This window comes from Durio zibethinus, chromosome 2 (assembly GCF_047325235.1).
Source record: "Durio zibethinus cultivar Kanyao isolate XHJ-2024 chromosome 2, ASM4732523v1, whole genome shotgun sequence".
Lineage (NCBI taxonomy): Eukaryota > Viridiplantae > Streptophyta > Magnoliopsida > Malvales > Malvaceae > Durio > Durio zibethinus.
This window is the reverse complement of record NC_143163.1, coordinates 20,547,859-20,619,947: the sequence shown is the minus strand read 5'-3', so window position 1 is coordinate 20,619,947 and position 72,089 is coordinate 20,547,859.

Sequence of the window (72,089 nt, the reverse complement as noted above, 5' to 3'; positions counted from 1 at the left end):
AGACTGGGAATGAACTCCGTATGCCTAAGTCAACCCACGAAATGAGCGTTCGGGCCCTGAGTCGACCGGAGAGGCATAATGTGCAAGCTAGGGATGGGCCCGGTCTACCTCTACGTGCTACCGGTCCGGCAGCCACAACCCTCAGTCCGGCTGGGGCTTAGACATGCAATGAACACCGCATGCCTAAGCCAACCCATGAAACGAGCATGCGGGACCTCAACCGGCCAAAGAGGCAAAATGCATAAGTCAGGGATCGACCTGATCCCCTTCTGCGTGCTGCCGATCCTGCTGCTGGTCCTGCTATCGCAACCCTCAGTCTGGTCTGCTCTTAGACTGGAAATGAACTCCGTATGCTTAGACTGGGGATGAACTCTGTATGCCTAAGTCAACCAATGAAATGAGCGTGCGGGGGCTCAGCCAGCCAGAGAGGCAAGATGCGTAAGCCAAGGATCGACCCAGTCCCCTCTGCGTGCTGTCGATCCCACTATGGGCCCTATTACCACAACCCTCAATCTGGTCCAATCTTAGACTGGGAGCTCACTACGTATGCCTAAGTCAACCCACAAAACGAATGTGTGGGCACTTAGCCGGCCGAAGAGGCGGGATGCACAAGTCGTGGATCGATCGAGTCATAGGTGGGTTCAGGCACAGCTTCATATTTCTGCTGTGCCAATGCCACTTTTATGGCTTGCAAATTCATACAACGGTCCCCTAAGCCTTCGTGTAAAGTTTCATGGCAAGACGACCCATTTTCTATTTCTCACGATTTTTGAAACTTTTTACGGTCCGAGATTTTTTTAAATTTTTTTAGAAGGAGTTTTGGCCCAAATTTGGTAGACGTGATCCTTGTATTTTTGTTGGCACGCACAAACAAATTCAGCTAAAAACTCGAAGTGGAGAAGATTTTGTGACCGTTTGAAAAAAATGTTCCCATTTTAGACACTTTAATGGCTACTGGGAGCAAACCTATAAAATCTCAAATGCTCTTTAAGAGGGTGTGAGTTCTTGAGGATTGATGAGGGATAGGGGGCCAATATAAGGGCCAAGTACCAGCACCCATCGCACATCATGTGCGCACACCCCCTGGCCCCCCCAATCGTCGGAACCCCTAATGCCACTGGTTATGTTCTCCCGTGATGCTCTGATGATGGTGCCTCGGGTGAAAAGAATGTGGCACCAGCACATGCCCGAGCCTAGCATGTGCACCGTGGCTTAAAATTGAACTTTGGCCAAGGCCTCGACCATCAATGGCACATGATGGCGCATGGTGATGGCACATGCATCGACCATCATCAGCACAGGCTGCCCTTTGGTACGGGCACTTGCCTCAACTACCATTGGCACAACCTGGGCCCTGGTGCGGGCGGTTGCCTTGACCACCATCAACACAAGATGGCCTCTGGTGCGGGTGGTTGCATCGAACACCATCGGCTCATGCTGCGCCGTGGTGTACACGGCTACCTCAACCACCATCGACACATTACAAGCCTCGATCGGCCCTCGAAACGAGCGTGCGAGCACCGAACCGACCGCTGGGGGTGGGATGCATGAGTAAACAAAGGATCCCACTGCTGGTCCCCTTTGGTTGTTGCCCCAAATGCCGTCGATAGCCTCTGGCCCTTGGTTGGTCGAGACCGAAAATGCACTACATATGCCAAAGTCAACCCATGAAACGAGTGTGCGGGCGACCAGTCGGCTGGAGAGCCAGAATGTGCAAGCTGAGGATCGACATGGTCCCCCTCTGCGTGCTGTCGATCCCGCTGTAGGTCCCTCTGTCTTGTTGGGGCTTAGACCGGGAATGAACTCCGCTTGCCTAAGTCAACCCATGAAATGAGCGTGCGGGCACTCAGAAGGCTGGAGAGGCAGAATGCACAAGCCAGGGATTAGCCCGATCCCTCCTGTGTGCTATCGATCCTACTATTGGTCCTGCTATCATAACCCTCAGTCCAATCTGATCTTAGACTGGGAATGAACTCTGTATGCTTAGACTGGGGATGAACTATGTATGCCTAAGTCAACCCACGAAATGAGCGTGTGGGCGCTCAATCGGCCAGAGAGGTAGGATACGCAAGCCGTGGACCGACCCAATCCCTTCTGCGTGTTGTCGATCCCGCTACGGGTCCTGCTGTCGTAACCCTCGATTGGATCTGATCTTAGCTGGCCGGAGAGGCGGGATGCACAAGCTGTGGATCGAACGAGTGGTAGGTGGGTTCAGGTACAACTTCATATTTCTACCGTGCCAGTGCCATTCTTATGGCTTGTAAATTCATACAATGGTCCCCTAAGCCTTCATGTGAAGTTTCGTGGCAAGACGACCCGTTTTCTATTTTTCATGATTTTTGAAACTTTTTGAGGTTCAAGATTTTTTTAAAATTTTTTTAGAAGGAGTTTTAGCCCCAAATTTGGTAGACGTGATCATTGTATTTTTGTTGGCATGCACAAGAAAATTTCACTAAAAACTGGAAGTGGAGAAGATTTTGTGACCGTTTGAAAAAAATGTCCCCATTTCAGACACTTTAATGGCTATTGGGAGCAAACCTATAAAATCTCAAATGCTCTTTAAGGGGGTGTGAGTTCTTGAGGTTTGACGAGGGATAGGGGGCCAATATATGGGCCAAGTACCAGCACCCATCGTACATCATGTGCGCACACCCCCCGACCCCTCCAATCGCCAGAACCCCTAATGCTATCGGTTAGGTTCTCCGACGATGCTTCGACGATGGTGCCCCGGGCAAAAAAATGTGGCACCAACACATGCCCGAGCCCAGCATGTGCACCGTGGCTGAAAATCAAACTTCGACCAAGGCCTCGACCATCAATGGCACATGATGGCGCATGATGATGGCACATGTATCGACCATCATCGACACAGGCTACCTTTTGGTACAGGCACTTGCCTCGATCGCCATCGGCACAAGCTGAGCCCTGGTGCGGGTGGTTGCCTCGATCACCATCGGCACATGTTGGTCCTTGGTGCGGGCGATTGCCTCGACCACCATCGGCACAAGATGGCCCCTGGTGCGGGCGGTTGCATCGAACACCATTGGCACATGTTGGGCCGTGGTGTGGGCAATTGCCTCGACCACCATCAGCACATGTCGAGCTCCGATCGGCCCTCGAAATGAATGTGCGAGCACTGAATCAACCGATGGGGGTGGGATGCGCGAGCCGACCAAGGATCCCGCTGCTAGTCCCCCTCGGTTGTTGCCCCAAACGCCATCAATAGTCTGGCCCTTGGTTGGTCGAGATCTAGAATGCACTACATATGCCTAAGTCAACCCATGAAATGAGCATGTGATTGCTCAGCCGACTGGAGAGCCAGAATGCGTAAATTGAGGATCGACCCGGTCCCCTTCTGTGTGTTGCCGATTCCACTACGGGTCTCTCAGTCCGGTTGGGGCTTAGACCGAGAATGAACTTCGTATGAGTAAGTCAACCCACGAAACGAGCGTGTGGGCACTCAGCTGACCAGAGAGGTAGGATGCACAAGTTGAGGATCGACCCGATCCCCCTCTGCGTGCTACCAGTCCCGCTACCACAACCCTCGGTCCGGCTGGGGCTTAGACATGGAATGAACTCTGTGTGCCTAAGCTAACCCATGAAACGAGTGTTCAGGCACTCAGTCGGCCAGAGACGCAAAATGCGCTAGCCGGGGATCGGCTCGATCCCTCCTGCATGCTGTTGATTATACTGCTAGTCCTACTGCCACAACCCTTGGTCTGGTCTGATCTTAGACTGGGAATGAACTCTATATGCTTAGACTGGGGATGAACTCTGTATGCCAAAGTCAACCCATGAAACGAGCGTGCGGGTGCTCAACCGGCTAGAGAGGCAGGATGCGAAAGCCAGGTATCGACCTGGTCCCCTCTGCGTGCTGTCTATCCCGCTGCGGGTCCTACCGCTACAACCTTCGGTCAGGTCCGATCTTAAACTGGGAGCCCACTACGTATGCCTAAGTCAACCCACGAAACGAACGTACGGGCACTTAGCCGGTCGGAGAGGCGGGATGCACAAGCCGTGGATTGATCGAGTGGTAGGTGGGTTCAGGCACATCTTCATATTTCTACCATGCTAATGCCATTTTTATGGCTTGTAAATTCATACCATGGTCCCCTAAGCCTTCATGTGAAGTTTCGTGGCAAGACAACCCATTTTCTATTTTTCACAATCTTTGAAACTTATTACGGTTCAGGATTTTTTAAAATTCTTTTAGAAGGAGTATTGGCCCCAAATTTGGTAGACGTGATCCTTGTATTTTTGTTGGCACGTACAAAAAAATTCAGCTAAAAAATCGAAGTGGAGAAGATTTTGTGACCGTTTGAAAAAAATGTCCCCATTTCAGACACTTTAATGGCTACTGGGAGCAAACCTATAAAATCTCAAATGCTCTTTAAGGGGGTGTGAGTTCTCCAGGTTTGATGAGGGATAGGGGGCCAATATAAGGGTCAAGTACCAGCACCCATCACAAATCATGTGCGCACACCCTCTGGCCTCCCCAATCGTCGGAACCCTCAATGCCGTCGGTTAGGTTCTCCGATGATGCTTCGGCGATGGTGCCCCGGGCAAAAAAAATGTGGCACCAGCACATGCTCGAGCCCAGCATGTGCATCGTGGCTCAAAATCAAACTTCGACCAAGGCCTCGACCATCAATGGCACATGATGGTGCATGGTGATGGCACACGCATCGACCATCATCGGCACAGGCTGCCCTTTGGTACAGGCACTTGCCTCGACCACCATCGGCATAAGCTGGGCCCTGGTGCGGGTGGTTGCATCGAACACCATTGGCACATGCTGGGCCGAGGTGCAGGTGGTTGGCTCGACCACCATCGGCACTTGTCGAGCCCCGATCGACCCCCGAAACGAGCATGCAGGCACCAAACCGACTGCTGGGGGTGGGATGTGCGAGCTGGCAAAGGATCTCGCTGCTGGTCCCACTCGGTTGTTGCCCCAAATGCCATCGATATCTCTGGCCCTTGGTTGGTCGAGACTGAGTAAGTCAACCTATGAAATGAGCGTGCGGGCGCTCAGTCGACCAAAGAGCCAGAATGCGCAAGTCGAGGATCGACCCGGTCCCCCTCTACGTGCTACCAATCCCACTGCGGGTCCCTCGGTCTGGTTGCGGTTTAGACTGGGAATGAACTCGGTATACCTAATTCAACCCATGAAATGAGCATGCGGGCACTCAGCTGGTCGGAGAGGCAGGATGCGCAAGCCGAAGATCGGCCCAGTCCCCCTCTGCGTGCTGCTGTCCGTTCGATCTTTGACTGGAATGAACTTCGTATGCCTAGACTGGGCATGAACTCCATATGCCTAGGTCAACCCACAAAACGAGCGTGCGGGCACTGAGCCAGTCAGAGAGGCATAATGCGCAAGTCGAGGATCGGGCTGGTCCTCCTCTGTGTGCTGCCAGTCTCGCTGCCACAACCCTCAGTCCAGCTGGGGCTTAGACATGGAAAGAACTCCGTATGCTTAATCCAACCCACAAAACGAGCGTACCGACGCTTAGTCGGCCAGAGAGGTAGAATGCGCAAGCCGGGGATTAGCCCAATCCTCTTCTGCTTGCTGCTGATCCTGTTGCTGGTCTTGCTACGGTAACCCTAGATCCGGTCTGATCTTAGACTAGGAATGAACTCCGTATGCTTAGACTGGAGATGAACTCTGTATGCCTAAGTCAACCCACGAAACAAACGTGCAGGTGCTCAGCCGACCAGAGAGGCAGAATGCACAAGCCGAGGATCGAACCGGTTCCCTCTACGTGCTGTCGATCCCGCTGTAGGTCCTGCTGTCGCAACCCTCAATCCAGTCTGATCATAGACTGGGAGCGCACTACGTATGCCTAAGTCAACCCACGAAACGAGCTTGCGGACACTTAGTCAGCTGGAGAGGCAGGATGCACAAGTCGTGGATTGATCGAATGGTAGGTGGGTTCAGGCACATCTTCATATTTCTGCCCTGCCAATGCCATTTTTATGGCTTGTAAACTCATACAATGGTCCCCTAAGCCTTCATGCATTTTTCGTGGCAAGACGACCCGTTTTCTATTTTTCACGATTTTTGAAACTTTTTACGGTTCGAGATTTTTTAAAATTTTTTTAGAAGGAGTTTTGGCCCAAGTTTGGTAGACATGATCCTTGTATTTTTGTTGGCACGCACAAACAAATTCAGCTAAAAACTTGAAGTGGAGAAGATTTTGTGACCGTTTGAAAAAAATGTTCCCATTTCAGACACTTGAATGGCTACTGGGAGCAAACCTATAAAATCTCAAATGCTCTTTAAGGGGGTGTGAGTTCTTGAGGTTTGATGAGGGATAGGGGGCCAATATAAGGGCCAAGTACCAGCAGCCATCGCACATCATGTGCGCACACCCCCCGACCCCCCAATCGCCGGAACCCCCAATGCCGCCGGTTAGGTTCTCCGACGTTGCTCCGACGATGGTGCCTCGGGTGAAAAAAATGTGGCACCAGCACATGCCCGAGCCCAGCATATGCACCGTGGCTCAAAATCAAACTTTGACCAAGGCCTCGACCATTAATGGCACATGATGGCGCATGGTGATGGCACATGCATCGACCATCATCGGCACAGGCTACCCTTTGGTATGGGCACTTGCCTCACTGCCATCGGCATAAGCTAGGCCCTGGTGTGGGCCGTTGCCTCGACCACCATTGGCACAAGATGGCCTCTGGTGCAGGCGGTTGCATCAAACACCATCGGCACATGCTGGGCCGTGGAGCGAGTGCTTGCCTCGACCATCATCGGCACATGTCGAGCCCCGGTCGGCCCTCGAAACGAGCGTACGAACACCGAACCGATCGCTGGGGGTAGGATGCACGAGTCAACCAAGGATCCCGCTGCTGGTCCCCCTCAGTTGTTGCCCCAAATGCCATCGATAGCCTCTGGCCCTTGGTTGGTCGAGACCGGGAATGCACTACGTATGTCTAAGTCAACCCATGAAACTTGCGTTCGGGTGCTCAGTCGACCGGAGGCTAGAATGAGCAAGCTGACGATCGGCCCGATGCCCCTCTACGTATTGTTGATCCTACTGTAAGTCCCTCGGTCCGATTGGGGCTTAGACCAGGAATGAACTCCGTATGCCCAAGTCAACCCACCAAACGAGCGTGCGGGCGCTCCGTCAGTCGAAGAGGCAGGATGCACAAGCCGAGGATCAACTCGATCCCCCTCTGTATGTTGCTACCGATCCCATTGCCGGTCCGATCTTAGACTGGAAATGAACTCCATATGCTTAGACTGGGAATGAACTCCGTATGCCTAAGTCAACCCACGAAACGAGCGTGTGGGCGCTGAGCCAACTGGTGTGGCATAATGCGCAAGTCGAGGATCGACCTGGTCCCCCTCTACGTACTATCGGTCCCACTACCACAACCCTCAGTCCGACTGGGGCATAGACAAGGAATGAACTCCGTATGCCTAAGCCAACCCACGAAAGCGTGTGGACGCTCAGCCGACCGTAGAGGTAGGATGCGTAAGCCGGGGATTAGCTCAGTCCCCCTACGTGCTGTCAATCCTGCTGCTGATCCTGCTGCCACAACCCTCGGTCCGGTCTGATCTTTGACTAGGAATGAACTCTGTATGCTTAGACTGGGGATGAACTCCGTATGCCTAAGTCAACCCATAAAATGATCGTGCGGGTGCTCAGCCGGCCAGAGAGGCAGGATGCACAAGTCGGGGATCGACCCGATCCCCTCTGTGTGCTGTCGATCCCACTGCGGGTCCTACTACCACAACCCTCAGTTCGATTCAATCTTAGACTGGGAGGGCACTACGTATGCCTAAGTCAACCCACGAAATGAGCGTGTGGGCACTTAGCCTATCGGAGAGGCGGGATGCGCAAGTAGTGGATCGATCGAGTGGTTGGTGGGTTCAGGCATATCTTCATATTTCTGCCATGCCAAAGCCATTTTTATGGCTTGTAAATTCATACAACGGTCCCCTAAGCCTTCATGTGAAGTTTCATGGCAAGACGACCCATTTTCTATTTTTCACGATTTTTGAAACTTTTTACGATTCAGGATTTTTAAAAATTTTTTTAGAAGGAGTTTTGGCCCCAAATTTGGAAGACATGATCCTTGTATTTTTGTTGGCATGCATAAAAAACTTCAGCTAAAAACTCGATGTGGGGAAGATTTTGTGACCGTTTGAAAAAAATGTCCCCATTTCAAACACTTTAATGGCTACTGAGAGCAAACCTATAAAATCTCAAATGCTCTTAAGGGGTGTGAGTTCTCGAGGTTTGATGAGGGATAGGGGGCCAATATAAAGGCCAAGTACCAGCACCCATCGCACATCATGTGCGCACTCCCCCTGGCCCCCCCAAATACCGGAACCCCCAATGCCATCGATTAGGTTCTCCGACGATACTCTGGCGATGGTGCCACGGGCGAAAAAAATGTGGCACCAGCACATGCCCGAGCATAGCATGTGCACCGTAGCTCAAAATCAAACTTCGACCAAGGCCTCGACCATCAATGGCATGTGATGGCGCATGGTGATGGCACATGCATCGACCATCATCGGCACAGGCTACCCTTTGGTACGGGCACTTGCCTCGACCGCCATCGGCACAAGCTAGGCCCTGGTGTGGGCGGTTGCCTCGATCACCATCGGTACATGCCAGCCCTTGGTGCGAGCGATTACTTCGACCACCATCGGCACAAGATGGCCCCTAGTGCAGGCGGTTGCCTCGGCCACCATCGACACATGCCGAGCCCCGATTGGGCCCGGAAACGAGCTTGTGGGCACCGAACTGACCACTAGGGGTGGGATGCATGAGCTGACCAAGGATCCCGTTACTGGTCCCCCTCGGTTGTTGCCCCAAACAACGTCGATAGCCTCTGGCCCTTGGTTGGTCGAGACCGAGAATGCACTACGTATGCCTAAGTCAACCCATGAAACGAGTGTGCAGGCACTCAACCGATCAGAGAGTCAGAATGCACAAGCCAAGGATCGACCCAGTCCCCCTCAGCATGTTGTCGATCCTACTGCAGGTCCCTCGGTCCGGTTGGGGCTCAGACTGGGAATGAACTTCGTATGCCTAAGTCAACCCACAAAACGAGCGTATGGGCACTCTACAGGTTGTAGTGGCAGGATGCACAAGCTGAGGATCGGCTCGGTCCCCCTCTGCATGCTGCTGCCAGTTCGATCTTAGACTGGAAATGAACTCTGTATGCTTAGACTGGGAATGAACTCTGTATGCCTAAGTCAACCCATGAAACGAGCGTGCGGGCACTCAGCCGGCCAGAGATGCAGGATGCGCAAGCTGGGGATCGACCCGATCCCCTCTGTGTGCTGTCAATCCCGCTGCGGGTCCTACTACCGCAACCATTGGTTTGATCTAATCTTAGACTGGGAGCGCACTACGTATGCCTAAGTCAACCCATGAAACGAGCGTGCGGGCACTTAGCCGGTCGGAGAGGTATGATGCACAAGCTGTGGATCGATCGAGTGGTAGGTGGGTTCAAGCACATCTTCATATTTTTTCCATGCCAATGCCATTTTTATGGCTTGTAAATTCATACAATGGTCCCCTAAGCCTTCATATGAAGTTTCGTGGCAATATGACCCATTTTTTATTTTTCACGATTTTTGAAAATTTTTACGGTTCGAGATTTTTTAAATTTTTTTTAGAAGGAGTGGCTTGGGTGAAAAAAATGTGGCACCAGCACATGCCCAAGCCCAGCATGTGCACCATGGCTCAAAATTGAACTTCGGCCAAGGCCTCGACTATCAATGGCACATGATGGCGCATGATGATGCCACATGCATCGACCATCATCGGCATAGGTTGCCCTTTGGTATGGGCACTTGCCTCGATCACCATCGACACAAGCTGGGTGCTGGTGTGGGTGGTTGCCTCGACCACCATCGGCATAAGATAGCCCCTGGTGCGGGCTGTTGTATCGAACACCATCAGTACATGCTGGGCCATGGTGCGGGCGGTTGGCTCGATCACCATCGGCAAATGCTGAGCCCCGGTCGACCACCGAAATGAGCGTGCGAGCATTGAACCGACCGCTGGGGGTGGGATGCATGAGCCTACCAAGGATCCCGTTGCTGGTCCCCCTCGATTTTTACCCCAAACACCATCGATAGCCTCTGGCCTTTGGTTGGTCAAGATCGGGAATGCACTACGTATGCCTAAATCAACCCATGAAAGAAGCGTGTGGGCGTTCAGTTGACCAGAGAGCCAGAATGCACAAGCCGAGGATTGACCCGGTCCCTCTCTGGGTGCTGTCGATCCCGCTACAGGTACTTCGATCCGATTAGGGCTTAGACCGAGAATGAACTCCATATGCCTAAGCCAACCCATGAAATGAGCGTGCGGGCACTTAGCCGATCGGAGAGGCAGAATGTGCAACCCAGGGATCGGCCCAGTTCCCTTTTACGTGCTGTCGATCTTACTGTAGGTCCTGCTACTGCAACCCTCGATTCAGTCTAATCTTACACTGGGAATGAACTCCGTATTCTTAGACTGGGGATGAACTCTGTATGCCTAAGTCAACCCATGAAATGAGCATACGGGCACTCAGCCAACCAAAGAGGCAGGATGCGTAAGCCAAGGATCGGCTCGGTCCCCCTTTGTGTGCTGTCGGTCTCGCTGCCATAACCCTCGGTCTGACTGGTGCTTAGACATGGAATGAACTCCGTATGCTTAAGCCAACCCACGAAACGAGCGTGCGGGCGCTCAACCATCCACAGTTGTAGAATGAGCAAGCCGAGGATCGGCCCAATTCCCTCCTGCGTGCTACTGATCTTGCTGCTGGTCCTGCTACCGGAACCCTCGATCCAGTCTGATCATAGACTGGGATGAACTCCGTATGCTTATGCTTAGACTGGGGACGAACTCCGTATGCCTAAGTCAACCCACGAAATGAGTGTACGGGCGCTCAGCCAGCCAGAAAGGTAGGATGCGCAAGCCGGGGATTGACCCGATCCCCTCTGCGTGCTCTCGATCCTACACGGGTACTGCTACTATAACCCTCGGTCTGGTCCAGTCTGAGACTAGGAGTGCACTACGTATTCCTAAGACAGCCCGCGAAATGAGCGTGTGGGCACTTAGCCGGCTGGAGCGGCGGCATGCGTAAGCCGTGGATCGTCGAGTGGTAGGTGGGTTCAAGCACATCTTCATATTTCTGCCATGCCAATACCATTTTTATGGCTTGTAAATTCATACAATGGTCACCTAAGCCTTCATGTGAAGTTACATGGCAAGACGACCCGTTTTTTATTTTTCACGATGTTTGAATGTTTTTATGGTTCGGGATTTTTTAAAATTTTTTTAGAAGTAGTTTTGGCCCCAAATTTGGTAGACATGATCCTTGTATTTTTGTTGGCATGCACAAACAAATTCAACTAAAAACTCGAGGTGGAGAAGATTTTGTGACCGTTTGAAAAAAATGTCCCCATTTCAGACACTTTAATGGCTAATGGGAGCAAACCTATAAAATCTCAAATGCTCTTTAAAGGGGTGTGAGTTCTTGAGGTTTGATGAGGCATAAGGGTCGAATATAAGGGCCAAGTACCAGCACCCATCGCACATCATGTGCGCACACCCCCCGGCCCCCCCAATCGTCGGAAACCCAAATGCCGTCGGTTAGGTTCTCCGGTGATGGTGGCCCAGGCGAAAAAAATGTGGCACCAGCGCATGCCCGAGCCCAGCATGTGCACCGTGGCTTAGAATCAAACTTTGGCCAAGGCCTCAACCATCAATGGCACATGATGGCGCATGGTGATGGCACATGCATCGACCATCATCGGCATAGGCTGCCATTTGGTACGGGCACTTGCCTCGACTGCCATCGGCAAAAGCTGGGCCCTGGTACGGCGGTTGCCATGACCACCAATGGCACAAGATGACCCCTGGTGCGGGCGGTTGCATCGATCACCATCGACACCTGCCGAGCCCCGATTGGCCCCCGAAACGAGCGTGCAAGCACCAAACTGACCGCTAGGGGTGGGATGCCCGAGCCAACCAAGGATCCCGCTGCTGGTCCCCCTCGGTGGTTTCCCCAATCACCATCAATAGCCTCTGGCCCTTGGTTGGTGAAGACTGGGAATGCACTATGTATGCCTAAGTCAACCCACGGAACGAGCATGCGGGCACTCAGCCGGCCAGAGAGGCAGGATGGCCAAGCTAGGTAGGTGGGTTTAGGCATATCTTCATATTTCTACCATGCCAATGCCATTTTTATGGCTTGTAAATGCATACAATGGTCCCCTAAGCCTTCATCTGAAGTTTCAGAGCAAGACGACCCGTTTTCTATTTTTCACGATTTTTGAAACTTTTTACGGTTTGAGATTTTTTAAAATTTTTTTAGAAGGAGTTTTTGCCCCAAATTTGGTAGACGTGATCCCTGTATTTTTGTTGGCATGTGCAAAAAAATTCAGCTAAAAACTCAAAGTGTAGAAGATTTTGTTACCGTTAGAAAAAAATGTCCCCATTTCAGACACTTTAATGGCTACTGGGAGCAAACCTATAAAATCTCAAATGCTCTTTAAGGGGGTGTGAGTTCTCAAGGTTTGATGAGGGATAGGGGTCCAATATAAGGGCCAAGTACCAGCACCCATCGCACATCATGTGTGCACACCCCCGGCCCCCCCAATCGTCGAAAACCCAAATATCGTCGGTTAGGTTCTCCGACGATGCTCCGACGATGGTGCCCCGAGCAAAAAAAATGTGCCACCAGTGCATGCCCGAGCCCAGCATGTGCACCGTGGCTCAAAATCAAACTTCGACCAAGGCCTCGACCATCAATGGCACTGATGGCATATGGTGATGGCACATGCATCGACTATCATTGGCACAGGCTGCCTTTTGGTACGGGCACTTACCTCGACCACCATTGGCACAAGCTGGGCCCTGGTATGGGTGGTTGTCATGACCACCATTGGCACAAGATGACCCCTGGTGTGGGCGGTTGCATCAAACACCATCGGCACATGTCGAGCATCGATCGACCCCCAAAACAAGCGTACAAGCACCGAACCGACCGCTGGGGTTAGGATGCACGAGTCGAGCAAGGATCCCGCTGCTGGTCCCCCTTGGTGGTTTCCCTAATCACCGTCGATAGCCTCTAGCCCTTGGTTGGTCGAGACTGGGAATGCACTGCGTATGCCTAAGTCAACCCATGAAACGAGCGTGCAGGCGCTCAGTCGGCCTCGACCATTAATGGCACATGATGGTGCATGGTGATGGCAAATGCATCGACCATCATCGGCACAGGCTGCCCTTTGGTACGGGAACTTGCCTTGATCGCCATCGACACAAGCTAGCCTCTGGTGTGGGCGATTGCCTCGATCACCATTGGCATATGCTGGCCCTTGGTGCGGGCGATTGCCTCGACCACCATCGGCACAAGATGGCCCCTGATGCGGGCGGTTACATCTAACACCATCGACACATGCTGGGCTTGGTGCAGGCGGTTGCCTCGACCATCATCGGCACATGTCAAGCCTCGATCAGCCACTGAAATGAGTGAGTGAGCACCAAACCAACCGCTGGGGGTGGGATGCACGAGCCAACCAAGGATCCCACTGTTGGTCCCCCTCGGTTGTTGCCCCAAACACCGTCGATAGCCTCTGGCCCTTGGTTGGTCAAGACCAGGAATGCACTATGTATACCTAACTCAACCCATGAAACGAGCGTGTGGGCGTTCAGCCAGCCGGAGAGCCAGAATGCGTAAGCCAAGGATCGACCCAGTCCCTCTCTGCATGCTACCGATCCCACTGTGCGTCCTCAGTCCAATTAGGGCTTAGAGCAAGAATAAACTCTGTATGCCTAAGTCAACCCACGAAATGAGCGTACGGGTGCTCAGTCGGCTAGAGAGGCAAGATGTGCAAGCCGAAGATCAATCTGCCCCCCTCTGTATGCTACTGCCGGTCTGATCTTAGACTGGGAATGAACTCTGTATGCTTAGACTGGGAATGAACTCCGTATGCCTAAGTTAACCCACGAAATGAGCATGCGGGCACTGAGCTGGCCGGAGAGGCAAAATGCGCAAGCTGAGGATCGACCTGATCCCCTTCTACATGCTATCGGTCCCGCTGCCACAACCTTTGGTTTGGCTGGGGCTTAGACATGGAATGAACTTCGTATGCCTAAGCTAACCCACAAAAAGAACGTGCGGGTGCTCAACCGATCGGAGAGGCAGAATACGCAAGCCGGAGATTGGCCCGATCCCCCTCCACATGCTGTCGATCCTGCTGCTGGTCCTGCTATCGCAACCTCGGTCCAATCCCATCTTAGACTGGGAATGAACTCCATATGCTTAGATTAGGATGAACTCCATATGCCTAAGTCAACCCATGGAACGAGCGTGCGAATGCTCAGTCAGCCAGAGAGGCAGGATGTGCATGTCGGGGATCGACCTGATCCCTTCTGAGTGCTACCAATCTCACTGCGGGTCTTGCTACTGCAACCCTTGATCAGATCTGATCTTAGATTGGGAGTGCACTATGTATGCCTAAGTCAACCCACGAAACGAGTGTCCAGGCACTTAGCCGGCCGGAGAGGCGGGATGCGTAAGTCATGGATCGATCGAGTGGTAGGTGGGTTTAAGCACATCTTCATATTTCTGCCATGCCAATGCCATTTTTACGGCATGTAAATTCATACAATGGTCCCCTAAGCCTTCATGTTAAGTTTCGGGGCAAGATGACTTGTTTTTTATTTTCCACAATTTTTGAAACTCTTTACGGTTCGAGATTTTTTAAAATTTTTTTAGAAGGAGTTTTGGCCCCAAATTTGTTAGACGTGATCCTTGTATTTTTGTGACCGTTTGAAAAAAATGTCCCCATTTCAGACACTTTAATGGCTACTAGGAGCAAACCTATAAAATCTTAAATGCTTTTTAAGGGGGTGTGAGTTCTCGAGGTTTGATGAGGGATAGGGGGCCAATATAAGGGCCAAGTACCAGCACCTATCACACATAATGTGCGCACACCCCCCGGCCCCCCCAATCGTCGGAACCCCCAATGTCGTTGGTTAGGTTCTTTGGCTGGGACCGGGATGCGTGAGCTGACCAAGGATACCGCTGTTGGTCCCCCTCGGTTGTTGCCCCAAACGCGGTCGATAGCCTCTGGCCCTTAGTTGGTCGAGATCGGGAATGCACTACGTATGCCTAAGTCAACCCTTGAAATGAGTGTACGGGCGCTCAGCCGGTTGGAGAGCCAGAATACGTAAGCCGAGGATCGACTCGATCCCCCTCTGCGTGCTGTCGATCCCGCTACGGGACCCTTGGTCCGATTGGGGCTTAGACTGGGAATGAACTCCGTATGCCTAAGTCAACCCATGAAACGAGTGTGCAGGCGCTCAACCGATCGGAGAGGCAGGATGTGCAAGCCAAGGATCGGCCCAGTCCACCTCTACGTGCTGTTGCCAGTCTGATCATAGACTGGGAATGAACTCCATATGCTTAGATTGAGAATGAACTCCGTATGCCTAAGTCAACCCACGAAATGAGCGTACGGGCACTGAACAGGCTGGAGAGGCATAATGCGTAAGTCAGGGATCGACCCGGTCCCTCTCTACGTGCTACCGGTCCCGCTGCCACAACCCTCGGTCCCGCTGGGGCTTAGACATGGAATGAACTCCGTATGCCTAAACCAACCCACAAAACGAACGTGTGGGGGCTCAGTCGGCCAGAGAGGCGGAATGCGCAAGTTGGGGATAGTCTCGATCCCCCCTGCATGCTGTCGATCCTGCTACTGGTCCTACTATCGTAACCCTCAGTCTAGTCTGATCTTAGACTGGGAATGAACTCTGTATGCTTAGACTGGGGATGAACTCCGTATGCCTAAGTCAACCCACGAAACGAGCGTATGGGTGCTCAGCCGGCCAGAGAGGCAGGATGCGTAAGCCGAGGATCGACCCGGTCCCCTATGCATGCTGTCAATCCTACTATGGGTCCTAATGCTGCAACCCTCAGTCTGATCTGATCTTATACTGGGAGTGCACTACGTATGCCTAAGTCAACCCATGAAACGAGCGTGTGGGCACTTAGCCGGCCAGAGAGGTGGGATGCGCAAGCCGTGGATCGCTCGAGTGGTAGGTGGGTTCAGGCACATCTTAATATTTCTGCCATGCCAATGCCATTTTTATGGCTTGCAAATTCATACAATGGTCCCCTAAGCCTTCATGTGAAGTTTCGTCGCAAGATGACCCATTTTCTATCTTTCACGATTTTTTAAACTTTTTGTGGTTCGGGATTTTTTAAAATTTTTTTAGGAGTTTTGGCCCCAAATTTGGTAGATGTGATCCTTGTATTTTTGTTGGCAGTCACAAACAAATTCAGCTAAAAACTCGAAGTGGAGAAGATTTTGTGACCGTTTGAAAAAAATGTCCCCATTTCAGACACTTTAATGGCTACTGGGAGCAAACCTATAAAATCTCAAATGTTCTTTAAGGGGGTGTGAGTTCTCGAGGTTTGATGAGGGATAGGGGGCCAATATAAGGGCCAAGTACCAGCACCCATCGCACATCATGTACGCATACCCCTCGGCCCCCCAATCACCGAAAGCCCCAATGCCGCCGGTTAGGTTCTCCGGTGATGCTCCGGCGATGGTGCCTCGGGCGAAAAAAATTTGGCACCAACACATGCCTAAGCCAGCATGTGCACCGTGGCTCAAAATCAAACTTTGGCCTAGGCCTCGACTATCAATGGCACATGATGGCGCATGGTGATGGCACATGCATCGACTATCATCGGCACAGGCTACCTTTTGGTACGGGAACTTGCCTCAATCGCGATCGGCACAAGCTGGGCCCTGGTGCGGGCGATTGCATCGAACACCATCGGCACATGCTGGGTCGTGGTGTGGGCAGTTGCCTCGACCATCATCGACACATGTCGAGCCTCGGTCAGCCCTCGAAATGAGCGTACAAGCATCGAACTGACCGCTGGGGGCAGGTTGCGCGAGCCGACCAAGGATACCGCTGCTGGTCCCCCTTGATTGTTGCCCCAAATGCCGTCGATAGCCTCTGGCCCTTGGTTGGTCAAGACCAAGAATGCATTACATATGCCTAACTCAACCTATGAAACGAGCTAACGGGTGCTCAACCGGTCGGAAAGCCAAAATGCGCAAGCCGAGGATCGGCTCGATCCCTCTCTGCGTGCTATCGATCCCGCAACGGGTCCCTCGATCCGGTTGAGGCTTAGACCGAGAATGAACTCCGTATGCCTAAGTCAACCCATGAAATGAGCGCATGGGCGCTTAGCCGACCAAAGAGGCAGGATGCGTAAGTCGAGGATCGGCCTGATCCCCCTCTGGGTGCTGCTACCAGTCCGATCTTAGACTGGGAATGAACTCCGTATGCCTAAGTTAACACATAAAATGAGTGTGCGGGTGCTGAGCCGATCGGAGTGGCATAATGCGTAAGTCGGTGATCGACCTGATCCCCCTCTGCATGCTGTCGATCTCGCTACCATAACCCTCAGTCCAGCTGGGGCTTAGACGTGGAATGAACTCCGTATGCCTAAGCCAACCCACAAAATGAGCAGCGCTGCTCAGTCGGTCGGAGAGGTAGAATGCGTAAGCCGAGGATCGGCTTGGTCCTCCCTACGTGCTGTCAATCCTGTTGCTGGTCCTACTACCGTAACCCTCGGTCTGATCTGATCTTAGACTGGGAATGAACTCCGTATGCCTAAGTCAACCACGAAACGAGTGTGTGGGGGCTCAGCCGACCAGAGAGGCAGCATGCACAAGCCGGGGATCGACCAGGTCCCTTCTGTGTGCTATCGATCTCACTGTGGGTCCTGTAGCCGTAACCCTCAGTTCAATCCGATCTTAGACTGGGAGCGCACTACATATGCCTAAGTCAACCCACGAAACAAGTATGCGGGCACTTAGTCGACCGGAGAGGCGGGATGCACAAACCGTAAATCGATCGAGTGGTAGGTTGGTTCAAGCACATTTTCATATTTCTGCCATGCCAATGCCATTTTTATGGCTTGTAAATTCATACAATGGTCCCCTAAGCCTTCATGTGAAGTTTCGTGGCAAGACGACCCGTTTTCTATTTTTCATGATTTTTGAAACTTTTTACTGTTTGGGATTTTTTTAAATTTTTTTAGAAGGAGTTTTGGCCCCAAATTTGGTAGATGTGATTGTATTTTTGTTGGCACGCACAAACAAATTCAGCTAAAAACTCGAAGTGGAGAAGATTTTGTGACCGTTTGAAAAAAATGTCCCCATTTCAGACACTTTAATGGCTACTATAATGCCCCTGGCCCCCACAATCATCGAAACCCCCAATGCCACTGGTTCAGTTCTCTGGCAATGGTGCCCCAGGCTAAAAAAATGTGGCACCAGCACATGCCTAAGCCTAGCATGTGCATCGTGGCTCAAAATTGAACTTCGACCAAGGCCTCGACCATCAATGGCACATGATGGCGCATGGTGGTGGCACATGCATTGACCATCATCGGCACCGGCTGCCCTTTGGTATAGGCACTTACCTCGACCCCCTTCGACGTAAGCTGGGCCCTGGTGTGGGCAGTTACCTCGATCACCATCGGCACATGCCGACCATTGGTACGGGCGATTGCCTCGACCACCATCGGCACAAGATGGCCCCTGTTGCAGGTGGTTGCGTCGAACAACATTGGCACATGCTAGGTCGTGGTGCGAGCGGGTGCCTCGACCACCATTGGCACATGTCGAGCCCTGGTCGACCCTCGAAACGTGCGAGCACCGAACTGATCGTTAGGGCCAGGATGCGCGAGTCGACCAAGGATCTCGCTACTGGTCCCCCTCGATCGTTGCCTCAAATGCCGTCGATAGCCTCTGGCCCTTAGTTGGTCGAGATTGGGAATGCACTACCTATGCCTAAGTCAAACCATGAAACGAGCGTACGGGTGCTCAACCGATCAGAGAGCCAGAATGCGTAAGTCAAGGATTGACCCGATCCCCCTCTGTGTGCTAACGATCCCACTGCGAGTCTCTCGGTCTGGTTGGGGCAAAGACCTGGAATGAACTCCGTATGCTTAAGTCAACCCACAAAACGAGCGTGTGGGTGCTCAATCAGCCAAAGAGGCAGGATCCCAAGCCGAAAATCGGCCCGATCCCCCTCTGCGTGCTGCTGTCGGTCTGATCTTAGGCTGGGAATGAACTCCGTATGCTTAGACGAGGAATGAACTCCGTATGCCTAAGTCAACCCACGAAACGAGCGTGCGGGTGCTGAGCAGGCCAGAGAGGCATAATGCGCAAGTCAGAGACTAGCCCTATCCCCCTCTACGTGCTGTAGGTCCCGCTGCCACAACCTTCGATCTGGCTGGAGCTTAGACATGGCCCGATCCCCCTCTGCGTGCTGCAGGTCCTGCTGCCATAACCCTCGATCCGGTTGGGGCTTAGACATGGAATGAAGTCTGTATGCCAAAGCCAAAATTTGGTAGACGTGATCCTTGTATTTTTGTTGGTACGCACAAACAAATTCAGCTAAAAACTCGAAGTGGAGAAGATTTTGTGACCGTTTGAAAAAAATGTCCCCATTTCAGACACTTTAATGGCTACTGGGAGCAAACCTATAAAATCTCAAATGCTCTTTAAGGGGAAGTGAGTTCTCGAGGTTTGATGAGGGATAGGGGGCCAATATAAGGGCCAAGTACTAGCACCCATCGCATATCATGTGCGCACACCGCCCGGCCCCCCTAATTGTCGGAACCCCCAATGCCACTGGTTAGGTTCTCCGACGATGCTTCGACGATGGTGTCCTAGGCGAAAAAAAATGTGGCACCAGCACATGCCCGAGCCCAGCATGTGCACCGTGGCTAAAAATCAAACGTCGGCCCAGGCCTCGACCATCAATGGCACATGATGGTGCATGGTAATGGCACAAGCATCGACCATCATCGACACAGGCTGCCCTTTGGTACGGGCACTTACCTCGATCGCCATCGGCACAAGCTGGGCCTTGGTACGGGCGGTTGCCTCGATCACCATCGACACGTGCCGGCCATTGGTGCGGGTAATTGCCTCGACCACCATTGGCACAAGATGGCCCCTGGTACGAGCGGTTGCATCGAACACCATCGGTACATGCTAGCCGGTGGTGCGGGCGGTTGCCTCGACCATCGTTGGCACATGTCGAGCCTCGGTCAGCCCTCGAAATGAGCGTACGGGTGCCAAACCAACTGTTGGGGGTGGGATACGTGAGCTGACCAAGGATCCTGCTGCTGGTCTCCCTCGATTGTTGCCAAAAATGCTATCGATAGCCCCTGGCCCTTAGTTGGTCGAGACCGAGAATGCACTATATATGCCTAAGTCAAGCCATGAAATGAGCATACGGGCGTTCAACCAACCGAAGAGCCAGAATGCGCAAGTTGAGGATCAGCTCGATCCCCCTCTACATGCTGTCGATCACGCTGTGGGTCCCTCCGTTTGGTTGGGGCTTAGATCGGGAATGAACTCCGTATGCCTAAGTCAACCCATGAAACGAGTGTGCGGGCACTCAACCGACCGAAGAGGCAGGATACTAGACGTGATCCTTGTATTTTTGTTGTCGATTCCCCTCTGCGTGCTGTCGATCCAGTTGCGGGTCATTCAATCCAGTTGGGGCTTGGACCGGGAATAAACTCCATATGCCTAAGTCAACCCACGAAATGAGTGTGCAGACGCTCAGCAGACTAGAGAGGTAGGATGCACAAGCCGAGGATCGGCCTGGTCCCCCTCTACGTGCTGCTGCCAGTCCGATTTAAACTGGGAATGAACTCCGTATGCCTAAGTCAACGCACGAAACGAGCGTGCAGGTGCTAAGCAGGTCGGAGAGGCATAATGCGTAAGTCATGGATCGGCCCGGTCCCCCTCTGCATGCTGCCAGTCTCGTTGCCACAACCCTCGGTCCGACTAGGGCTTAGACATAGAATGAACTCCGTATGCCTAAGCCAACCAATGAAATGAGAATCGGAGAGGCAGAATGCGTAAGCCGAGGATTGACCCTGTCCCCTCTGCATGCTGTTAATCCTGCTGCTAGTCCTACTACCGTAACCCTCGATCCAGTCTGATCTGATCTTAGACTGGGAATGAACTGTATTTGCTTAGGCTGGGGTTGAACTCCGTATGCCTAAGTCAACGCATGAAACGAACGTACGGGCGCTCAGCCGGCTAGAGAGGTAGGATGTGCAAGTCGGGGATTGACCCAATCCCTTTTGCATGCTGTCGATCCCGCTGTGGGTCCTGCTACTGTAACCCTCGATCCGGTCCGATCTTAGACTAGGAGCGCACTACATATGCCTAAGTCAACCCACGGAATGAGCATGCGAGCACTTACCCGACCGAAGAGGTGGGATGCGCAAGCTATGGATCCATCGAATGGTAGGTGGGTTTAAGCACATCTTCATATTTCTGTCATGCCAATGCCATTTTTATGGGTTGTAAATTCATACAATGGTCCCCTAATCTTCATGTGAAGTTTCATGCCAAGATGACCCGTTTTCTATTTTTCACGATTTTTAAAACTTTTTACGGTTTGGGATTTTTTAAAATTCTTTTAGAACGAGTTTTGGCCCCAAATTTGGAAGACGTGATCCTTGTATTTTTTTTGGCACGCACAAAAAAATTCAGCAAAAAACTCAAAGTGGAGAAGATTTTGTGACCGTTTGAAAAAAATGTCCCCATTTCAGACACTTTAATCGCTACTGGGAGCAAACTTATAAAATCTCAAATGCTCTTTAAGGGGGAGCGAGTTCTCGAGGTTTGATGAGGGATAGGGGGCCAATATAAGGGCCAAGTACCAGCACCCATCACGCATCATGTGCGCACACCCCCCGGGCCCCCAATCGCCGGAACCCCCAATGCTGCCAGTTAGGTTCTCCGATGATGCTCCGGCGATGGTGCCCCGGGTGAAAAAAATGTGGCACCAGCACATGCCCGAGCCCAGCATGTGCACCGTGGCTCAAAATTGAACTTCAGCCAAGGCCTCTACCATCAATGGCACATGATGGCGCACGGTGATGGCACATGCATCGACCATCATCGACACAGGCTGCCCTTTGGTACGGGCACTTGCCTTGATCGCCATCGGCACAAGCTGGGCCCTGGTGCGGGCAGTTGCCTCGACCACCATCAGCACAAGATGGCCCCTGGTGCCTGCGGTTGCATCAAACACCAACGGCACATGTTTGGCCATGGTGCGGGTGGTTGCCTTAACCACCATCGGCACGTGCTGAGCCCCGGTCGACCCCTGAAACGAGCGTGCGGGCACCAAACCGACCGTTGGGGGTGGGATACGTGAGCCGACCAAGGATCCACCACTGGTCCCCCTCGATTGTTGCCCCAAACACCGTCGATAGCCTCTGGGCCTTGGTTGGTCGAGATCGAGAATGCGCTACATATGCCTAAGTGAACCCATGAAACGAGCGTGCGGGCGCTCAGTCGGCCAAAGAGCCAGAATGCGCTAGCCGAAGATCGGCCCATTCCCCCTCTGCGTGCTGCCGATCCCACTACAGGTCCCTCTATCCGATTGGGGCTTAGACCAGGAATGAACTCCGTATGCCTAAGCCAACCCACGAAACAAGCGTGCGAGCGCTCAGCCAGTCGGAAAGGTAGGATGCATAAGCCGAGGATCGGCTCGATCCCCCTCTGCGTGCTGCTGTCAGTCTGATCATAGATTGGGAATGAGCTCTGTATGCTTAGACTGGGAATGAACTCCGTATGCCTAAGTCAACCCATGAAACGAGCGTGCGGGCGCTGAGCCAGCCGGAGAGGCATAACGTGCAAGCCGGGGATCGGCCCGGTCCCCCTCTGCGTGCTACCAGTCCCACTACCACAACCCTCGATCTGGCTGGGGCTTATACATGGAATGAACTCCGTATGCCTAAGCCAACCCACGAAACAAGCGTGCAGGTGCTCAGTCGATCGGAGAGCCAGAATGCGCAAGCTGAGGATTGGCCCGGTCCCTCTCAGCGTGTTGTAGATCCTGCTACGGGTCCCTCGATCCGGTTGAGGCTTAGACCGGGAATTAACTTCGTATGCCTAAGCCAACCCACGAAACGAGTGTGTGGGCGCTCAGTCGATCGGAAAGGTAGGATGGGCAAGCCGAGGATCGGCTCGATTCCCCTCTGTCTGCTGCTGTCGGTCTGATCTTAGACTGGGAATGAACTCCGTATGCTTACACTGGGAATGAACTTCGTATGCCTAAGTCAACCCACAAAACGATCATGCGGGTGCTAAGCAGGCCGAAGAGGCATAATGCGCAAGCCGAGGATCGGCCCGGTCCCCCTCTATGTGCTGCCAGTGCCGCTACCACAACCCTCATTCGGCTGCGGCTTAGACATCGAATGAACTCCGTATGCCTAAGCCAACCCACGAAATAAGCGTGCGGGGGCTCAGCTGGTCGAAGAGGCAGAATGCGCAAGCTGGGGATCGACTCGATCCCCTCTACGTGCTACCGATCCTGCTGCTGGTCCTGTTGCCACAGCCCTCGGTCCGGTCCGATCTTAGACTGGGAATGAACTCCGTATGCTTAGACTAGTGATGAACTCCGTATGCCTAAGTCAACCCACGAAACGAGTGTGCGGGTGCTCAGCCGACCAGAAAGGCAGGATGCGCAAGCCGGGGATCGAGTCGGTCCCCTCTGCGTGCTGCCGATCCCGCCTTGGTCCGATCCGATCTTAGATTGGGAACGCACTATGTCATGCCCTGGGTGGGTGCGCCAGGCAGATTTGGCGGACCAACAGGCGAGCCAAAGGTTGAGGCCTGCAGATAGGGCGTACTGGCAGGTATCTATGCGCAAAGACTAGCAAACGAGTTCAGAACGCCCGCCCAACTTGCAGGCCAGCTCGTGAGACCAAGGCCTGGCATACAAGCTGCCCACACCACATCGAGAAGGGCCCAAGGTGCTGGAGATGCAAGGGAAGCTTCTGGAAGCAGGCAAGATTAGTAGGAGCATCCTGGTAGATTTGGTTGACCCTGAAAATCAGGAGTTAGCATCCTGATTGATTGTAATCCCATGATTTTAGCCTATATTCTAGGGATATTGCCATTAAGTTGTAGCTGGAGCCTCAACTATAAATAGAGGGCTGCTCCACCCTTATTTGTACATCATCAAACACTTCTATTTCAGTGAATACAAGAGCATTTCCAGAATTCTATCTTGTTATCCTGTTTCTCTTTAACTTGCGTAATCAACCCTTCCCATTGTTCTAGTGCCCGCACGCTTGTGTTTTAGGCTGACTTAGGCATAAAGGAAGAGATTCCAAGCCTAAGGCTGCACGAATTCTGAGTCTAAGGTCGGAACCCATGACAGTTGGTATCAGAGCCAGTTCAATTCTATGTGTTTGTGTTGTGCAGGTTAGATCATGATTGAGGAGATGGCATCCCAAAGCGACGTTGCTAGCCAACAACCAGAGGCCTAGGAGCATGGCGTGGAAGAGGCAAGAAAGCCAGTTCTAGAGATATCTGGTCTACCATGGACGATAGGCTAGCCAACGTGGAGGTGACCATGGGCGACATGGGGGAGAAGCTTGAGGAAGTAGAGACTCACATTGCATCACTAGACTCCATGGGGGAGGAGATCCAAAGTGAGCTGGAAGCTGCTCTCAACAAAGGCATGGACGTGATCACCCAGAAGAATAAGGCCTTGGAGGCAGAAGCGCTGACCTTACGCGATGGCATGGAGGCCATGCGCCAGCAGATGGAAGAGCTTACCGGTGAGTTCGTTGCTTGCAAGACTACCATTGGGAATGGCATGTTTGTCGGAGTGTCCAAATCCAGATTGGAGGTCCCCAAGCCTAAGGAGTTTAAGGGGACTAGGGTAGCCAAAGAAGTAGACAACTACCTTTAGGGTATGGAGCAGTACTTTCAGGCCATAGGCATGCAAGACGAGGCGATAAAGGTAAGCACCACTGCTATGTATCTCACTGATGTAGCCTTATTATGGTGGAGGTGCAGGTGTGATGATGTCAGGTGTGGGAGCACCAAGATTGGAACTTGGGCAGAGTTCCAAAAGGAGTTTAGAGAACAATTTTACCCGAAGTATGTCAATGTTGAGGCACGGGCAAAGTTGCACAGGTTGAGCCAGCAAGGGGACATAAGGGAGTATGTCCAGAAATTCTTTGAACTGATGCTATAGATCTCGGATCTAGGCGAGAAGGATGCCTTATTTGCTTTCATGGATGGGCTGAAGCCGTGGGTGAAGCATGAGCTACAAAGGAGGGGAGTTCATGACTTGGCTAAAGCCATGACTACTGCCGAGGCCTTGATAGAGTTCAAGCCTTTGAACAAGTTCGAGTCTACCAAGCCCAAGGGTAAGGGTAGGGACGATAGGGACCAAAAAAAGTAGTCCAAGGGGAAGGACCGTGACTGGGAGTCCAAGGATGGAGATCGAGATCGTTCAACCAAGGATGGCGATAGGAAGCCACCAGAAGGCAAGTGGAAAGCAAAGGGGGACTGAGAGCCACTAGCATGTTACCTATGTGGAGGGAGCCACATAGCGCGTAATTGCCCACAGAAGGGCAAGCTGGTTGCTGTAGACAAGGAGTCTGACGATGAGCCAGAGTTAGGGGTAGTAAAGCTTGGGTCGTTGGTGCTCAATGCTATCCAGAGTAAGGGGAGCTGCAAGCCAAAGGGCTTGATGTTTACGGATCTGATGGTTGCGGGTCAGAGGTGAGTGTACTGGTGGACACAGGTGCCTCACATCTTTTTATTTTAGGTGATGGAGCCCAAAAGCTCGGACTAAAGGTGTAGAAAGGGATTCGTACCATCAAAACGGTGAACTCCGAGGAGGTTTCAGCCATTGGAGTAGCACGGGGAGTGGAGTTACAGCTTGGAGACTGAAAGGCAAGAAGACCATAGAGGTAATACCCCTTGACGACTATGAGTTTGTGATTGGGTTGGATTTCCTTGTTCGTATTAATGCCCTCCTTGTGCCTTTTACCGATTGTGTTTGCATCTTGGATGCACGGTGCCAATGCCTAGTACCATTGAGGAGAGGGTTTAGAGTTGGGTCACGGGTGGTGTTAGCCATCCAATTTGCCAAGGCGGTAAGCAAACAAGAAGACACCTTCTTGGTAGCCCTGAAATATCATGAGCTAAGGGATAAGGAGACCGAGTCACCCTTGGAGGTGCTAAAGGTGCTAAAGACTTTTAGTGATGTGATACCCACAAAGCTGCCTAGCAAGCTACCACCTAAGAGGGAGGTGGACCACAAGATCGAGCTGGTGTCCGAGGCCAAGCCACCAACTAGAGCCCCTTACCAAATGTCTCCACCAGAGTTGGAGGAGTTGAGGAAGCAGCTCAAAGAGTTAGTTGATGCTAGCTTCATCAGGCCATCGAAGGCTCCCTATAGTGCACCGGTTCTATTCCAGTGCAAGCATGATGGGTCGTTATAACTGTGCATAGACTATCGGGCTTTGAACAAGATGACCATGAAGAACAAGTACCCCATCCCACTCATTGCACAGTTGTTCGATCAACTTGGAAGCGCAAGGTGGTTCACCAAGTTGGATTTGAGGTTGGGCTACTATCAAGTCAGGATCACAGAGGGAGATGAGCCAAAGACAGCATGTGTCACTCGATATGGTTCGTATGAGTTCTTGGTGATGCCTTTCGGACTCATGAACGCCCCAGCAACATTCTGCACCCTTATGAACAAGGTACTTTAGTCATTCGTTGATCGGTTTGTTGTGGTTTATTTAGATGACATTGTGATCTACAGCCAGACTTTGGGAGAGCATGTAGACCACTTGAGACAGGTGTTCAAGGTGTTATGGGCGCACAAGCTATTTGTCAAGAGGGAGAAGTGCTCATTCACCCAGCAGGAGATCCCGTTCTTTGGCCACATAGTGGGAGGTGGTAGGATATGCATGGATAAAGGCAAGATACACGTCATCCTGGAATGGCAACCGCCAGCCAAGGTCACTGAGTTGAGATCATTCCTTGGGCTAGTTAATTACTATAGGTGCTTCATCAAAGGTCACTCAATAATAGCCACGCCATTGACTGACTTGCTCAAGAAAGGGAGAGCATGGGAGTGGAGCGCAGGGTGCCAAGAAGCCTTTGACAGGTTAAAATGGGCTATGATCGAGGAGCCAATCTTGGCCTTGCCAGACCATGCCAAGCCTATGAGGTGCATACGGATGCATCAGACTTTGCCATAGGGGGCGTGTTGATGCAGGAAGGACGTCCAGTCGCGTTCGAGAGTAGAAAGCTGAATGAGACTGAACGTAGTTACATGGTCCAAGAGAAGGGATGACTGCAGTGGTGAACTACTTGCACACTTAGCGCCATTACCTGTTGGGGTCGAGGTTCGTGGTGAGGACGGACAATGTGGCGACCAGCTACTTCCAAACACAAAAGAAGCTGTCCCCCAAGCAGGCGAGATGGTAAGATTTTCTTGCAGAATTTGATTTCCAGATGGAGTACAAGCCAGGACAAGCGAACCTAGTGGTAGACACCCTGAGCAGGAAGGCTAACCTTGCTGCCATTAGCCAACCAGAGGGGTCACTGGTGTCGTACATCAAGGAGGGACTTGCGCATGATCCTACAGCCAAGGCTTTGATGGAGTATGCCCATCAAGGTAAGACTAGGTGGTTTTGGTTACAGGATGGCTTGCTATACACCAAGGGCAGTAGACTTTTTGTACCACAGCATGAGAAGCTCTGCAAGAAAGTTTTACAAGAATGCCATGATTCAATATGGGCTGGACACCCTGAAGTGAGCCTCACCTTGGTGCTGATCAAGGATCGGTACTACTGGCCGCACATGAGGGACGATGTGGAGGCCTATGTGAAGACTTTTCTTGTGTGCCAGTAGGATAAGGTGGAGCTCAAGAAACCAGGTGGTCTCTTGGAGCCATTGCCAGTGCCAGAGTGACCATGGGAGAGTGTTTCTCTAGACTTTATAGTTGGTCTACCCAAAGTAGAAGGGTTTGGAAGCATCATGGTAATGGTGGACAGGTTTTCCAAGTATGGAATCTTCATTCCAGTAACCAAGGGGTGCCCAACCGAGGAGGCAGCTCGATTGTTCCTGAAAAACATGGTTAAGTACTGGGCAGTGTCGAGGACCATTGTTAGTGATCAGGATGGGTGGTTCACAGGCAGGTTCTGGACTGAGTTGTTCAAGTTGTTGGGGTCAGACTTGAACTTTTCCACCAGCATGCATCCGCAGACCGATGGGCAGACAGAACGGGTGAATGGACTATTGGTGGTTTACCTCAGGCACTATGTGAGTGCCATACAAAGGGACTGGGCAAGGCTGCTAGCTATTGCGTAGTTTTCTTACAACTTGCAAAGGAGTGAGGTAACAAACCAGAGCCCATTTGAGGTTGTGACAGGGCAACAACCACTAACACCCCATTCGATTGCTATAGGTTATACAGGGTCGAATCCAGCAGCATACAAGTTTGCCAAGGCATGGCAGGAGCAAACTGACTTGGCCAGCATTTGTCTACACAAGGCGGCCAAGAGGTCGAAGAAGTGGGCAAACCAGAAGAGGCAGGATGTGTAGTTCTAGGTTGGAGACTTGGTGTTGGTGAAGCTGCATCCCATTGTGTGCCATAGGGGGCTGCACAAAGGCCTAGTCTGGAGCTATGAAGGACCTTTTCGAGTAGTCAAGAGGGTAGCCAAGGTTGCCTACCAGCTGGATATGCCACCCAAGCTGAAGGTACACCCGGTGTTCCATGTGAGCATGCTCAAGCCTTTCCATGAGGATGAGCAAGATCCAGGACAGGCAGAGTCAAAGCGTGCACCATTAGGAGCAAGGGCCTCTTATGAGAAGGAGGTCCATAGCATCATAGCTGACCGGGAGGTGAGACGGAAGAATTATCAACCAAGACATGAGTACTTGGTGTGCTGGAAGGGACTTCCAAACAGTGAGGTGAGTTGGGAACTAGCTGAGGACTTATGGCAGTTCAGGGACTAGATCAGGTAGTACCATGCAGAAGATGCAACGAGGGCATTACACAATCAGGTGAGGGAGAATGTCATGCCCTGGGCGGGCGCGCCAGGCACATCAGGCGGACCACCAGGCGAGCCAGAGGTTGAGGCCCGCAGACCAGGTGTGCTGGCGAGTATCTGTGTGTAAAGCCTAGCAAACAAGTTCAGAACGCCTGCCCAACTTGCAGGCTAGCCTGTTAGACCAAGGCCTGGCATACAAGCTGCCCACACCACATCCAGAAGGGCCCAAGGTGCTGGATGCGCAAGGGAAGCTTCTAGAAGCAAGCAAGATTAGCAGGAGCATCCTGGCAGATTTGGTTGACCCTGAAAATCAGGAGTTAGCATCCTGATTGATTGTAATCCCATGATTTTAGCCTTTATTCTAGGGATATTGCCATTAAGTTGTAGCTGGAGCCTCAACTATAAATGGAAGGCTATTCTACCCTCATTTGTACATCATCAAACACTTCTGTTTTAGTGAATACAAGAGCATTTCCAGAATTCTATCTTGTTATCTTGTTTCTCTTTAACTTGCATAATCAGCCCTTCCTATTGTTCTAGTGCCCGCACGCTTATGTTTTAGGCTGACTTAGGCATAAAGGAAGAGATTCCAAGCCTAAGGTCACACGGATTCTAAGTCTATGGTCGGAGCCCATGACACACTACGTATGCCTAAGTCAACCCATGAAACGAACGTGCAGGCACTTAGCCGACCGGAGAGGCGGGATGCGCAAGCCGTGGATCGATCGAGTGGTAGGTGGGTTCAGGCACATCTTCATATTTCTGCCATGCCAATGCCATTTTTATGGCTTGTAAATTCATACAATGGTCCCCTAAGCCTTCATGTGAAGTTTCGTGGAAAGACGACCCGCTTTCTATTTTTCACGATTTTGGAAACTTTTTACGGTTCGGGATTTTTTAAAATTTTTTTAGAAGTAGTTTTGGCCCCAAAATTGGTAGACGTGATCCTTGTATTTTTGTTTGCAGGCACAAACAAATTCAGCTAAAAACTCGAAGTGGAGAAGATTTTGTGACCATTTGAAAAAAATGTCCCTATTTCAGACACTTTAATGGCTACTGGGAGAAAACCTATAAAATCTCAAATGCTCTTTAAGGGGGTGTGAGTTCTCGAGGTTTGATGAGGGATAGAGGGCCAATATAAGGGCCAAGTACCAGCACCCATCGCACAACATGTGCGCACACCCCCCAGCCCCCTAATCGCCTGAACCCCTAATGCCCCCGGTTAGGTACTCCGACGATGCTCCAGCGATGGTGCCCTGAGCAAAAAAAATGTGGCACCAGCACATGCCCGAGCCCAACATGTGCTCCGTGGCTCAAAATCGAATTTCGGCCAAGGCCTCGACCATCAATGGCACATGATGGCGCATGGTGATGGCACATGCATCGACCATCATCGGCACAGGCTACCCTTTGGTACAGGCACTTGCCCGACCGCCATTGGCACAAGCTAGGCCCTGGTACGGGTGGTTGCCTCGATCACCATCGACACATGTCGGCCTTTGGTGTGGGCGATTGCCTCGATCACCATCGACACATGCTGGCCTTTGATGTGGGCGGTTGCCTAGATCACCATCGACACATGCTGGCCTTTGGTGTGGGTGATTGCCTCGACCACCATCGACACATGCCAAGCTTCGATCGACCCCCGAAACTAGTGTGCGGGCACCGAACCAACCATTGGGGGCAGGATGTGCGAGCCGACCAAGGATCCCACTGCTAGTCCCCCTCGGCTGTTGCCCTAAACGTCGTTGATAGCCTCTGGCCCTTGGTTGGTCATGATCGGGAATGCACTATGTGTGCCTAAGTCAACCCATGAAATGAGTATGCAGGCATTCAGTCGGTCAGAGAGCCAGAATCGTAAGCCAAGGATTGGTTCGGTCCCCCTCTGCGTGCTGCCTATCTCGCTGCGGGTCCCTCGATCCGGTTGGGGCTTAGACCAGGAATGAACTCCTTATGCCTAAATCAACCCACGAAACAAGCGTGCGGGCACTCAGTCGATCGAAGAGGCAGGATACACAAGCCAAGGATTGGCTCAGCCCCCTTCTGTGGGCTGCTACCGGTCCGATCATAGATTGGGAATGTACCCCATATGCTTAGACTGGGAATGAACTCCATATGCCTAAGTCAACCCATGAAACGAACGGGCAGGAGCTGAGCAGGTCGGAGAGACGTAATGCACAAGTCGGGGATCAGCTCGGTCCCCCTCTGTATGCTGTCAGTCTCCCTGCCACAACCCTCGATCCGACTGGGGCTTAGACATGGAATGAACTCCGTACGCCTAAGCCAACCCACTAAACGATCGTACGGGGGCTTAGCCGACAGGAGAGGCAGAATGCACAAGCCGAGGATTGGCCCGGTCCTCCACTACGTGCTACCGATCCCACTGCCACAACCTTCGATCCGGTTGGGGCTTAGACATGGAATAAACTCCGTATGCCTAAGCCAACCCATGAAACGAACGTACGGGGGCTTAGCTGGTCGGAGAGGTAGAATGTGCAAGCCGAGGATCGACCCGATCCCCCCTGCATGCTGTCGATCCTGCTGTCACAACCCTCAGTTCGGTCTGATCTTAGATTGGGAAAAAACTTCGTATGCTTAGACTGGGGATGAACTCCGTATGCCTAAGTCAACCCACGAAACGAGCGTGCGGACGCTCAACCGACTAGAGAGGCAGGATGTGTAAACCGAGGATCGACCCGATCCCCTCTACGTGCTACCGATCCTACTGCGGGTTCTGCTACCGCAACCTTCGGTCCGGTTCAATCTTAGACTGGGGGTGAACTACGTATGCCTAAGTCAACCCAGAAAACGAGCGTGTGGGCACTTAGCCAGCTGGAGAGGCGGGATGCACAAGTCATGGATCGATCGAGTGGTAGGTGGGTTCAGGCACATCTTCATATTTCTACCATGCCAATGCCATTTTATGGCTTGTAAATTCATACAATGGTCCCCTAAGCCTTTATGTGAAGTTTCATGGCAAGATGACCCGTTTTCTATTTTTCACGATTTTTGAAACTTTTTACGGTTCGAGATTTTTTAAAATTTTTTTAGGAGTTTTGGCCCCACATTTGGTAGACATGATCATTGTATTTTTGTTGGCAGGCACAAACAAATTTAGCTAAAAACTCGAAGTGGAGAAGATTTTGTGACCGTTTGAAAAAAATGTCCCTATTTTAGACACTGTAATGGCTACTGGAGTGAACCAATAAAATCTCAAATGCTCTTTAAGGGGGTGTGAGTTATCGAGGTTTGATGAGGGATAGGGGGCCAATATAAGGGTCAAGTACCAGTACCCATCGCACATCATGTGCGCACACCCCCCAGTCCACCCAATCGTCGAAACCCCTAATGCCGTCGATTAGGTTCTCCGGCGATGGTGCCCTAGGTGAAAAAAAGGTGGCACCAGCACATGCCCGAGCCCAGCATGTGCACCGTGGCTCAAAATTGAACTTCGGCCAAGGCCTCCACCATCAATGGCACATGATGGTGCATGGTAATGGAATATGCATCGACCATTATCGACATAGGCTGCCCTTTGGTATGGGCACTTCCCTTGATCGCCATCGGCACAAGCTGGGCCCTAGTGCGGGCGGTTGCCTCGATCACGATCGACACATGCCAGCCCTTGGTGCAAGCGATTGCCTCGACCACCATCGGTACAAGATGGCCCCTGGTGCGGGTGGTTGCATCGAACACCATCGACCCATGCTGGGCCATGGTACGGGTGGTTGCCTCGACCACCATCGGCACATATCGAGCCTCGGTCGACCCCCAAAATGAGTGTAAAAGCACTGAACTGACTGTTGGGGATAGGATGCGTGAGCCGACCAAGGATCCCACTGTTGGTTCCCCTCGGTTGTTGCCCCAAACACTATCGACAGCCTCTGGCCCTTGGTTAGTCGAGATCGGGAATGCACTACGTATGCCTAAGTCAACCCATGAAATGAGCGTATGGGCGTTCAATCGATCGGAAAGCCAGAATACGTAAGCTGGGGATCGATCTGATCCCCCTATCCATGCTGTCGATCCCACTGTGGGTCCCTCGATCCAGTTGGCGCTTAGATCGAGAATAAACTCTGTATGCCTAAGTCAACCCACGAAACAAGTGTATGGGAGCTCAACCAACCGGAGAGGCTGGATGCGCAAGCCGAGGATCGGCCCGATGCCCCTCTGCGTGCTGCTGCCAATCCGATCTTAGATTGGGAATAAACTCCATATGCTTAGACTGGGAATGAACTCCGTATGCCTAAGTCAACCCACAAAACGAGCGTATGGGCACTAAGCCAGTCGAAGAAGCATAATACATAAGCCGGGGATCGGCCCGGTCCCTCTCTGTGTGCTGTCGATCCCGCTGCCACAACCATCGGTCCGACTGGGCTTAGACATGGAATGAACTCCGTATACCTAAGCTAACCCACGAAACAACCATGCGGGTGCTCAGCCGGCCGGAGAGGCAGAATGCGTAAGCCGAAGATCAGCCTGTTCCCCCCTGCGTGCAGCTGATCCTACTATTGGTCCTGCTACCACAGCCCTCGGTCTAATCCAATCTTAGACTGGGAATAAACTCCGTATCTTAGACTGGGGATGAACTCTGTCTGCCTAAGTCAACCCATGAAACGAGCGTGCGGGCACTCAGCCAGTCAGAGAGGCAGGATGCATAAGCCGAGGATCGACCCGATCCTCTCTGCGTGCTACCGATCCTGCTGTGGGTCCTACTACTGCAACCCTCGGTCCGGTCTGATCTTAGACTTGGAACGCACTATGAATGCCTAAGTCAACCCATAAAATGAGCGTGAGGGCACTTAGTCGACCGGAGAGGCAGGATGCGTAAGCCGTGTATCGATCGAGTGGCAGGTAGGTTTAGGCACATCTTCATATTTCTGCCATGCCAATGCCATTTTTATGGCTTGTAAATTCATACAATGGTCCCCTAAGCCTTCATGTGAAATTTCGTGGCAAGACGACCCGTTTTTCTTTTTCACGATTTTCAAAAACTTTTTACGGTTCAAGATTTTTTAAAATTTTTTTAGAAGTAGTTTTGGCCCCAAATTTGGTAGACGTGATCCTTCTATTTTTGTTGGCACGCACAAACAAATTTATCTAAAAACTCGAGTGAACTCCGTATGCTTAGACTGGGAATTGAGTGAACTCTGTATGCTTAGACTGGGGATGAACTCCGTATGCCTAAGGCAACTAACAAAACGAGCGTACGGGCGCTCAGTCGACCAGAGGGCCAGGATGTGCAAGCTGGGGATTCATCTGATTCCCTCTGCGTGCTGTCGATCCCACTGCGGGTCCTGCTGCCTCAACCCTCAGTCTGGTCTGATCTTAGACTGGGAGTGAACTACATATGCCTAACTCAACCCATGAAATGAGCGTGCGGGCACTTAGCTGGCCCGAGAGGCAGGATGCGCAAGCCATAGATCAATCGAGTGGTAGGTGGGTTCAGTCACATCTTCATATTTCAGCTGTGCCAATGCCATTTTTATGGCTTGTAAATTCATACAATGTCCCCTAAGCCTTCATGTGAGGTTTCATGACAAGACGACCCGTTTTCTATTTTTCATGATTTTCAAAACTTTTTATGGTTCGAGATTTTTTAAAATTTTTTTAGAAGGAGTTTTGGCCTCAAATTTGGTAGACGTGAACCTTGTATTTTTTTGGCATGCACAAAAAAATTCAGCTAAAAACTCGAAGTGGAGAAGATTTTGTGACCGTTTGAAAAAAATGTCCCCATTTCAGACACTTTAATGGCTACTGGGAGCAAACCTATAAAATCTTAAATGCTCTTTGAGGGGGTGTGAGTTCTCGAGGTTTGATGAGGGATAGGGGGCCAATATAAGGGCCAAGTACCAGCACCCATTGCACATAATGTGCGCACACCCCCCGGTCGCCCAATCATCGGAACCCCCAATGCCGCCGATTAGGTTCTCTGGTGATGCTCCGGTGATGGTGCCCCGGGCGAAAAAAAAGTGGCACCAGCACATGCCCGAGCCCAGTATGTGCACCGTGGCTCAAAATCAAACTTCGACCAAGTCCTCGACCGTCAATGGCACATGATGGTGCATGGTGATGGCACATGCATCGACCATCATCGACATAGGCTACCATTTGGTACGGGCACTTGCCTCGACCGCCATCGGCACATGTCGACCCTTGGTACGGGTGATTGCCTCAACCACCATCGGCTCAAGATGGCCCTTGGTATGGGCAGTTGGATCGAACACCATCGGCACATGCTGGGCCATGGTGCAAGCGGTTGCCTCGACCACCATTGATACATGCCAAGCCCCGATCGACCCCCGAAATGAGCGTACGAGTACTGAACCGACCGCTGGGGGTGCGATGCTTGAGCTGACCAAGGATCCCACTACTGGACCCCCTTGGTTGCTATTGATCCCACTGCGGGTCCCTCGGTCTGATTGGGGCTTAGACCGAGAATGAACTCAGTATGTGTAAGTCAACCCATGAAACGAGCGTGCAAGCACTCAACCAATCGGAGAGGCAGGATGCGTAAGTTGAGGATCAGCCCGATCCCCCTCTGTGTGCTACCGATCCTGCTGCGAGTCCCTCGGTCCGATTAGGGCTTAGACCGGGAATGAACTCTATATGCCTAAGTCAACGCACGAAATGAGCGTACGGGCACTCAACCGGTCGGAGAGGCAGGATACGCAAGCCAAGGGTCGACCCGATCCCCCTCTGTGTGCTGCTGTCGATCCTGCCATCGATCCGATCTTAGACTAGGAATGAACTCTGTATGCTTAGACTGGGAATGAACTCCGTATGCCTAAGTCAACCCACGAAACAAACGTGCGGACGCTGAGCCGACTGGAGAGGCATAATGCCCAAGCCGAGGATCGACTTTGTCCCCCTCTACGTGCTATCGATCCCACTGTCACAACCCTCGGTTTGGCTGGGGCTTAGACAAGGAATGAACTCTGTATGCCTAAGCTAACCCATGAAACGAGCGTGCGGGCACTCAGTTGGCCGAAGAGGTAGAATGCACGAGCCGAGGATCGACCCGGTCCCCCTGCATGCTACCGATTCTGCTGTTGGTCCTACTGTCGTAACCCTCGGTCCGATCCGATCTTAGACTGGAATGAACTATGTATGCTTAGACTTGGGATGAACTCTGTAAGCCTAAGTCAACCCACAAAATGAGCGTGCGGACACTCAGTCGGCCAGGGAAGCAGGATGCGCAAGTCGGGGATCGACTCGGTTCCCTCTGCGTGCTGTCGATCTCGCTATGGGTCTTATTGCCCCAACCCTCGGTCCGATCTGATCTTAGACTGGGAGCGCACTATGTATGCCTAAGTCAACCCATGAAACGAGCGTTCGGGCACTTAACCGATCGGAGAGATGGGATGTGCAAGCTGTGCATCGATCGAATTGTAGGTGGGTTCAGGCACATCTTCATATTTCTGCCGTGCCAATGCCATTTTTATGGCTTGTAAATTCATACAATGGTCCCCTAAGCCTTCATGTGAAGTTTCGTGGCAAGACGACCCGTTTTCTATTTTTCATGATTTTCAAAACTTTTTACGATTTAGGATTTTCTAAAATTTTTTTAGGAGTTTTGGTCCCAAATTTGGTAGATGTGATCCTTGTATTTTTGTTGGCACGCACAAACATATTCAGCTAAAAACTTGAAGTGGAGAAGATTTTGTGATCGTTTGAAAAAAAGTCCACATTTCAGACACTTTAATGGCTATTGGGAGCAAACCTTTAAAATCTCAAATGCTCTTTAAAGGGGTGTGAGTTCTTGAGGTTTGATAAGGGACAAGGGGCCAATATAAGGGCCAAGTACTAGCACCCATCACACATCATGTACGCATACCCCCCGACCCCCCAATTGCCTGAACCCCCAATGCTGTCGGTTAGGTTCTTCGACGATGCTTCGGTGATGGTGCTTCGGCAAAAAAAATTTGGCACAAACACATGCTCAAGCCCAGCATGTGCACCGTGGCTCAAAATTGAACTTTGGCCAAGGCCTCGACCATTAATGGCACATGATGGCGCATGGTGATGGCACATGCATCGACCACCATCGGCACAGGCTGCCCTTTGGTACGGGCACTTGCCTCGATCGGCATCGGCACAAGCTGGGCCCTGGTGTGGGCGGTTGCCTCAGCCACCATCGGCATAAGATGGCCCCTGGTACGGGCGGTTGCATCGAACACCATCGGCACATGCTGGGTGGTGGTGCAGGCGGTTGCCTTGACCACCATCGGCACATGTCGAGCCCTGGTCGACCCCAAAAATGAGCGTGCGAGCACCGAACTGACCGTTGGGGGTGGGATGCGTGAGTCGACCAAGGATCCCACTGTTGGTCCCCCTCGATTGTTGCCCCAAACGTCGTCGATAGCCTTTGGCCCTTGGTTGGTCGAGATCAAGAATGCACTAGGTATGCCTAAGTCAACCAATGAAACAAGCGTGCAATGTTCAGCCAGTCGGAGAGCCAGACTACGCAAGCCCACGGTCGGCCAGTCCCCCTCTACGTGCTATTGATCTCGCTACAGGTTTCTCGGTCCGGTTGGGGCTTAGACTAGGAATGAACTCTGTATGCCTAAGTCAACCGACGAAATGAGCATGTGGGCGCTCAGCCAGTTGGAGAGGCAGGATGCGTAAGCCGAGGATCAGCCTGATCCCCCTCTACGTGTTGCTGTCGATCCGATCTTAGACTGGAAATGAACTCCGTATGTCTAAGTCAACCCACGAAACGAGCGTGCGGGTGTTGAGTCGACTGGAGAGGCATGATGCGCAAGCTGGGGATTGGCCCAGTCCCCCTCTACGTGCTATCAGTCCTGCTGCCACAACCCTCGGTCTGACTGGGGCTTAGACGTGGGATGAACTCTGTATGCCTAAGCCAACCCACGAAACGAATGTGCGGGGGCTTAGCCGATCGAAGAGGCAGAATGCGTAAGTCGAGGATCGACCTGATCCCCCTGCGTGCTATCGATCCTGCTGGTGGTCCTGCTGCCGCAACCCTTGGTCCGATCCCATCTTAGACTGGGAATGAACTCCGTATGCTTAGACTGGGGATGAACTCTGTATGCCTAAGTCAACCCATGAAACGAGCGTACGGGTGTTGAGCCGACTGGAGAGGCATGATGCGCAAGCCGGGGATTGGCCCAGTCCCCCTCTGTGTGCTATCAGTCCCGCTGCCACAACCCTCGGTCCGACTGGGGCTTAGACGTGGGATGAACTCTGTATGCCTAAGCCAACCCACAAAAATGAATGTGCGGGGGCTTAGCCGATCGAAGAGGCAAAATGTGTAAGCCGAGGATCAGCCTGATCCCCCTTGCGTACTGTCGATCCTGCTGGTGGTCCTGCTGTCACAACCCTTGGTCCGGTCCCATCTTAGATTGGGAATGAACTCCGTATGCTTAGACTGGGGATGAACTCCGTATGCCTAAGTCAACCCATGAAACAAGCGTGTAGGCACTCAGTCGGCCAGAGAGTCAGGATGCGCAAGTCGGGGATCGACCCGATCCCCTCTACGAGCTGTCGATCCCGTTGCAAGTCCTGCTACCACAACCCTCAATCTAGTATGATCTTAGACTGGGAGGGCACTACATTTGCCTAAGTCAACCTGCAGAATGAGCATTCGGGCACTTAGCCGGTCGGAGAGGCAGGATGCGCAAGCGGTGGATTGATCGAGTGGTAGGTGGGTTCAAGCACATCTTCATATTTCTGTCGTGCCAATGCCATTTTATGGCTTGTAAATTCATACAATGGTCCCCTAAGCTTCCATGTGAAGTTTCGTGGCAAGACGACCCATTTTCTATTTTTCACGATTTTTGAAACTTTTTACGGTTCGAGATTTTTTACAATTTTTTTAGAAGGAGTTTTGCTCCAAATTTGGTAGACATGATCCTTGTATTTTTGTTGGCACGCACAAACAAATTCAGCTAAAAACTCAAAGTGGAGAAGATTTTGTGATCGTTTGAAAAAAATGTCCCCATTTCAAACACTTTAATGGCTATTGGGAGCAAACCTATAAAATCTCAAATGGTCTTTTAGGAGGTGTGAGTTCTCGAGGTTTGATGAGGGATAGGGGGCCAATATAAGGGCCAAGTACCAGCACCCATCACACATCATGTGCGCACACTGCCCGAGCCCTCAATCGTCGAAACCCCCAATGCCACCGGTTAGGTTCTCCAGCGATGGTGCCCAGGCGAAAAAAAAGTGGCATCAGCACATGCCCGAGCCCAGCATGTGCACCGTGGCTCAAAATCGAACTTCGACCAAGGCCTCAACCCTCAATGGCACATGATGGCGCATGGTGATGGCACATGCATCGACCATCATCGGCAGAGGCTGCCTTTTGGTACGGGCCTTGCCTGGACCGCCATCGGTACAAGCTGGGCCCTGGTGCGGGTGGTTGCCCGATCACCATCGGCACATGCCAGCCCTTGGTGCGGGCAATTGCGTCGACCACTATCAACGCAAGAAGACCCCTAGTGCGGGCAGTCACATGCATCGACCATCATTGGCACAGGCTGCCCTTTGGTACGGGGCCTTGCCTCGACCGCCATCGGTACAAGCTGGGCCCTGGTGTGGCGATTGCCTTAATCACCATCGACACATGCCGGCCCTTGGTGCGGGCAATTGCGTCGACCACCATTGACACAAGATGACCCCTAGTACGGGCGGTTGCATCGAACACCATCGATACATGCTAGGTCGTGGTGCGGACGGTTGCCTCGACTAGCATCGATTTATGACGGGCCCCAGTCAGCCCCTGAAACGAGCTTGTGGGCACTGAACCGACCACTGTGGGTGGGATGCATGAGCTGACCAAAGATCCCGCTACTGGTCCCCCATGGTTGTTGCCCCAAATGTCGTCGATAGCCTCTGGCCATTAGTTGGTCGAGACTGAGAATGCACTACATATGCCTAAGTCAACCCATGAAACGAGCATGCGGGCACTTAGCCAATCGGAGAGCAAGAATGTGCAAGTCGAGGATCGGCCCGGTCCCCCTCTGCGTGCTACCGATCTCGTTGTGGGTCCCTCTGTCCAGTTAGGGGTTAGGCCGGGAATGAACTCCGTATGCCTAAGTCAACCCACGAAGCGAGTGTACAGGCGCTCAGTCGATCGGAGAGGTAGGATACGTAAGCCGAGAGTCGACCTAGTCCCCCTCTGCGTGCTGCTGTCGATCCCGCTGTCAGTTCGATCTTAGACTGGGAATGAACTCCATATGCTTAGACTGGGAATGACCTCCGTATGCCTAAGTCAACCCACAAAACAAGCATGCGGACGCTGAGCCAGCAGGAGACGCATCATGTGCAAGTTGGGGATCGGCTCGATCCCTCTCTGTGTGCTATCAGTCCCACTACCATGACCCTAGGGCCGGCTGGGGCTTAGACATGGAATGAACTTCGTATGCCTAAGCTAACCCATGAAACGAGCTTACAGGTGCTCAGTCGATCGGAGAGGCAGAATGCGTAAGCCGAGGATCGACCCAGTCCCCCCTGCGTGCTGTCGATCCTGCTACTGGTCTTGCTGTCGCAACCCTCTGTCCGGTCTGATCTTAGACTAGGAATGAACTTCGTATACTTAGACTGGGGATGAACTCTGTATGCCTAAGTCAACCCACGAAATGAGCGTGCGGGCGCTCAGACGGCCAGAGAGGTAGGATGCGTAAGCCAGGGATCGACTTGGTCCCCTCTGCGTGCTGTCAATCCCGTTGAATGTCCTGCTGCCACAACCCTTGGTCCGATCCGATCTTAGACTAGGAGTGCACTATGTATGCCTAAGTCAACCCACGGAACAAGCGTGCGGGCACTTATCCGGCCGGAGAGGCGGGATGCGCAAGCGGTGGATCGATCAAGTGGTAGGTTGGTTCAAACACATCTTCATATTTCTACCATGCCAATGCCATTTTTATGGCTTGTAAATTCATGCAATGGTCCCCTAAGCCTTCATGTGAAGTTTCGTGGCAAGACGACCCGTTTTCTATTTTTCACGATTTTTGAAACTTTTTGTGGTTCGAAATTTTTTAAAATTTTTTTAGAAGGAGTTTTGGCCCTAAATTTGGTAGCCATGATCCTTGTATTTTTGTTGGCATGCACAAAACAATTCAGCTAAATACTCGAAGTGGAGAAGATTTTGTGACCATTTGAAAAAAATGTCCCCATTTCAGACACTTTAATGGGTACTGGGAGCAAACCTATAAAATCTCAAATGCTCTTGAAGGGGGTGTGAGTTCTTGAGGTTTGATGAGGGATAGGGGGCCAATATAAGGGCCAAGTACCAACACCCATCGCACATCATGTGCGCACACCACCCGGCCCCCCCAATCGTCGGAACCCCCAATGCCACCGGTTAGGTTCTCGGATGATGCTCCGACGATGGTGCCCCAGCCAAAAAAATGTGGCACCAGCACATGCCCGAGCCCAGAATATGCACCGTGGCTGAAAATCAAACTTCGGCTAAGGCCTCGCCCATCAATGGCACATGATGGCACATGGTGATGGCACACGTATTGACCATCATCGGCACAGGCTGCCTTTCGGTATGAGCACTTGCCTCAACCACCATCGGCACAAGCTGGGCCCTGGTGCAGGCGGTCGCCTCAATCACCATCGACACATGTCGACCCTTGGTGCGGGCAATTGCCTCGACCACCATTGGCACAAGATGGCCCCTGGTGCAGGCGGTTACATCAAACACCATCGACACATGCTGGGTCGTGGTGCGAGCGGTTGCCTCGACCACCATCAGCACATGTCAAGCCTCGGTCGGACCCTAAAGTGAGTGTGCGGGCACTGAACAGACCGCTAGGGGTGGGATGTATGAGCCGAACAAGGATCCTACTACTGGTCCCCCTCGGTTGTTACCCCAAACGCCATCGATAGCCCCTAGCCCTTGGTTGGTCGAGACTGGGAATGCACTGCGTATGCCTAAATCAACACATGAAACGAGCGTGCGGACGCTCAGTCGATCGTAAAGCTAGAATGCATAAGTCGAGGATCGACTCAGTCCCCCTCTGCGTCCTACCGATCGCGCTGCGGGTCCCTCAATCCGGTTGGGGCTTAGACCGAGAATGAACTCCGTATGCCTAAGTCAAGCCACGAAACGAGCATGCGGGTGCTTAGTCGGTCAGAGAGGTAGGATGCACAAGCCGAAGATCGACCCAATCCCCCTCTACGTGCTACAGTCGATCCTGCTGCTGGTCCAATCTTAGACTGGGAGTGAACTCCGTATGCTTAGACTGGGAATGAACTCCGTATGCCTAAGTCAACCCACAAAATGAGCGTGCGGGTGTTGAGCCATCCGGAGAGGCATAATGTGCAAGCTGGGGATCAGCTCGGTCCCCCTCTGCATGCTGCCGATCTCGCTGCCACAACTCTCAATCCGACTAGGGCTTAGACATGGAATGAACTCTGTATGCCTAAGCCAACCCACGAAAGGAGCGTGCGGGCGCTCAGTTGACTTGAGCTGCAGAATGCGTAAGCCAGGGATCGGCCTAGTCCCCCCTGCGTGCTGTCGATCCTATTGCTAGTCCTGCTACCGTAACCCTCAGTCCGATCCGATCTTAGATTGGGAATGAACTCCATATGCTTAGACTGGGGATGAACTTCGTATGCCTATGTCAACCCACAAAATGAACGTACGGGCACTCAATCGACCAGAGAGGCAGGATGCGCAAGTTGGGGATCGACCCGATCCCCTCTGCATGTTACCGATCTTGTCACGGGTCTTGCTATCACAACCCTCGGTCCGGCCCAATCTTAGACTGGGAGTGCACTATGTGTGCCTAAGTCAACCCACAAAACAAGCGTGCGGGCACTTAGCCGATCGGAGAGGCGGGATGTGCAAACCGTGGATCGATCGAGTGGTAGGTGGGTTCAGGCACATCTTCATATTTCTGCCATGCCAATGCCATTTTTATGGCTTGTAAATTCATACAATGGTCCCCTAAGCCTTCAAGTGAAGTTTCGTGGCAAGACGACCCGTTTTCTATTTTTCATGATTTTTGAAACTTTTTATGGTTCGGGATTTTTTAAAATTTTTTTAGAAAGAGTTTTGGCCCCAAATTTGGTAGACGTGATCCTTGTATTTTTGTTGGCATGCACAAAAACATTCAGCTAAAAACTCGAAGTGGAGAAGATTTTGTGACCGTTTGAAAAAAATGTCCCCATTTTAGACACTTTAATGGCTACTGGGAGCAAACCTATAAAATCTCAAATGCTCTTTAAGGGGGTGTGAGTTCTGGAGGTTTAATAAGGGATAGGGGGCCAATATAAGGGCCAAGTACCAGCACCCATCGCACATCATGTGCGCACACCCGCCGGCCCCCCAATTGTCGGGACCCTCAATGCCGCCGATTAAGTTCTCGGGCGATGCTCCGGTGATGGTGCCCTGGGCGAAAAAAATGTGGGAGCAGCACATGCCCGAGCCCAGCATGTGCATCGTGGCTCAAAATCAAACTTCGGCCAAGGCCTTGACCGTCACTGGCACCTGATGGTGCATAGTGATGGCACATGCATTGACCATCATCGACACAGGCTGCCCTTTGGTACGGGCACTTGCGTCGACTGCCATCAGCACAACTTGGGCCCTGGTGCAGGCAGTTGCCTCGATCACCATCGACACATGCCGGCCCTTGCTGTGCATGATTGCCTCAACCACCATCGGCACAAGATGGCCCCTGGTGTAGGCGGTTGCATCGAACACCATCGGCACATGCTGGGTCGTGGTGTAGGCGGTTACCTCGACCACCATCGGCATATCCCGAGCCCCAATCGACCCTCGAAATGAGCGTACGGGCACCGAACCAACCGCTGTGGGTGGGATGCGTGAGCCGACCAAGGATCCTACAGCTGGTCCCCCTCGGTTGTTGCCCCAAACGCCATCGATAGCCTCTGGCCCTTGGTTGGTCGAGACCGAGATTGCACTATGAACGCCTAAGTCAACCCATTAAACCAGCATGCGGGCACTCAGCCAGCCAGAGAGCCAGAATGCACAAGCCAAGGATCAGCCTGATACCCCATTATGTGTTGTCGATCCTGCTACAGATCCCTCTATCCAGTTGGGGTTTAGATCGGGAATGAACTTCGTATGCCTAAGTCAACCCATGAAATGAGCGTACGGGTGCTCAGCCGGTCGGAGAGGCTAGATGCACATGCCGATGATCGACTCAGTCCCCCTCTACGTGCTACTGTCGATCCCGCTGTCATTCCGATCTTAGACTGGGAATGAACTCCATATGCTTAGACTGGGAATGAACTCCGTATGCCTAAGTCAACCCATGAAATGAGCGTGTGGGTACGGAGCCAGCTGGAGAGGTATAATTTGCAAGTCGGGGTCAGCCCGGTCCCCCTCTGTGTGCTGCTAGTCTCGTTACCACAACCCTCGGTCCGACTGGGGCTTAGACGTGGAATGAACTCCGTATGCCAAAGCCAACCCATGGAACGAGCGTACGGGCGCTCAACTGACCGGAGAGGTAGAATGCGCAAGTCGAGGATCGACCCGGTCCCCTCTTATGAGCTGTCGATCCTGCTGCTGGTCCTACTACCGCAAACTTCGGTTCGGTCTAATCTTAGACTGGGAATGAACTCCGTATGCTTAGACTGGGGATGAACTCCGTATGCCTAAGTCAACCCATGAAATGAGCATACGGGCGCTTAGCCGGCCATAGAGGCAGGATGCGCAAGCTGGGGATCAACCCGATCACCACTGCTTTCTGTCGATCCCGCTGCAGGTCCTGCTGCTGCAACCCTCGGTCTGATTTGATCTTGGCTGGGAGCACACTACGTATGCCTAAGTTAACCCACGAAATGAGCGTGCAGGCACTTAGCTGGTCAGAGAGGCGGGATGCGCAAGCCATGGATCGATTTTTATTTCTGTCAGAGTGGTAGGTGGGTTCAGGCACATCTTCATATTTCTGTCATGCCAATGCGATTTTTAGGGCTTGTAAATTCATACAATGGTCCCTTAAGCCTTCATGTGAAGTTTTGTGGCAAGACGACCCGTTTTCTATTTTTTCTGATTTTTGAAACTTTTTGCTATTCGGGATTTTTTAATATTTTTTTAAAAGGAGTTTTGGCCCAAATTTGGTAGACATGATGCTTGTATTTTTGTTGGCACGCACAAACAAATTCAGTTAAAAACTCGAAGTGGAGAAGATTTGTGACCGTTTGAAAAAAATGTCCCCATTTTAGACACTTTAATGGCTACTGGGAGCAAACCTATAAAATCTCAAATGCCCTTTAAGCGGGTGTGAGTTCTCAAGGTTTGATGAGGGATAGGGGGCCAAGTACCAGCACCAATCGCACATCATGTGTGCACACCCCCCGGCCCCCCAATCACCGGAACCCCTAATGCCACCGGTTAGGTTCTCCGATGATGCTCCGACGATGGTGCCCCGGGTGAAAAAAAATGTGGCACCAGCACATGCCCGAGCCTAGCATGTGCACCGTGGCCCAAATTTGAACTTCAACCAAGGCCTCGACCATCAATGGCACATGATGGCGCATGGTGATGGCACATATATCGACCGTCATCGGCACAAGCTACCCTTTGGTATGGGCACTTGCCTCGACCGCCATCGGCACAAGCTAGGCCCTGGTGCAGGCAGTTGCCTCGATCACCATCAGCACATGCCGACCCTTGGTGCGGGTGATTGCCTCGACCACCATCGACACAAGATGGCCCTTGCTGCAGGCGGTTGCATCGAACACCATCGACACATGTTGGGCCGTGGTGTGGGCAGTTGCCTTGACTACCATCGGCACATGCCGTGCCCCAGTCGGCCCCCGAAACTAGTGTACGAGCACCTAACCGATCACTGGGGGCGGGATGCGCAAGCCGACCAAGGATCCTGTTGCTGGTCCCCCTCGGTTGTTGCATGCTCGAGCCCAGCATGTGCACCGTGGCTCAAAATCAAACTTCAGCCAAGGCTTCAACCATCAATGGCACATGATGGTGCATGGTGATGGCACATGCATCGACCATTATCGGCACAGGCTGCCTTTTGGTATAAGTACTTGCCTTGATGCCATCGACACAAGCTAGGCCCTAGTGCGGGTGGTTGCATCGAACACCATCGGTACATGCTGGGCCGTGGTACACCATCGACACATACTGAGCCTCGGTTGTCCCTTAAAATGAGCGTGCAAGCATCGAACCGATCGTTAGGGGTGGGATGCGTGAGCCGACCAAGGATCCCGTTGCTGGTCCCCCTCGGTTGTTACCCCAAATGCCGTCGATAGCCTCTAGCCCTTGGTTGGTCGAGATCAGGAATGCACTACGTATGCCTAAGTCAACCCATGAAATGAGCTTACGGGCGCTCAGCCGGATGGAGAGCCAGAACACGTAAGTTGAGGATTGGCCCGATCCTCCTCTGCGTGCTATTGATCCTGCTACAGGTCAATCATTTTGATTGGGGCTTAGACCGAGAATGAACTTCATATGCCTAAGTTAACCTAGGAAATGAGTGTGCGAGCGCTCAGCCGACCGGAGAGGTAGGATGCGCAAGGTGAAGATTCGCCCGGTCCCCCTCTGCGTGCTGTTGCCGGTCTGATCTTAGACTGGGAATGAACTCCGTATCCCTAAGTCAACCCATGAAACAAGCGTGCGGGTCCTGAGCCGGTCGGAGAGGCATAATGCACAAGCCGAGGATCAACTTAATCCCTATCTGCGTCCTACCGGTCCCGCTACCACAACCTTCAGTCCGGCTAGGGCTTAGACATGTAATGAACTCCATATGCCTAAGTCAACCCACGAAACAAGCATGTGGGGGCTCAGCTGGCCGGAGAGGCAGAATGTGCAAACCGAGGATCAGCTCGGTCCCCCCTTACGTGCTGCCGATCCTGCTGCTGGTCCTACTATCGTAACCCTCGGTCCTGTCCGATCTTAGATTGGGAATGAACTCCGTATGCTTAGACTGGGGATGAACTCTGTATGCCTAAGTCAACGCACGAAATGAGTGTGTGGGTGATCAATCGGCCAGAGAGGCGAAATGCGCAAGCCGGGGATTGACCTAATCCCTTCTACATGCTGTTGATCCCGTTACGGGTCCTGCTACCGCAACCCTTGGTCTGGTCTGATCTTAGACTGGAAGCACACTACGTATAACTAAGTCAACCCAAGAAATGAGCGTGCGGGCACTTAGAAAGTCGGAGAGGCGGGATGCGCAATCCGTGGATCGATCGAGTGGTAGGTGGGTTCAGGCACATCTCCATATTTCTGCCATGCCAATGCCATTTTTATGGCTTGTAAATTCATACAATGTTCCCCTAAGCCTTCATGTGAAGTTTCGTGGCAAGATGACCCGTTTTCTATTTTTTACGATTTTCGAAACTTTTTACGGTTCAAGATTTTTTAAAATTTTTTTAGAAGGGTTTTTCACCCCAAATTTGGTAGACGTGATCCTTATATTTTTCTTGGGTCGCATAAAACGATTTAGCTAAAAACTCGAAGTGGAGAAGATTTTGTGACCGTTTGAAAAAAATGTCCCAATTTCAGACACTTTAATGGCTACTGGGAGCAAACCTATAAAATCTCAAATGCTCTTTAAGGGGGTGTGAGTTCTCGAGGTTTGATGAGGGATAGGGGGCCAATATAAGGGCTAAGTACCAGCACCCATTGCACATCATGTGCGCACACCCCCGGCACCCCAATCGTGGGAACCCCCAATGCCGTCGGTTAGGTTATCGATGATGCTCCGACGATGGTGCCCTGGGCGAAAAAAATGTGGCACCAGCACATGCTCGAGCCCAGCATGTGCACCGTGGCTCAAAATCAAACTTCGGCCAGGGCCTCGACCATCAATGGCATATGATGGCGCATGGTGATGGCACATGCATCGACCATCATCGGCACAGGTTGCCCTTTGGTACGGGCACTTGCCTCGATCGCCATCGACACAAGCTGGGCCCTGGTGTGGGCGGTTACCTCGACCACCATTGGCACAAGCTGGGCCCTAGTGTGGGCGGTTGCATTGAACACCATCGGCACATATTAGGCCGTGGTGTGGGTGGTTGCCTCGACCACTATCGGCACATGTCGAGCCCCGGTCGGCCCCCTAAACAAGCGTGCGAGCACCAAACCGATCGATGAGGGCGGGATACGTGAGCCGACCAAGGATCCCGCTGCTGGTCCCCCTCGGTTGGTGCCCCAAATGTCATTGATAGCCTCTGGCCCTTGGTTGGTCGAGATCGGGAATGCATTACGTATGCCTAAGTCAACCCATGAAACGAGCGTGCGGGCGCTCAGTCAGTGGAGAGCCAGAATGCGCAAGTCGAGGATCGGCTCGATCCCCCTCTGCGTGCTATCGATCCCGTTGTGAGTACCTATGTCTAGTTGGGGCTTAGACTAGAAATGAACTCCGTATGCCTAAGTCAACCCACGAAACGACTGTACGGGTGCTCAGCCCGTCAGAGACGCAGGACGCGTAAGCCAAGGATCAACCCGATCCCCCTCTACGTGCTGTCGATCTCGCTACGGGTCCTTCGATCCGATTAGGGCTTAGACCGGGAATGAACTTCGTATGCCTAAGCCAACCCATGAAACGAGTGTGTGGCTACTAAGCCAGTCAGAGAGGCAGGATGCGCAAGTCGAGGATTGACCCGGTCCCCCTCTGCTTGCTGCTGTCGGTCTGATCTTAGATTGGAATGAACTCCGTATGCCTAAGTCAACCCATGAAATGAGCATACAGGTGCTCAGCCGATCAGAGAGGTAGGATGCGCAAGCCAAGGATCGACCTGATCCCTCTCTGCGTGATGCTGCCCTTTGGTACGGGCACTTGCATCGATCGCCATTAGCATAAGCTCGACCCTAGTGCGTACGGTTGCCACGATCACCATCGGCACATGCCAGCCCTTGGTACGGGTGATTGCCTCAACCACCATCGGCACAAGATGGCCTCTGGGGCGGGTGGTTGAATCAAACACCATCGACACATGCTGGGCCATGGTCTGGGCGGTTGCCTCGACCGCCATCGGCACATGTCGAGCCCCGGTCGGATGTGCGAGCCGACCAAGGATCCCGCTACTGGTCCCCCTCGGTTGTTGCCCCAAACGTCATTGATAGCCTCTGGCCCTTGGTTGGTCAAGACCGAGAATGCACTACGTATGCCTAAGTCAACCCATGAAATGAGCGTGCAAGCACTCAGCCGATCGAAGAGCCAGAATGCAAAAGTCGAGGACCGGCTCAGTCCCCCTCTGCGTACTGTCGATCTCGCTGTTGGTCCCTCGATTCGGTTGGCGCTTAGATCAGGGATGAACTCCGTATGCCTAAGTCAACCCACGAAACGAGTTTTCGGGTGCTCAACCGGTCGGAGAGGTAGGATGCGCATGCCGAGGATCAGCTCGATCCCCCTCTGCGTGCTGCTGCCAGTCCGATCTTAGACTAGGAATGAACTCCGTATGCTTAGACTGGGAATGAACTCCGTATGCTTAAGTCAACCCACAAAACGAGCATACGGGTGTTGAGCAGGCCGGAGAGGCATAATGCACAAGTCGAGGATCGGCCCGATCCCCCTCTGTGTGTTGTCGGTCCCGTTACCACAACCCTCGATCTGACTGGGCTTAGACATGGAATGAACTCCATCATGAAACAAGCATCCAGGCGCTCACTCGGTCGGAGAGGCAGAATGTGCAAGTCGTGGATCGGCTCGATCCCCCCTGCGTGCTGTCGATCCTGCTATTGGTCCTGCTACTGCAACCTTCGGTCTAGTCCGATCTTAGATTAGGAATGAACTCTGTATGCTTAGACTGGGGATGAACTCTGTATGCCTAAGTCAACCCACGAAATGAACGTGCAGGTGCTCAACTGGCCAAAGAGGCAGGATGCGCAAGTCGGGCATTGACCCGGTCCCCTTTGCGTGCTGTCGATCTCGCTGTGGGTCCTACTACCGTAACCCTCAGTCTGGTCCAATCTTAGACGGGGAGCGCACTACGTATGCTTAAGTCAACCCACAAAACGAGCATGCGGGCACTTAGCCGATCGGAGAGGCGAGATGCGCAAGCCGTGGATCGATCGAGTGGTAGGTGGGTTCAGGCACATCTTCATATTTCTGCCATGCCAATGCCATTTTTATGGCTTGTAAATTCGTACAATGGTCCCCTAAGCCTTCATGTAAAGTTTCGTGGCAAGACGACCCGTTTTCTATTTTTCACGATTTTCAAAACATTTTACGGTTCGAGATTTTTAAAATTTTTTTAGAAGGAGTTTTGGCCCCAAATTTGGTCGACATGATCCTTGTCTTTTTGTTGGCACGCACAAACAAATTTAGCTAAAAACTCAAAGTGGAGAAGATTTTGTGACCGTTTGAAAAAAAAGTCCCCATTTCAGACACTTTAATGGCTACTGGGAGCTAACCTATAAAATCTCAAATGCTCTTTAAGGGGGTGTGAGTTCTCAAGGTTTGATGAGGGATAGGAGGCCAATATAAGGGCCAAGTACCAACACCCATCGCACATCATGTGCGTACACCCCCTGGCCCCCCCAATCGTCGGAACCCCCAATGTCGTCGGTTAAGTTCTCTGGCGATGGTACCCCAAGCAAAAAAAATGTGGTACTAGCACATGCCCGAGCCCAGCATGTGTACCGTGGCCAAAATCAAACTTCGGCCAAGGCCTCGACCATCAATGGGACATGATGGCACTTGGTAATGGCACATGCATCGACCATCATTAGCACAGGTTGCCAATTGGTACGGGCACTTCCCTCGACTGCCATTGGCAGAAGCTGGGCCCTGGTGTGGGCAGTTGCCTCGACCACCATCGGCACAAGCTGGGCCCTGGTGTGGGCGGTTGCATCGAACACCATCGGCACATGCTGGGCTGTGGTGCAGGTAGCTGTCTCGATAACCATCGACACATGCGAAGCCCCGATCGACCCTCGAAATGAGTGTGCGAGCACCTAACCGACCGCTAATGTCGGGAAGCACAAGCTGACCAAGGATTCTGCTACTGTCCCCCTCGGTTGTTGCCCCAAACATCATCGATAGCGTCTGGCCCTTGGTTGGTCGAGATCGGGAATGCACTACGTATGCCTAAGTCAACGCATAAAACGAGCGTGCGGGCGGTCAACCGACCAAAGAGATAGAATACGCAAGTCGAGGATTGGCCCGGTCCCCCTCTACATGCTGTATATCTCATTGCGGGTCCCTCAATCCGATTAGGGCTTAGACCGGGAATGAACTCCATATGCCTAAGCCAACCCATGACACGAGCGTGCGGATGCTCAGCCAGTCAGAGAGGTAGAATACGCAAGCCGGGGATCGACCTGGTCCCCCCTGTATACTCTCGATCTTGCTGCTAGTCCTGCTATTGCAACCCCCGGTCCGGTCTGATCTTAGGCTGGGAATGAACTCCGTATGCTTAGATTAGGGATAAACTCCATATGCCTAAGTCAAACCACAAAATGAGTGTACGGGCGCTTAGCCGGATAGAGAGGCAGGATGCGTAAGCTGGGGATCGACCAGGTCCCCTCTACGCGCTGCCGATCCCACTATGGGTCCTACTACCGCAACCCTCAGTTCGATCCAATCTTAGATTGGGAGCGCACTACGTATGCCTAAGTCAACCCACGAAACGAGCGTGCGGGCACTTAGACAGCCGGAGAGGCGGGATGCGCAAGCCTTGGATTGATTGAGTGGTTGGTGGGTTCAGGCACATCTTCATATTTCTACCATGCCAATGCCATTTTTATGGCTTGTAAATTCATACAATGCCCCCCTAAGCCTTCATGTGAAGTTTCATGGCAAATTGACTCGTTTTCTATTTTCATGATTTTCAAAACTTTTTATGCTTCGCAATTTTTTAAAATTTTTTTAGAAGGAGTTTTCACCCCAAATTTGATAGACGTGATCCTTGTATTTTTGTTGGCACGCACAAAAAAATTCAGCTAAAAACTCAAAGTGGGGAAGATTTTGTGACCTTTTGAAAAAAATGTCCCCATTTTAGAGACTTTAATGGCTACTGGGAGCAAACCTATAAAATCTCAAATGCTCTTTAAGGGGTGTGAGTTATCGAGGTTTGATGAGGGATAGGGGGCCAATATAAGGGCCAAGTACCAGCACCCATCGCACATCTTGTGCGCACACCCCCTGGCCTCCCCAATCGTCGGAACCCCCAATACTGTCGGTTAGGTTCTCTGACGATGCTCCAGCGATGGTCCCCCGGGCGAAAAAAATGTGGCACCAGCATATGCTTGAGCCCAGCATGTGCACTGTGGCTTAAAATCGAACTTCGTCCAAGGCCTCTACCATCAATGGCACATGATGGCACATGGTGATGGCACATGCATCGACCATGGTCGGCACGACTGCCCTTTGGTACGAGCACTTGCCTCGACCACCATCGGCACAAGCTGGGCCCTAGTGCGGGCAGTTGCCTCGACCACCATCGACACATGATGGTCCCTGGTATGGGCACTTGCATCAAACACCATTGACACATGCTGGGCCATGGTGCGGGCGATTGTCTCAACCACCATCGGCACATGCTGAGCCCCGATCAACCCCCAAAATGAGCGTTCAAGCATCGAACCGATTGCTGGGGGTGGGATGCGTGAGCTGACCAAGGATCCCACTACTGGTCCCCCTCAGTTGTTGCCCCTAACGTCATCGATAGCCTCTGGCCCTTGGTTGGTTGAGACCAGGAATGCACTACATATGCCTAAGTCAACCAATGAAACGAGCGTGCAGGCGGTCAATCGATCGGAGAGCTAGAATACGTAAGTCAAGGACTGGCTTGATCTCCCACTATGTGTTACCGATCCCACTGTAGGTCCCTCAGTCTGGTTGGGGCTTAGATTGGGAATGAACTCCATATGCCTAAGTCAACCCATGAAACGAGCGTACGGGCGCTCAACCAGTCGGAGAGGCAAGATGAGCAAGCCAAGGATCGGCCCGATCCCCTTCTACGTGCTGCATCGGTCTGATCTGAGACTAGGAATGAACTCCGTATGCCTAAGTCAACCCATGAAACGAGCGTACGGGCACTGAGTCGATCGAAAAGGCATAATGCGTAAGCCAGGGATCAGTCCAGTCCCCCTTTGTGTCCTATCGGTCCCGTTGCCACAAGCCTCAGTTCGACTAGGGCTTAGACATGGAATGAACTCCGTACGCCTAAGCCAACCCATGAAACGAGTGTGCAGGCACTCAGCTGGTCGAAGAGGTAGAATACGCAAGCCAGGGATCGGCTCGATCCCCTCTGGGTGCTACTGCCGGTCCGATCTTAAACTAAGAATGAACTCCATATGCTTAGACTGGGGATGAACTCCGTATGCCTAAGTCAACCCATGAAACAAGCGTGCGGGCACTCAACAGGCTGAGGAGGCATATGCATAAGCCAGGGATCAGCTCGGTCCCCCTCTGCGTGCTGTCGGCCCCGTTGCCACAATCGGTTGGGGCCTAGACATGGAATGAACTCCGTATGCTTAAGTCAACCCACAAAATAAGCGTGCGGGCGCTCAGCCGGCCGGAGAGGTAGGATGCGCAAGCCAAGGATCGACACGATCCCCCTCTACGTTTTGCTACCGATCTGATCTTAGACTGGGAATGAACTCCGCATGCTTAGACTGGGAATGAACTCAATATGCCTAAGTCAACCCACGAAATGAGCGTGCAAGCGTTGAGCAGGCCGGAGAGGCATAATGCGCAAGCCAGAGATTGGTCCAGTCCCCTTCTGCGTGCTGTCGGTCCCACTACCACAACCCTCGGTCCGATTAGGGCTTAGACATGGAATGAACTTCGTATGCCTAAGCCAACCCACGAAACGAGCGTACGGGGGCTCAGTCGGTTGGAGAAGCAGAATGCACAAGCAGGGGATCGATCTGGTCCCCCCTGCGTGCTGCCGATCCTGCTATCGTAACCCTCAGTCTGATCTAATCTTAGACTGGGAACGAACTCCGTATGCTTAGACTAGGGATGAACTCCGTATGCCTAAGTGAACCCATGAAACAAGCGTGGGGTGCTAAGCCAGCCAGAGAGGTAGGATGCGTAAGTCGGGGATCGACCTGATCCCCTCTGTGTACTGTTGTCTTGCTACTGCAACCCTCAGTCTGATCCTATCTTAGACTGGGAGCACACAACATATGCCTAAGTCAACCCACGAAACGAGCGTGCGAGCACTTAGCAGGCCGGAGAGGCGGGATGCACAAGCAGTGGATCGATCAAGTAGTAGGTGGGTTTAGAAACATCTTCATATTTCTGTCATCCTAATGCCATTTTTATGGCTTGTAAATTCATACAATGGTCCCCTAAGCCTTCATGTGAAGTTTCGTGGCAAGACGACCAGTTTTCTATTTTTCACTATTTTTAAAACTTTTTACCGTTCGAGATTTTTTAAAATTTTTTTAGAAAGGGAAAAGATTTTTAGAAAGGGAATGCACTACGTATGCCTAAGTCAACCTATGAAACGAGCGTACGGGTGCTCAGTTGGCTGGAGAGGCAGGATGCGTAAGCTGAAGATCGACCAGATCCCCCTCTGCGTGCTGCTGTCGATCCTGCTATCGGTCTGATCTTAGACTAGGAATGAACTCTGTATGCTTAGACTGGGAATGAACTCCGTAGGACAAAGTCAAACCATGAAACGAGCGTGCGGACGCTGAGCCAGCCGAAGCGGTATAATGCGCAAGCCGGGGATTGGCCCGATCCCCCTCTACGTGCTGTCGATCCCGCTGCCACAACCCTCGGTCCGACTGGGGCTTAGACATGGAATGAACTTTGTATGCCTAAGCCAACCCACGAAACGAGCGTGCGAGTGATTAGTCGACCGAAGAGGCAGAATGGGCAAGCTAGGGATTGGCCCGGTCCCCTACGTGCTATCGATCTGACTGTCGCAACCCTCGGTCCAGTCTGATCTCAAACTGGGAATGAACTCCGTATGTTTAGACTGGGGATAAACTCCGTATGCCTAAGTCAACCTGCGAAATGAGCGTGCAGGCGCTCAGCCAGCCAGAGAGGTAGGATTCGTAAGCCAGGGATCGACCCGATTCCCTCTGCATGCTACTGATCCCGCTGTAGGTCCTACTACCGCAGCCCTCGATCCTGTCTGATCTTAGACTGGAGCACACTACGTATGCCTAAGTCAACCCACGGAATAAGCGTACGGGCACGTAGCCAGCCGGAGAGGTGGGATGCGCAAGCCGTGGATCGATCGAGTAGTAGGTGGGTTCAGGCACATCTTCATATTTCTGCCATGCCAATGCCGTTTTTATGGCTTGTAAATTCATACAATGGTACCCTAAGCTTTCATGTGAAGTTTCGTGGCGAGATGACCCGATTTTTATTCTTCACGATTTTTGAAACTTTTTGTGGTTCAAGATTTTTTAAAATCTTTTTAAAAGGAGTTTAAGATCCCTGTATTTTTTTCGGCATGCACAAAAAAATTCAGCTAAGAACTCGAAGTGGAGAAGATTTTGTGACCGTTTGAAAAAATGTCCCCATTTCAAACACTTTAATGGCTACTGGGAGCAAACCTATAAAATCTGAAATGCTCTTTAAAGGGGTGTGAGTTCTTGAGGTTTGGTGAGGGATAGGGGGCCAATATAAGGGCCAAGTACCAGCACCCATCGCACATCATGCCCACACACCCCCCGGCCCGATCCCCATCGACGTGCTATTGTCGATCCCGTTGCTTAGACTGGGAATGAACTTTATATGCCTAAGTCAACCCACGAAACGAGCGTACGGGTGCTGAGCTGGCCGGAAAGGCATAATACGAAAGTCGGGGATCGACCCGATCCCCCTCTATGTGTTACAGATCCCGTTACCACAACCCTCGGTCCGGCTAGGGCTTAGACATGGAATAAACTCCGTATGCCTAAGCCAATCCACAAAACGAGCGTATGGGCGCTCAGCAGGCTGGAGAGGTAGAATGCGCAAGCCGGGGATCAGCCTGATCCCCCTGGCATGCTGCTGATCCTGCTGCTGGTCCTACTATCGCAACCCTCGGTCCGGTCCGATCTTAGACTGGGAATGAACTCCGTATGCATAGACTGGGGATGAACTCTGTATGCCTAAGTCAACCCACGAAATGAGCGTGCGGGCGCTCAACCGGCTAGAGAGGCAGGATGCACAAGTCAGGGATCGACCCGGCCCCTTCTACGTGTTGCCAATCCTACTACGGGTTCTACTGTCGCAACCCTCGATCTGATCCGATCATAGACTGGAGTGCACTACGTTTGCCTAAGTCAACCCATGAAACGAGCGTGCGGGCACTTAGCTGGCTGGAGGGGCGGGATGCTCAAGTCATGGATCGATCAAGTGGTAGGTGGGTTCAGGCACATCTTCATATTTCTCCTGTGCCAATGCCATCTTTTGGCTTGTAAATTCATACAATGGTCCCCTAAGCCTTCATGTGAAGTTTCGTGGCAAGACGACCCGTTTTCTATTTTTCACGATTTTCAAAACTTTTTACGGTTCGGGATTTTTTTAAATTTTTTTAGAAGGAGTTTTGGCCCCAAATTTGGTAGACATGATCCTTTTTTTTTTTGTTGGCACGCACAAACAAATTCACCTAAAAACTCGAAGTGGAGAAGATTTTGTGACCGTTTGAAAAAAATGACCTCACTTCAGACACTTTAATGGCTATTGGGAGCAAACCTATAAAATCTCAAATGCTCTTTAAGAGGGTTTGAGTTCTCGATGTTTGATGAGGGATAGGGGGCCAATATAAGGGCCAAGTACCAGCACCCATCGCAAATCATGTGTGCACACCCCCCAGCCCCCCCAAATCGTCGAAACCCCCAATTTCATCGGTTAGGTTCTCCGATGACGCTCCGATGATAGTGCCCCGAGAAAAAAAAATGTGGCACCAGCACATGGCCGAGCCCAGCATATGCACCGTGGCTCAAAATTGAACTTCGGCCAAGGCCTCGACCATCAATGGCACATGATGGCGCATGGTGATGGCACATGCATCGACCATCATCGGCACAGGCTGCCCTTTGGTATGGGTGTCACGGGCTCCGACCTTAGTCTCATAATCCGTGTGGCCTTAGGTTTGGAATCTCCTCCTTTATGCCTATGTCAGCCTAAAATACAAGCGTACGGGCACTAGAACAATGGGAAGGGATGATTACGCAAGTTAACGAGAAACAGGATAACAAGACAGAATTCTGGAAATGCTCTTATATTCACTGAAACAGAAGTGTTTGATGGTGTACAAATGAGGGTGGAGTAGCCCTCTTTTTATAGTTGAGGCTCCAGCTATACTTAATGGCAATATCTCTAGAATAAAGGCTGAAATTAAGGGATTATACAGATTACAATCAATCAGGATGCTAACTCCTGATTTTCAGGGTCAACCAAATCTGCCAGGATGCTCCTGCTGATCCTGCCTGCTTTCAGAAGCTTCCCTTGCCTGTCCAGCACCTTGGGCCCTTCTGGATATGGTGCGAGCAGCTTGTATGCCAAGCCTTGGTCTCATGGGCTAGCCTGCAAGTTGGGCGGGCGTTCTGAACTCGTTTGTTAGGCTTTGCGCACAGATAACTGCCGGCACACCTGGTCTGCGGGCCTCAAACTCTGGCTCGCCTGCTGGTGCACCTGATGTGCCTGGTGCACCAACCTAGGGCCTGACATTCTCCCCCACCTGATTGCACAATGCCTTCATTGCTTCTTCTGCATGGTACTACCTAATCTGGCCCCCGAACTACCATAAGTCATCTGCTGGTTCCCAGCTCACCTCACTGTCTGGAAGTCCCTTCCAACGTACCAAGTACTCTTGTCTTGGCTGATAGTTCTTCCGTCTCACCTCCCAATCAGCTATGATGCTGTGGACCTCCTTCTCATATGAGGCCCTTGTTCCCAATGGTGCACGCTTTGACTCTGCCCATCCTGGATCTCCCTCATCCTCATGGAACAGCTTGAGCATGCTCACATGGAACATTGGGTGTACCCTCAGCTGAGGTGGCATATCCAGCTTGTAGGCAACCTTGCCTAGCCTCTTGACTACTCAAAAAGGTCCCTCATACCTCCGGACTAGGCCTTTGTGCAGCCCCTTATGGCGCACAATGGGATGCAGCTTCACCAACACCAAGTCTCCAACCTGGAACTGGACGTCCCACCTATTCTAGTCTGCCCACTTCTTCGACGTCTTGGCCGCCTTGTGTAGACAAACTCTGGGCAAGTCAGTTTGCTCCTACCATGCCTTGGCAAACTTGTATGCTGCTGGATTTGGCCCTGTATAACCTGCAGCAATCGAACTGGGTGTTAGTGGTTGTTGCCCTGTCACAACCTCAAATGGGCTCTGGTTTGTTGCCTCATTCCTTTGCAAGTTGTAGGAAAACTGTGCAACATCTAGCAGCTTTGGCCAGTCCCTTTGTGTGGCACTCACATAGTGCCTGAGGTAGACCTCTAATAGTCCATTCACTCGTTCTGTCTGCCCATCGGTCTATGGATGCATGCTAGTGGAAAAGTTCAAGTCTGACCCCAACAGCTTGAACAACTTAGTCCAGAACCTGCCCGTGAAACGCCCGTCTCGATCACTAACAATGGTCTTTGGCACTCCCTAGTACTTAACCATGTTCTTCAGGAACAATCGAGCTGCCTCCTTGGCTGGGCACTCCTTGGTTGTTGGAATAAAGATTCCATATTTTGAAAACCTATCCACCATTACCATGATGCTTCCAAACCCTTCTGCTTTGGGTAAACCGACTATAAAGTCTAGAGAAACACTCTTCCAAGGTCACTCTGGCACTGGCAATGGCTCCAAGAGACCGCCTGGTTTCTTGAGCTCCATCTTGTCTTGTTGGTACACAAGACAAGTCTTTACATAAGCCTCCACATCGTCCCTCATGTGTGGCCAGTAGTACCGGTCCTCGATCAACACCAAGGTACGGCTCACTTCGGGGTGTCTAGCCCACCTCGAATCATGACATTCTTGCAAAACTTCCTTGCGAAGCTTCCCGTGCTACGGCACAAATAGTCTACTACCCCTAGTGTATAGCAAGCCATCATGTAACCAAAACCGCCTAGTCTTACCTTGCTGGGCGTACTCCATCAAAGCCTTGGCTGTAGGATCATGCGTAAGTCCCTCCTTGATGTGCGGCACCAGTAACCCCTCTGGTTGGCTAATGGCAGCAAGGTTAGCCTTCCTACTCAGGGCGTCTACCACTAGGTTCACCCGCCCCAGCTTGTATTCCATCTCGAAATCAAGTTCCGTAAGAAAATCTTACCATCTCGCCTGCTTGGGGGATAGCTTCTTTTGCATCTAGAAGTAGTTGGTCGCCACATTGTCTGTCCTCACCACGAACCTCAACCCCAATAGGTAATGGCATGAAGTGCGCAAGCAATGCACCACTACAGTCATCTCTTTTTCTTGGACCGTGTACCTACGTTCAGTCTCATTCAGCTTCCTGCTCTCGAACGTGACTGGACATCCCTCCTACATCAACACGTCCCCTATGGCAAAGTCTGATGCATCCGTATGCACCTCATACAGCTTGGCATGGTCTGGCAAGGCCAAGACTGGCTCCTCGATCATAGCTCGCTTCAACTTGTCAAAGGCTTCCTGGCACCCTGTGCTCCACTCTCATGCTCTCCCTTTCTTGAGTAAGTCAGTCAATGGCGTGGCTCTTGCTGAGTGACCTTTGATGAAGCGCTTGTAGTAGTTAACCAGCCCAAGGAATGATCTCAACTCAGTGACCCTGGCTGGCGGTTACCATTCCAGGATGGCATGTATCTTGCCTTCATCCATGCATATCCTGCCACATCCCACTATGTGGCAAAGGAAGGGGATCTCCTGTTTGGCGAATAAGCACTTCTCCCTCTTGACAAACAGCTTGTGCACCCGCAACACCTCGAACACCTGTCTCAAGTGGTCTACATGCTCTCCCAAAGTCTGGCTACAGATCATAATGTCATCCAAATAAACCACAACAAACCGATCAAGAAATGATTGAAGTACCTTGTTCATAAGGGTGCAGAATGTTGCTGGGGCATTCGTGAGTCCGAAAGGCATCACCAAGAAGTCACACGAACCATACCTGGTGACACATGCTGTTTTTGGCTCATCTCCCTCCGTGATCCTGACTTGATAGTAGCCTGACCTCAAATCCAGCTTGGTGAACCACCTTGCACTCCCAAGTTGATCGAACAAGTCCGCAATGAGTGGGATGGGGTACTTGTTCTTGATGGTCAGCTTGTCCAAAGCCCGATAGTTTATGCATAGCTGCAATGACCCATCATGCTTGCATTGGAATAGAACTGGTGCACTATAGGGTACTTTTGATGGCCTGATGAAGCTAGCATCAACTAACTCTTTGAGTTGCTTTCTTAACTCCTCTAACTCTAGTGGAGACATTCAATAAAGGGCTCTAGCTGGTGGCTTGGCCTTAGACACCAGCTCGATTTTGTGGTCCACCTCCTTCTTAGGTGGTAGCTTGCTAGGCAACTTTGCGGGAATCACATCACTAAAGGTCTTCAGCACCTTTAGCACCTCCAAAGGTGACTCGATCTCCTTCTCCCTTGGCTCATCATATTTTAGGGCTGCCAAGAATGTGTCTTCTTTTTTGCTTACCACCTTGGTAAATTGGATGCCTGACACCACCCGTGACCTAACTCTAGACCCTCTCCTCAATGGCACTAGGCATTGGCACCGTGCATCCAAGATGCAAACACAATCGGCAAAAGGCACAAGGAGGGCATTAATCTGAACAAGGAAATCCAACCCAATCACAAACTCATAGCCATTAAGGGGTATTACCTCTATGGTCTCCTTGCCTTTCCAGTCTCTAAGTTGCAACTCCACTCCCCGTGCTACTCCAATGGCTAGAACCTCCTTGGAGTTCACCATTTTAATGGTACCAGTCCCTTTTTGCACTTTTAGTTTGAGCTTCCAGGCTCCATCACCTGAAATAAAAAGATGTGAGGCACCTGTGTCCACCAGTGTGCTCACCTTCTGACCCGTAACCATCAGATCCGTAAATATCAAGCCCTTTGGCTTGTGACTCCCCTTACTTTGAACAGCATTGAGCACCAATGAGCCAAGCTTTACTGGCCCTGACTTTGGCTCCTCGTCAGACTCCTTGTCTATAGTAGCCAGCTTACCTTTCTACGGGTAATTACATGCTATGTGGCTCCCTCCACATAGGTAGCATGCTAGTGGCTCTCGATTCCCCTTTGCTTTCCACTTGCCTGCTAGTGGCTCCCTCTCGCCGTCCTTGGTTAAACGGTCTCGATCTCCATCCTTGGACTTCTGGTCATGGTCCTTCCCTTTGGACTGCTTCTTTCAGTCCCTATCGTCCCTGCCCTTACCCTTGGGCTTGGTAGACTCAAACTTGTTCAGAGGCTTGAACTCTATCAAGGCCTCGGCAATAGTCATGACTTTAGCCAAGTCATGAACTCCCCTCTTTTGTAGCTCATGCTTCACCCATGGCTTCAGCCCATCCATGAAAGCAAATAAGGCATCCTTTTGGCCTAGATCCAAGATCCATAGCATCAGTTCAGAGAATTTCTGGACATACTCCCTTATGTCCCCTTGCTGGTCAGCCTGCACAACTTTTCTCGTGCCTCATCATCGGCATACTTTGGGTAAAATTGTTCTCTGAACTCCTTTTGGAACTCTGCCCAGGTTCCAATCTTGGTGCTCCCACGCCTGACATCATCACACCTGTGCCTCCACCATAATAAGGCTACATTAGTGAGATACATAGCAGCGGTGCTTACCTTTATCACCTCGTCTTGCATGCCCATGGCCTAAAAGTACTACTCCATACCCCAAAGGTAGTTGTCTACTTCCTTGGCTGCCCAAGTCCCCTTGAACTCCTTAGGCTTAGGGACCTCCAATCTGGATTTGGACACTCTGGTAAACATGCCATTCCCAATGGCAGTCTTGCAAGCAACGAACTCACTGGTAAGCTCTTCCATCTGTTGGCGTATGGCCTCCATGCCATCGCTAAAGGTCAGTGCTTCAGCCTCCAAGGCCTTATTCTTCTGGGTGATCACGTCTATGCCTTTGTTGAGAGCAGCTTTCAACTCACATTGGATCTCCTCCCCTATGGAGTCTAGCGATGCAATGTTTGTCTCTACTTCCTTAAGCTTCTCCCTCATGTCACCCATGGTCACCTCCACCATGGCCAACCTACGGTTCATGGTAGACTAAATATCTCTAGAACTGGTTTTCTTGCCTTTTCCACGCCTATGCTCCTGGACTTCTGGTTGTTGGCTAGCAACATCGCTTTGGGATGCCATCTCCTCAATCACGATCTAACCTACACACTACAAACACACAGAATCAAACTTGCTCTGATACCAACTGTCACGGGCTCCAAACTTAGACTCAGAATCCGTGTGGCCTTAGGCTTGGAATCTCCTCTTTTATGCCTAAGTCAGCCTAAAACACAAGCGTGCAAGCACTAGAACAATGGGAAGGGCTGATTACGCAAGTTAAAGAGAAACAGGATAACAAGACAGAATTCTAGAAATGCTCTTGTATTCACTGAAATAGAAGTGTTTGATGGTGTACAAATGAGGGTGGAGCAACCCTCTATTTATAGTTGAGACTTCAGCTACACTTAATGGCAATATCCCTAGAATAAAGGCAAAAATCAAGGGATCATATAGATTACAATCAATCAGGATGCTAACTCCTGATTTTCAGGGTCAACCAAATCTGCCAAAATGCTCCTGCTGATCCTACTTGCTTTCAGAAGCTTCCCTTGCGTGTCCAGCACCTTGGGCCCTTCTGGATATGGTGCGGGCAGCTTGTATGCTAGGCCTTGGTCTCACAGGCTGGCCTGCAAGTTAGGCAGGCATTCTGAACTGGTTTGCCAGGCTTTGACCGTAGATACCTGCCAGCACACCTGGCCTGCGGGCCTCAACCTCTGGCTCACCTGCTGGTGCACCTGATGTGCCTGGCGCACCTGCCCAGGGCGTGACACGGGCACTTGCCTCAACCGTCATTGCACAAGTTAGGCCCTAGCGCGAGCGGTTGCCTCGACCACCATCGGCACAAGATGGCCCCTGGTGTGGGCGGTTGCCTCGACCACCATCGACACATACCGAGCCCCAGTTGACCCCCGAAATGAGCGTGCGAGCACCAAACCGACTGCTGGGGCTGAGATGCACGAGCCGACGAAGGATCCCGCTATTTGTCCCCCTAGATTGTTGCCCCTAACGCCATCGATAGCCTCTGGCCCTTGGTTGGTTGAGACCAAGAATGCACTATGTATGCCTAAGTCAACCCATGAAACGAGCGTGTGGGAGCTTAGCAAATCGGAGAGCCAGAATGTACAAGTCGAGGATCGGCCTGATCCCTCTCTCGTGCTACTGCCGGTCTGATCATAGACTGGGAATGAACTCCGTATGCTTAGACTGGGAATGAACTCTATATACCTAAGTCAACCCATGAAACGAGCATGCAGGCGTTGAGCCAATCAGAGAGGCATAATGCACAAGCCGAGGATCAGCTTGGTCTCCCTCTGTGTGTTGCCAGTCCCGCTGCCACAACCCTCAGTTCGACTAGGGCTTAGACATATAATGAACTCCGTATGCCTAAGCTAACCCATGAAATGAGTGTGCGGGTGCTCAGTCGACCGGAAAGGTAGAATGCGCAAGCCAGGGATCGGTGCGATCCCCTTTGCGTGCTGTCGATCCTGCTGCTGGTCTTGCTGTCACAACCCTCGATCTGGTTCAATCTTAGACTGGGAATGAACTCTGTATGCTTAGACTGGGGATGAACTCTGTATGCTTAGACTGGGGATGAACTCTGTATGCTATGTCAACCCACAAAATGACGTGCTGGCGCTCAGCCAGCCAGAGAGGCAGGATGCACAAGTCGGGGATCGACCAGGTCCCCTCTGTGCGCTGTCAATCCCGTTGCGGGTCCTGCTGCTGCAACCCTCAGTCCGGTCTGATCTTAGACTGGGAGCGCACTATGTATGCCTGAGTCAACCCATGAAATGAGCGTGCGGGCACTTAGTCGGTCGGATAGGTGGGATGCGCAAGCCGTGGATCGATCGAGTGGTAGGTGGGTTCGGGCACAACTTCATATTTCTGCCATGCCAATGCCATTTTTATGGCTTGTAAATTCATACAATGGTCCCCTAAGCCTTCATGTGAAGTTTCATGTCAAGACGACCCGTTTTCTATTTTTCACGATTTTCAAAACTTTTTGTAGTTCGGGATTTTTTAAATTTTTTTAGAAGCAGTTTTGGCCCCAAATTTGGTAGACGTGATCCTTGTATTTTTTTTGGCATGCACAAAAAAATTCAGCTAAAAACTCGAAGTGGAATAGATTTTGTGACCGTTTGAAAAAAATGTCCCCATTTCAGACACTTTAATGGCTACTGGGAGCAAACCTATAAAATCTCAAATGCTCTTTAAGGGGGTGTGAGTTCTCAAGGTTTGATGAGGGAGAGGGGGCCAATATAAGGGCTAAGCACCAGCACCCATCACACATCATCTGCGCCACCCCCCGACCCCCCCAATCGCCGGAATCCCCAATGCCGCCGGTTAGGTTCTCTGGCGATGCTCCGACAATGGTGCCCCGAGTGAAAAAAATGTGGCACCAGCACATGCCTGAGCCCAGCATGTGCACCGTAGCTCAAAATTAAACTTTGGCCAAGGCCTTGACCATCAATGGCACATGAAGCGCATGGTGATGGTGTCACAGGCTCCGACCACCATTGGCACAAGGTGGCCCCTGGTGCGGGCGGTTGCATCAAACACTATCGGAACATGCTAGGCCATGGTGCGGGCGGTTGCATCAAACACCATCGGAACATGCTGGGCCATGGTTTGGGCGGTTGGCTCGACCACCATCGGCACATGCCGAGCCCCAGTCGATCCCCGAAACAAGCGTACGAGCACCGAACCAACATTTAGGGCCGGGATGCATGAGCTGACCAAGGATCCCGCTGCTGTTCCCCCTCGGTTGTTGCCCTAAATGCCATCGACAGCTTCTAGCCCTTGGTTGATCAAGACCGGGAATACACTACGTATGCCTAAGTCAACCCATGAAACGAGCGTACAGGCACTCAATCGAATGGAGAGCTAAAATGCGTAAATCGAGGATCAGCCTGATCCCCCTCTACGTGCTATTTATACCGCTACGGGCCCCTCGATTTGATTGGGGCTTAGATCGAGAATGAACTCTGTATGCCTAAGTCAACCCATGAAATGAGCATGCAGGCGCTCAACTGGCCAGAGAGGCAAAATATGCAAGTTGCAGATCGGCCTGGTCCCCCTCTATGTGCTACTATCAATCTCGCTGTCGGTCCGATCTTAGACTGGGAATGAACTCCGTATGCTTAGACTGGAAATGAACTCTGTATGCCTAAGCCAACCCACGAAACGAGCGTTCGGGTGCTGAGCAGGCCGAAGAGGCATAATGTGCAAGCCGAGGATCGGCCCGATCCCTTTCTGTATGCTCTCGGTCCCGCTGCCACAACCCTCGATCCGACTGGGGCTTAGACATGGAATGAACTCCGTATGCCTAAGCCAAGCCACCAAACGAACGTGCGGGTGCCCAATCGACCGGAGAGGCAGAATACTCAAGCTGGGGATTGGCTCGGTCCCCCTACGTGCTGCAGATCCGATAGCTGGTCCGCTGCTGTAACCCACGATCTGGTCCGATCTTAGACTGGGAATGAACTCCGTATGCTTAAACTGGGGATGAACTCCGTATGCCTAAGTCAACCCACAAAACGAGAGTGTGGGCACTCAACCGGCCATAGAGGCAGGAAGCGCAAGCCGAGGATCGACCCGGTCCCCTCTGCATGTTGCCAATCCCGCAGTGGGTCCTGCTACCATAACCTTCGGTCGGTCCGATCTTAGACTGGGAGTGCACTACGTATGCCTAAGTCAACCCACGAAATGAGCGTGCGGGCACTTAGATGGCCAGAGAGGTGGGATGCGCAAGCCATGGATCGATCGAGTGATAGGTGGGTTTAGGCACATCTTCATATTTCTACCATGCCAATGCCATTTTTATGGCTTCTAAATTCATACAATGGTCCCCTAAGCCCTCATGTGAAGTTTCGTGGCAAGACGACCCTATTTTCTATTTTTCATAATTTTGGAAACTTTTTGCGGTTCGGGATTTTTTAAAATTTTTTTAGGAGTTTTGGCCCCAAATTTGGTAGACGTGATCCTTGTATTTTTGTTGGCACGCATAAACAAATTCAGCTAAAAACTCGAAGTGGAGAAATTTTATGACCGTTTGAAAAAAATGTCCTCATTTCAGACACTTTAATGGTTATTGGGAGCAAACCTATAAAATCTCAAATGCTCTTTAAGGGGGTGTGAGTTCTCGAGGTTTGATGAGGGATAGGGGGCCAATATAAGGGCCAAGTACCAGCACCCATCGCACATCATGTGTGCACACCTCCTGGCCCCCCAATCGCCGTAACCCCCAATGCCGTTGGTTAGGTTCTTCAGCGATGCTCCGACGATGGTGCCCCGGGTGAAAAAATGTGGCACTAGCACATGCCCGAGCCCAGCATGTGCACCATGGCACAAAATTGAACTTCAACCAAGGCCTCGACCATCAATGGCACATGATGGCGCATGGTGATGGCACATGCATCGACCATCATCAGCACAGGCTGCCGTTTGGTATGGGCACTTGCCTCGACCGCCATCGGCACAAGCTGGGCCTTGGTACAGACGGTTTCCTCGACCACTATCGGTACAAGATGGCCCCTGGTGCGGGCGGTTGCATCGAACACCATCGGCACATGCTAGGCCGTGGTGTAGGCGGTTACCTCGATCGCCATCGGCACATGCCAAGCCTCGATCAGCCTCCCAAACGAGCATGCGAGCACCAAACCGACCGCTGGGGGCGGGATGCGTGAGCCAACCAAGGATCCCGCTGCTGGTCCCCCTCGGTTGTTGCCCCAAACACCATCGATAGCCTCTGGCCCTTGCTTTGTCGAGATCGGGAATGCATTACACATGCCTAAGTCAACCCATGAAATAAGCGTGTAGACGCTCAGTCAGTCGAAGAGCCAGAATGCACAAGCTGAGGATCGGCCTGGTCCCTCTCTTCATCTTGCTAATCTCGCTACGGTTCCCTCGGTTTGGTTGGGGCTTAGACCAAGAATGAAGTTCGTATGCCTAAGTCAATCCATGAAACGAGCGTGCAGGTGCCGCGGGCTCCGACGTTAGACTCAGAAACCGTGCGGCCTTAGGCTTGGAATCTCCTTCTTTATACCTAAGTCAACCTAAAACACAAGCGTGCGGGCACTAGAACAATAGGAAGGGCTGATTACGCAAGTTAAAGAAAAACAAGATAAGAAGGCAGAATTCTAGAAATGCTCTTGTATTCACTGAAACAGAAGTGTTTGATGGTGTACAAATGAGGGTAGAGCAGCCTTCTATTTATAGTTGAGGCTCCAGCTACACTTAATGGCAATATCCCTAGAATAAAGGCTAAAATCAAGGGATTATACAGATTACAATCAATCAGGATGCTAACTCCTGATTTTTAAGGTCAACCAAATCTGCCAGGATGCTCTTGCTGATCCTGCTTGCTTCCAGAAGCTTCCCTTGCGTGTCCGGCACCTTGGGCCCTGCTGGATGTGGTGTGGGTAGCTTGTATGCCAGGCCTTGGTCTCATGGGCTGGCCTGCAAGTTGGGCAGGTGTTCTGAACTCGTTTGCTAGGCTTTGCGCATAGATAACTGCCAGCACACTTGGTCTGCGGGCCTCAACCTCTGGCTCGCCTGCTGGTGTGCCTGATGTGCCTGGCGTGGCCGTCCAGGGCATGACATTCTCCCCCACCTGATTGCATAACGCCCTCGTTGCATCTTCTACATGGTACTGCCTGATCTAGTCCCTGAACTGCCATAAGTCATCTGCTGGTTCCCAGTTCACCTCACTATCTGGAAGTCCCTTCCAGCGGACCAAGTACTCTTGTCTTGGCTGATAGTTCTTTTGTCTCACCTCTCGATCAGCTATGATGCTGTGGACCTCCTTCTCATATGAGGCCCTTGCTCCCAATGGTGCACGCTTTGACTCTGCCCATCCTGGATCTCCCTCATCCTCATGGACCAGCTTGAGCATGCTCACACGGAACACTGGGTGTACCCTCAACTTGGGTGGCATATCCAGCTTGTAGGCAACCTTGCCTACCCTTTTGACTACTCAGAAAGGTCCTTCAACCTCCGGACTAGGCCTTTGTGCAGCCCCCTGTTGTGCACAATTGGATGCAGCTTCACCAACACCAAGTCTTCAACCTGGTCTGCCCACTTCTTCGACCTCTTGGCCGTCTTGTGTAGAAAAACTCTGGCCAAGTCAATTTGCTCTTCCCATGCCTTGGCAAACTTGTATGCTGTTGGATTCAACCCTGTATAACCTGCAGCAATTGAACCGAGTGTTAGTGGTTGTTGCCCGGTCATAACCTCAAATGGGCTCTGGTTCGTTGCCTCGCTCCTTCGTAAATTGTAGGAAAACTATGCAATATCTAGCAGCTTTGGATAGTCCTTTTGTGTGGCACTCACATAGTGCCTGAGGTGGACCTCCAATAGTCCATTCACTCATTCTGTCTGCCCATCGGTCTGCAGATGCATGCTAGTGGAAAAGTTCAAGTCTGATCCCAATAGCTTGAACAACTCAATCCAAAACCTGCCCATGAAACGCATGTCTCAATCACTAACAATGGTCCTCGGCACTCCCTAGTACTTAACCATGTTCTTCAGGAACAATCGAGCTGCCTCTTCGGCTGGGCACTCCTTGGTTGCTGGAATGAAGATTCCATACTTGGAAAATCTATCCACCACTACCATGATGCTTCCAAACCCTTCTGCTTTGGGTAGACCGACTATAAAGTTCAGAGAAACATTCCCCCATGGTCACTCTGGCATTGGCAATGGCTACAAGAGATCGTCTGGTTTGTTAAGCTCCACCTTGTCCTGTTGGCACACAAGACAAGTCTTCACATAGGCCTCCACATCGTCCCTCATGTGCCACCAGTAATACCGGTCCTCGATCAGCACCAAGGTATGGCTCACTCCAGGGTGTCCAGCCCACCTTGAATCATGGCATTCTTGCAAAACTTCCTTGTGGAGCTTCCCTTGCTGCGGCACAAATAGTCTACTACCTCTAGTGTACAGCAACCCATCCTGTAACCAAAACCACCTAGTCTTACCTTGCTGGGCGTACTCCATCAAAGCCTTGGCTATAGGATCAAGTGCAAGTCCTTCCTTGATGCATGACAGCAGTGACCCCTCTGGTTGGCTAATGGCAGCAAGGTTAGCCTTTCTGCTCAGGGCGTTTGCCACTAGGTTCGCCCGTCCTAGCTTGTACTCCATCTGGAAATCAAATTTTGCAAGAAAATCTTACCATCTCACCTGCTTGGGGGATAACTTCTTTTGCGTCTGGAAGTAGTTGGTCCCCACATTGTCCATCCTCACCACGAACCTCGACCCCAACAGGTAATGGCACCAAGTGCGCAAGCAGTGCACCACTGCAGTCATCTCTTTCTCTTGGATCATGTACTTGCACTCAATCTCATTCAGCTGCCTGCTCTCGAATGCGATTGGACATCCCTTCTACATCAACATGCCCCCTTCGGCAAAGTCTAATGCATCCGTATGCACCTCACATGGCTTGGCATGGTCTGGCAAGGCCAAGACTAGCTCCTCGGTCACAGCCCGTTTCAACCTGTCAAAAGCTTCCTGGCACCCTGTGCTCCATTCCCATGCTCTCTTTTTCTTGAGTAAGTCAGTCAATGGCGTGGCTATTGCTAAGTGACCTTTAATGAAGCGCCTGTAGTAGTTAACCAGCCCAAGGAATGATCTCCACTTAGTGACCTTGGCTGGCGGTTGCCATTCTAAGATGGTGTGTATCTTGCCTTCATCCATGCGTATCCTGCCACCTCCCACTATGTGGCCAAGAAAGGGGATCTCCTATTGGGTGAATGAGCACTTCTCCCTCTTGACAAACAGCTTGTGCACCTGCAACACCTCGAACACCTACCTCAAGTGGTCTACATGCTCTCCCAAAGTCTGGCTGTAGATCACAATGTCATCTAAATAAACCACAACAAACCGATCAAGGAATGACTAAAGTACCTCGTTCATAAGGGTGCAAAATGTTGCTTGGGCATTTGTGAGTCTGAAAGGCATCACCAAGAACTCATACGAACCATACCTAGTGACACATGCTGTCTTTGGCTCATCTCCCTCCGTGATCCTGACTTGGTAGTAGCCCGACCTCAAATCCAGCTTGGTGAACCACCTTGCGCTCCCAAGTTGATCTAACAAGTCCGCAATGAGTGGGATGGGGTACTTGTTCTTGATGGTCAGCTTGTTCAAAGCCCGATAGTCTATGCACAGTCGTAATAACCCATCATGCTTGCGCTGGAATAGAACCGGTGCACCATAGGGTGCTTTCGATGGCCTGATGAAGCTAGCATCAACTAACTCTTTGAGCTGCTTCCTCAACTCCTTCAACTCTGGTGGAGACATTCGGTAAGGGGCTCTGGCTGGTGGCTTGGCCTTGGACACCAACTCAATCTTGTGGTCCACCTTTCTTTTAGGTGGTAGCTTGCTAGGTAACTTTACGGGCATCACATCACTAAAGGTTTTCAGCACCTTTAGCACCTTCAAGGGTGACTCGATCTCCTTCTCCCTTGGCTCATCATATTTCAGTGCTGCCAAGAAGGTGCCTTCTTGTCTGCTTACCACCTTGGCAAATTGGATGGCTGACACCACCCGTGACCCAACTCCAGCCCCTCTCCTGAATGGCACTAGGCATTAGCACCGTGCATCCAAGATGCAAACACAATCGGCAAAAGGCACAGGAGGGCACTAATCCGAACAAGGAAATCTAACCCAATCACAAACTCATAGTCATCAAGGGGTATTACCTCAATGGTCTCCTTGCCTATCCAGTCTCCAAGCTGTAACTCCACTCCCTGTGCTACTCTAATGGCTGGAACTTCCTTGAAGTTCACCATTTTAATGATACTAGTCCCTTTCTGCACCTTTACTTTGAGTTTTCGGGCTCCATCACCTGAAATAAAAAGATGTGAGGCACCTGTGTCCACCAGTGCACTCACCTTCTGACCCGTAACCATCAGATCCATAAACATCAAGCCCTTTGGCTTACGGCTCCCCTTACTCTGGATAGCATTGAGCACCAACGACCTAAGCTTTGTTGCCCCTGACTCTGGCTCCTCATCAGACTCCTTGTCTACAGCAGCCAGCTTGCCCTTCTGCAGGCAATTACGTGCTACGTGGCTCCCTCCACATAGGTAGCATGCTAGTAGCTCTCCAACCCTTTTGTTTTCTACTTGCCTGCTGGTGGCTTCTTCTCGCCATCCTGTTGAATGGTCTCGATCTCCATCCTTGGACTCCTGGTCATGGTCCTTCCCTTTGGACTGCTTCTTTCGGTCCCTATTGTCCCTGCCCTTACCCTTGGGCTTGGAAGACTCGAACTTGTTCAGAGGCTTGAACTCTATCAAGGCCTCGACAGTAGTCATGGCTTTAGCCAAGTCATGAACTCCCCTCCTTTGTAGCTCATGCTTCACCCATGACTTCAGCCCATCCATGAAAGCAAATAAGGCATCCTTCTCACCTAGATCTGAGATCTGCAACATCAGTTTAGAGAATTTTTAGACATACTCCCTTATGTCCCCTTGCTGGCTAAGTCGATGTAACTTTGCCCGCGCCTCATCATCGGCATACTTCGGGTAAAATTGTTCTCTGAACTCTTTTTGGAACTCTGCCCAGGTTCCAATCTTGGTGCTCCCACGCCTGACATCATCACACCTACGCCTCCACCACAATAAGGCTACATCAGTGAGATACATAGCAGTGGTGCTTACCTTTATCGCCTCGTCTTGCATGCCCATGGCCTGGAAGTACTGCTCCATACCCCAAAGGTAGTTGTCTACTTCATTGGCCATCCTAGTCCCCTTGAACTCCTTAGGCTTGGGGACCTCCAATCTAGATTTGGACACTTCGACAAACATGCCATTCCCAATGGCAGTCTTGCAAGCAACGAACTCACTGGTAAGCTCTTCCATCCGCTGGCGTATGGCCTCCATGCCATCGCACAAGGGCAGCACTTCAGCCTCTAAGGCCTTATTCTTCTGGGTGATCACATCCATGCCTTTGTTGAGAGCAGCTTCCAGCTCACTTTGGATCTCCTCCCCTATGGAGTCTAGTAATGCAATGTGAGTCTCTACTTCCTCAAGCTTTTCCCCCATATCGCCTATGGTCACCTTCACCTTAGCCAGCCTACCGTCCATGGTAGACTAGATATCTCTA